The 70,269-nt window shown below is 42.8% G+C and overlaps 1 protein-coding gene across 1 annotated transcript; it reads left to right on the top strand.

Annotated features, from left to right (window-relative positions):
• Positions 1–10,977: 10,977 nt before the first annotated feature.
• On the top strand, positions 10,978–61,251 carry LOC121570486 (pecanex-like protein 2). Its single transcript, XM_045222397.1, is given in 32 exon segments — positions 10,978–11,439; positions 27,972–28,174; positions 30,097–31,199; positions 33,144–33,273; positions 33,406–33,465; positions 33,725–33,736; positions 33,931–34,045; positions 36,363–36,505; positions 36,609–36,762; positions 37,040–37,072; positions 37,205–37,376; positions 37,509–37,619; positions 37,734–37,825; positions 38,283–38,392; positions 38,488–38,596; positions 38,736–38,828; positions 40,865–41,015; positions 41,385–41,526; positions 42,920–43,097; positions 43,391–43,499; positions 43,674–43,803; positions 44,588–44,646; positions 44,821–45,036; positions 47,930–48,183; positions 48,436–48,669; positions 48,859–48,962; positions 53,205–53,349; positions 53,980–54,210; positions 54,791–55,065; positions 57,106–57,281; positions 60,411–60,844; positions 61,081–61,251. Coding segments are annotated over 32 exon segments (6,111 nt in total).
• The last annotated feature ends 9,018 nt before the right edge of the window (positions 61,252–70,269 follow it).

The following is a 70,269-nucleotide window of genomic DNA, read 5'->3' as shown; positions in this document are numbered from 1 at the left end:
GAACTACGCCTGCGCGTGATTTTATGACTTTAGAGTTACGTAGGGAAAATATGCCACTGCCTGCACTGAGCTGCTGGGAGACGCAGACAAAGAGAGAGAAGATTTAGACACTAATAGTGTATTCTGGTTGTTAAATCGGCTGTTGTTTGAAGATGAAACTGTTTTCTTGAGACCTATCGAATTGATAAACTAGAGATATGTTGACGGATTAAAAATAAATAAAATAAAATGTTATTGAGCTATTTATACTATTCTTGAGTTAAGTTGTTTGCTTATTTCTTAGAGCGAGTATGACTGGAGGAATATTGAATGGTTGAAATAACTCGGTGAGTGCATAAACTACTAAATTCTTGTCTGTTTCTTTGTTCTTTTGTCATATGAAAGACGATAAGAATGAGGAGGAGAGAGAGAGAGAGAGGAAGTGCTGACGTGTACATCATGCGACAGAGTCTGCTGCAACAGGATCAAGTCAAACTAAGGCCAGTACTGTTCTATTTACAAAACGTACCTTCCCATAGAGGATATTTTGTGTGCCTAGCATATTTGATGGTATGACAATTTGACAAGGACTTGGCAACAGACTGATCAATTGATGAAAATAAGAATTGCATTTTGGAGTTTTTGTGCATGAGTGGGTTTGATTAGAGTTGAGGGGGAATCGAGTACTGACATTATTCTGTAAAATTAAGGTAATTGAGTGCTTATTAAGCAAGGGGTTTGTGAGTACTGTAGTGTTGCAGGATTAGAGGTATTTATTTTTTTGGATTGCTCTGAAGTTGACTACTTTCATTTACTTTCCTGATTGGATGTGGTAAGATTGCCACTAATCAATAATTTTGTAAAATAAAATGAATAAATAAGTAAATTGATGAATAAATGAATAAATTAATTGATTAATTAATTAATTTGGGGAAGAGAAAAAAAGAGGGAACTATAAGCTATATAGTCTAAACTAATGAAATAATTCACAATAAAGGAATATAAAAGAGTTGTTACAAGGGGGAAAAAGGACATAAAAACGATGAAAGTGATTGCCTGTTGATGTAGTAGAAAATAGTCATCCTTTAGTTAATGGTATTGCAAGGTTATCTGGAAAAGGGAATAAAAGTTGGCCTGACATTGAACAACCATGGCTAGTGGAAGGGACTTTTAACCCTGACGTCATCAACATGATGAAAGTGATTGAATAATAGAGAGAGGAAAAGCAGAAACGACCATAAAAATGAATCAAAACTCCAAAAGTAGGAAGAAAATGAGATGTCTGAAAACTAAGGGTGGAGTGAGGTTCAGGAGGATGGAACTTGAAGAAGATGATGATGATGATGATGATCAGAGTGATTGAGAAGAGATCATGGGTGGATATGACTCTGTGATTAGAAGGAAGTTGGCAAGAGAGGAAAGAAGAAGGATACTAGAGATTTGATCTCTGATGGAAGTTGAAGGAAGAAGGATACTAGAGATTCCAGTTCTGAGGAAAGTGAAGATGGAGACAGCAATTAAGATTTGGAGATTTAAGGTGCTTTATGTTCAGGAGGATTTTATCCTACAATGATTAGCACAGAAGAAATAGAAAGAGATATAGACTGATGTGTATTATGCCTGGATAAGGGGAATAATTTAGAAGAAGTAAGAGAACTGGAACAACAACTCAAGAAGCTGAAGATACAGAAGAGGAGAAAAAACTGCTGAGAAAAGGATCCCAAGAATTGGAGAAGTATACATTGAGGCCAAGGAAAGAGAGCACAAGTAAGAAGATGATGGAAGATGATATTTCGAGGACAGAACTTAGAATATAAGCCTTTGAAGAATACCGATGTGTCAACAACAAGAAAGAACAGGACCAAGAAACTCTCAGAAAACTTGATAAAATACAACTGGGGGGAGAATAAGAAGGATAAGAAAAGCTTTGGTTATGAAGAATCAGTGTGCACCAAATAACAATCACTGCTACAGCTTCAACTGAACAAGGTCAAATGCAATTGTACCAGCCACAACTAGTGGTACAAGTTGTTTCATATCCATAGATAGTTTCTGGACTGAAAGAATTGGAGAGGAAGAGGACGAGAAGGCTTAGAAAGAGGAAGAGGAGGAAGATTTAAGCCATACTTCCAGCAATCTTGAGAAGTGTGTTATGGTTGTGGACAGGTTGGTGAATTTGCTGTGAGTGTAATGGGCCAGAAGGAAACACAAGAGGGAATTTCAGAGGAAGATACAGGAGCAAGTGAAGATCATCTGGAGGACAGGTGAACCCTTATAGGGGCAAGGAGCAAGGATTCTAGGGGTGCCTAGAAGATCCGTAAGGGGGGTGTCAGCTGGTAGCATCAGGACCGGAAAAAGATCCAACAATTGAGGTGAAAATAAACAACCGACCATGGGAAGTGATGGCGGATAGTGAAGCTGCTTTTATCTGTGTTCAGCCTGAAAAGGTTACACATCTCACTATGTAAAATTAACTAATTAGGACAGGGATTTGAGGGAGTAAAACAGTTGATTAATCTTAAGGAACCAATTGAGCTCTGCTATGAAAATAAAAAAATTACAATACCCATACTGGTATCAGAACATACACCTATTGCATTGTTGGGAAGAGATGCATTGTGTAAGTTGAACTGTACAATAAGATGTACACCAGACGGCTGTCTGGTAGAAGTACCAAAGGAGAAGGTTTACCAATTGTTGATGATGACAGAGATGGATTTGTCTACAGTATTCTGGATTGGAAATCTCAGTGAAGATTCTTTAAAGAAGGCTAAGGTTAGGAGAAAGATTACAAAGGAGTAGGGTTTTTGGGAACCATATTTGCTTGAAAATATTGATTATATCATAGGAAGGAGGACAATCTGTCTGAAAAGTAATGTTTACAGGGGGTGACTGTTATTCTTGGTTACATTCCTACACCAAGAGGTGCATAAGATGTCAAACTAAGCTAAAAGATGCTCAATCGTTTGCCAAGTTTTTGTGTAAAGAAGTCATAAGCATGTGGGGATTTCCGATCAAATATCCTAAAATTAGAGGGAAAGGATTTTGTGGATAAATCAGTGAAATGGTTTTTGGAAAAATTAGAGGGAAAGGAATTTGTGGATAAATCAGTGAAATGGTTTTTGAAAAGTTAGGAGAAAAGTCAGACTAAAAAGTTATGAAAACTAGGGTCGAAGGAACTCTAGGACAGTCAGCTAAGCTTCAATGTTAGTAGGAAGAGAGAGAGAACAGTGGTGAAGGGAAATTTAGAGTTTAGTGGGAAGATAGATATGGTAGGAGTTTAGATCTGTTAGGAGCAGTTGCATTGAGAAAGTATGCGTTGCTGAATGATAAGAGAAGAGAGAAGATTGAGGGTGATTGCAGTATCTATATTTACAATTCCCAGCAGGAAGATCAAGGTGATTATAAATGTATTTTTTATAATCAACAGTTTGAAAGTGAGGGATTAGAGTTGGGACTGAGAGTTAATGTAGTGACACTAGTGGTGATGGATGGAAATACAAGTAAAGAGTTCAAAGCTTTAGGGAGAATGGATGAATCAACAACAATGACATCAACACTTCAGCCTATTATAACAACAGTGAGAAGCAATTCAACTCTTTCAACATTGACAGTTATTAAAGCTATAAATATATCACATTTGATTACAAGGGAGCCAATCGCTCCAGCACCAATTTTAGAGGAAAAGACTGTCATTAGGGTTAGGATGGGTGGTACAGCTCATCTTCCTTGTAGATGTGAGAGAAGGAATGTGTAGAGGTGAGATTCCTCTCATGTGGAGAGATAATTATGGAGAAGAAGTGTTGTTATGAAGACTAGAAGTAGAAGCTGTTTCACCTAGTCAAAGGAAGTATATTTTGTAAAACGATATGAAGTGGAAGAGGGTTATGAGTGATTGCGCACTTATTTTGCGTAATGTTACATGGAAAGATCAGGGAGAATATATGTGTACTTATTTAGTGCAAGCATTAAAGTTTGTTCCGGCTAAGAATGATTGGTTAAAAGGCTATGTAACTCGTAAGGTGACGCTTATGATGGAAGATTTGAAGTCTGTTGAAGCTTCCACAGTCACCAAAGGAGTTCAGGAGAAGTATATTACAGTAGCCACTCCAACAGTAAATAATACACAGAGGATATCTGTAACTTTTCCACTGGAAATAGTTAAGGGTGTTAATACATCAACTAAAGCAACTATTTTAATAGTAACTTTGAAAGAGATTAATGGTACGACGGCAATAACAAATTTAGGAAATATGACACAGACACCAACAACAACTTTTCTGAAACTAAAGGATGTAGCAAGAGTGACTCAGGAGTTTATGATACGGATGGAGAGTGCTGTCAATGGTAGTAAGGCTAGTGTTGAGATAGGAGAGCAGATGGTAGTAGAGAATGATGCAGATTCATCTGAAATAGTGCAGGATACTATCATGGAGGTAGAGGATGAGTTATTTGATTTTAATGGAAGACAAGAAGATATATCTGATCAATACTGTTCGTTAGGGAAGAGAGAAACTAAATGGAAGGCATTTGGATTTGATTTTTCTGTTTGGAAATTAAAGATGGATGGGCAGGTAGGAATCTTTAGTTCAAGGAGTTAACTCATACTGTAAGATCAGTGAGGAATCTTGAGGGTAAATGTCTGTTGAGAATTTTAGCATAAGGAAAATGGGGTTGAATCTTAGAAGGTAGCTAAACTTCTATCAAGTATGTGTCAATCTAATGTTTTATAAGGGATGTTGAATCAGCAACAATCATTAAGAGAGAAAATAATGTAGTTGTGGAAACATTTGTTTAGGTATAGGTTTAAGTGTTCTTGGTTAAGTGAATTAACCTATGTGAATTTGTTAGATAGGAAGGAAAATCAGTTGATAGCGCTTTATGAAGCATTGGAGGTGAAACCAGTGAGGGCTAAAAGCTGTTTTTGTTCTAATAAAACATATGATGGAAAGAGGATGTTTAGGGGAATATCAGATGGTGATGATTATATGATGACTTTGGGGTAAGCAGGAACATAAGGTTAGTAATGAGAAATATAATGTAACTTTTGAGGTTTAATTTAGTAAGGAGAGAAGTTTTGCATGGTAATGTGACTATTGGGGATTTTAGAGAAACATCTGGGGTTTGTGGTGAGAGAATATATTCTTACCCTATGGATGGAAAGGATGTTGTTACATGATGATGTTGAAGCTTCCATATGAGGTTTTAAAATTAAAAGAGGGGAAGCAAGGGGAAAGAGAAATCTGATTCTGAAAGAGAGAATTTCATAGTCTGGGAAGCCTATCATTGGAGGATAAGTCTAAGAGAGAAGTGGGGATTTTTCCATGGTATGGTGTAAAATTTTGAGAAGATAACATAGATAATATTACTTATAATTTGAAGGGTTTTGCAAATGAAACGATAAGAGGGTTTAACCTTCTGTCAAGACCCAATGGAGTATTGATAGACAGATATCAATTTTGAATATCTGATTATTTTTCAAATGTTTTAAATATTAGTGTGATTTTAGTATTTTGTTATGAATCAAAGGGGGGAAATGGTATGTGATTCATTTTATATATCATTTTTTTATTTTTAGTTGATATTGATGTTTTAATTTGAATGTGTTTTTTGCAAAAGATACTGTTTGGTCTTTTCTTTTCTTCCAGAAGCATATGGGGGAATATGTAGAGGGGATTCAAATACTCAGACATGGACAATATGAAGGGACAATATGAATGGACAACATGAATGGACTGGAGGAAGTGGAACAAGGAAGGTGTGGAAAGGTTCAGATTCCATCATCAACGATGCATTGGAAGACGACACTGGTGAGGAGATGAAGTGTAGTGGACTACATTCCAGTGTCTGCAATGATATATACACATATTTGCATGTGTAATACATAATTTGTGTCATATTCTTTCTGTATAAATTTTTGTAGAATGATATTTGCTGTTATTGGGTACATGTGGGGATCTCAGATGTTTTTGTTTATTTCGTGGATGCTTAGGGATATTGGGTCTAGGCAGGGATAGAGAGAATCCACAGGAGGGTCCGATGGGTTGACCAGCCTGATGTGGACATTTTTGATTGTATTTTATTTGCTGAGGCTTTCATGTGTATTCAAATTGCATCATAGTTTCAAATGCATTGATAAAGATTTATGAATTGATCTGGAGTACTTAAGTGGTTGCCCGGGGCAGAGGGGCCGTGAGAGAATTTTACTGTTTTGATTGATGGATGGATATTTGGAAAGAAAGCTGCCAGACAGGTTTTTCGCTCTCACACTCCATAAAGATTTGTTCATATGTCATAGAAGTTTATTTACACTCCATAGAAAAATGTGTTTTTGGTTTATTGTTAAAAGATACTCAATAAGAGAAATTGTTATTTGTCATAATCCTATTCTTTTTGTTTTCGAGACTTAATTTGTCTCGAAGGGGGGAATATGTAGTATCTGAGGAATTTATGACTTTGCTAATGGTTTCAAATGGTTTTAGAGGATGTTGATTTGGCCCAGGGAGACATCTGGAGAGCAGTTCTATAGGAGTACCCTAAAGCAGAGGAAGTCTGTTAGGTGACCTCCTGGGATTGGTCTGTAGGGGAAACACCCATATCAGATTACATAGGATAAATACTTGTTGAAGACAAAGGAGGTCAGAATAGCATATTTAGAATTTGGGTCGGCTGTTCTCCGGATGCCTGCAGGTATCTGTAAATTGAAGCTGTAACCCTTTGATATAAATAAACCTTTATGATCGAAGTACAGCGTCAGCGGATTTCCTTGTTCTCACAGCATAATTAACAACGTTTTCTCGACACAACATACGCATTTCACGCTGCGCCTTGGTCTGACCCATCCTTAAACGAACGTGACAGAAGATCCCACCAAACACGGACCAAGCCACGTGCCCAGGAGGACCGAACACCCTGGACACAGGTGGGGAAGATGTGGTCGTGGGAGGAGATATTTGCGGGGAAAGGACCATGGGCGAAGGTAGATGCCCAGGCAGGAGAGGAGCAACGGCAACACGGAGGGCGCCGGTCGAGGAGGAAGCCCGAGAAGCATGGTTGGCGGAGCCTAGTTTCAGAGCAGAGCCAACTCCCCGTACTCACGCGAGGAAGCGTGTGACTGGGCAGGCTCCATGTTATGCGGAGCTACGTACTGTGTGGCCAGTGCGCCGGCACAGTCCTGTACGTCCTGTGCTAGCACCACGCACGTGCCGTGCGAAGATGGGCATCCAGCCAGGACGGGGTGTGCCAGCTCAATGCTCCTGGTCTCCAGTACGCCTCCTCGGTCCCGCATATCCTGCGCCGGTTCTATGTACAGTATCGCCAGTGCGCGTGCACAGCCAATGCGTCCTGTGCTAATGCCTCACACATACTGTGCGGAAGTAGGCATCCAGCCAGGACGGGTTGTACCAGCTCTCCGCTTCAGACCTCCAGTCCGCCTCGCCAGCCCGGTACGCCCCGTGCCTGCTCCTCGCAACAAGCCAGTGGTGCGTGTCGCCAGTCCGACCCGGCCCGTTCCTGCTCCTCGCACCAAGCCAGTGGTGCGTGTTCCCAGTCCGGCCCGGCCTGTTCCTGCTCCTCGCACCAAGCCAGTGGTGCGTGTCGCCAGTCCGGCCCGGCCCGTTCCTGCTCCTCGCACCAAGCCAATGGTGCGTGTTCCCAGTCCGGCCCGGCCTGTTCCTGCTCCTCGCACCAGACCAGTGGTGCGTTTGTCCAGTCCGGCACGGCCCGTGCCCATTCCAGCTGCTCCACTCCGGAGCCAGAGCAGTCCGCTCCACCGGTGCCTGATCCAGCTCCGGTCAGCAGCTCCACTCCGGAGCCAGAGCAGTCCGCTCCACCGGTGCCTGATCCAGCTCCGGTCAGCTGCTCCACTCCGGAGCCAGAGCAGTCCGCTCCACCGGGGTCTAGTCCAGCTCCGGTCAGCGGCTCCAGTCCGGAGCATGAGCAGTCCGCTCCACCGGTGCCCGGTCCAGCTCCGGTCAGCGGCTCCACTCCGGAGCCAGAGCAGTCCGCTCCACCGGTGCCCAGTCCAGCTCCGGTCAGCGGCTCCAGTCCAGACCCAGACGTCAGCCCCTCTCCAGGTTCGGGGTCTCCCACACCAGGGTCCAGACAGGGCTGGGAGTATCGTGGGAGGAAGGAGAGGGGAAGCAGCGCGCTGAGGTCCAGACCAGACCAGGGGCGCAATAGGGAGGCGGAGAGTATGTGGTCGTCACGCCCGGAGCCGGATCCGCCTCCGAGGTGGAATGCCCACCCGGCCCCTACCCTGTTGTGTAAAGGTTGTGTGGTCGGAGTCCGCACCTTTGGGGGGGTACTGTCACGCCCTGACTCAGGGGACTCTTATATGTTGAGTCAGGATAGAGGATCTAGATACATTTTCTAACCTCTCTGGATTACAACCAAATTATGACAAATGTACTATATTACGTATTGGATCACTAAAAAATCAAAATTTTACATTACAATGTAGTTTACCTTTAAAATGGTCTGATGGTGATGTGGATATACTCGGAATACATATCCCAAAGGAAATAAATGATCTCACTTCAATAAATTATAGTAGAAAGTTAGCAAAAATAGATAAGATCTTGCTACCATGGAAAGGTAAATACCTGTCAATTTGTGGAAAAATCACCCTGATTAACTCTTTAGTATTATCCCAGTTTACCTATTTGCTTATGGTCTTGCCTATGCCTAGCGAACAGTTTTTTAAATTATACGAGAAAAAAAACATGGGGGATTGGAAGTGATGCAGACAATTACATTGATGGAAGTTCTATCTGCAATATTAAGCTGATCTACCCCCAAAAAAAAAAAAAAAAAAATCTAATGCAAACAATTCACACAATTAAGTTAAACAATGAATGTGCACAAATTGGCGGGAGAGAGCGCATTCTTGAGAGAGAAGTGCATTGTTGTGCTTCGCGGAGCAGTGCAGAGCTGTTGTCAAGGAAGTGAGTTGGTGTTTATACAGGATGTACCGCCCCCACCTACCATCAACCAATCATGTCAGTACGGAGCTATACAGAGAAATATGGGAGGCGCATAGCGATGCGGTGCATGGCGATGCAGTACAGAGCTCGATTTGGCCTCTGCATGCCTCTGGAGGCTCCACAATTGCGTCACACCCTCCATATGGAGCCTACGACCACATTTTTGGCTCAAGCATAAATTTGCTTTTAGTCTAAGCCTCCGCAATGGATTAGTTCACTGAGATGGGCGCATATATATATATATATATATATATATATATATATATATATATATATATATATATATATATATATACAGTGGGGAGAACAAGTATTTGATACACTGCCGATTTTGCAGGTTTTCCTACTTACAAAGCATGTAGAGGTCTGTAATTTTTATCATAGGTACACTTCAACTGTCAGAGACGGAACCTAAAACAAAAATCCAGAAAATCACATTGTATGATTTTTAAGTCATTAATTTGCATTTTATTGCATGACATAAGTATTTGATACATCAGAAAAGCAGAACTTAATATTTGGTACAGAAACCTTTGTTAGCAATTACAGAGATCATACGTTTCCTGTAGGTCTTGACCAGGTTTGCACACACTGCAGCAGGGATTTTGGCCCACTCCTCCATACAGACCTTCTCCAGATCCTTCAGGTTTCGGGGCTGTCGCTGGACAATACAGACTTTCAGCTCCCTCCAAAGATTTTCTATTGGGTTCAGGTCTGGAGACTGGCTAGGCCACTCCAGGACCTTGAGATTCTCCTTAGTTGCCCTGGCTGTGTGTTTCGTTGTCATGCTGGAAGACCCAGCCACGACCCATCTTCAATGCTCTTACTGAGGGAAGGAGGTTGTTGGCCAAGATCTCGCGATACATGGCCCCATCCATCCTCCCCTCAATACGGTGCAGTCGTCCTGTCCCCTTTGCAGAAAAGCATCCCCAAAGAATGATGTTTCCACATCCATGCTTCACGGTTGGGATGGTGTTCTTGGGGTTGTACTCATCCTTCTTCTTCCTCCAAACACGGCGAGTGGAGTTTAGACCAAAAAGCTCTATTTTTGTCTCATCAGACCACATGACCTTCTCCCATTCCTCCTCTGGATCATCCAGATGGTCATTGGCAAACTTCAGACGGGCCTGGACATGCGCTGGCTTGAGCAGGGGGGACCTTGCGTGCGCTGCAGGATTTTGATCCATGACGGCGTAGTGTGTTACTAATGGTTTTCTTTGAGACTGTGGTCCCAGCTCTCTTCAGGTCATTGACCAGGTCCTGCCGTGTAGTTCTGGGCTGATCCCTCACCTTCCTCATGATCATTGATGCCCCACGAGGTGAGATCTTGCATGGAGCCCCAGACCGAGGGTGATTGACCGTCATCTTGAACTTCTTCCATTTTTGAATAATTGCGCCAACAGTTGTTGCCTTCTCACCAAGCTGCTTGCCTATTGTCCTGTAGCCCATCCCAGCCTTGTGCAGGTCTACAATTGTATCCCTGATGTCCTTACACAGCTCTCTGGTCTTGGCCATTGTGGAGAGGTTGGAGTCTGTTTGATTGAGTGTGTGGACAGGTGTCTTTTATACAGGTAACGAGTTCAAACAGGTGCAGTTAATACAGGTAATGAGTGGAGAACAGGAGGGCTTCTTAAAGAAAAACTAACAGGTCTGTGAGAGCCGGAATTCTTACTGGTTGGTAGCTGATCAAATACTTATGTCATGCAATAAAATGCAAATTAATTACTTACATACAATGTGATTTTCTGGATTTTTGTTTCAGATTCCGTCTCTCACAGTTGAAGTGTACCTATGATAAAAATTACAGACCTCTACATGCTTTGTAAGTAGGAAAACCTGCAAAATTGGCAGTGTATCAAATACTTGTTCTCCCCACTGTATATATATATGTTACTACTCGACAAACAATCTCGGTCGACCAACAGCCTAACGACCAAACAGTCGACCAGTCGACTAATTGGGGTCAGCCCTAGTTTGTGGGGATCAGCCACATGTCAAACAGACCGACAAGCAGATGTTTTCACATGCCCTGAAGAGGATCTGTGTTTGTGGGGATCAGCCACACGCCAACCATACCGACAAGCAGATGTTTTCACATGCCCTGAAGAGGATCTGTGTTTGTGGGGATCAGCCACACGCCAACCATACCGACAAGCAGATGTTTTCACATGCCCTGAAGAGGATCTGTGTTTATGGGGATCAGCCACATGCCAACCATACCGACAAGCAGATGTTTTCACATGCCCTGAAGAGGATCTGTGTTTGTGGGGATCAGCCACATGCCAACCATACCGACAACCAGATGTTTTCACATGCCCTGAAGAGGATCTGTGTTTGTGGGGATCAGCCACATGTCAAACAGACCAACAAGCAGATGTTTTCACATGCCCTGAAGAGGATCTGTGTTTGTGGGGATCAGCCACATGCCAAACAGACCGACAAGCAGATGGAGGATAGAGATCAGTCTCAGCTGCTTGTACAGGCCTCTGGAGTCTATATGGGTGTTGAGAGAGGGAATGTTGTCTGTGCTGAATGACTGTGGAAATTAATGGAAAGCAGAGATGGTGCAATTTCATAGCAGTCGCAATGAATCTGCACTTCCCAAAATGTAAAACATTACTGCTTTGCCAAACTTCAATTAACTTAATGTATTGTCATGCAATCAGGCAAGATGGGGCAGATAAGTCAACAATACCTAGGCCTATACAATGTATAGATATAGGAAGTAATATGATAGCAGTTCTCTTTCAACATGCCACTGGGCCAGGTGACTGATTCTAGGTGAATTAATATTAATGTGAGGCTAGCCCAAGACGGTTTCAGTGAGTTTGAGTGATAGTTTGAACAGGGTAAGTCATGGCAGAGAAGACCTCGCTATGGATTCCATAAATCATTCCTTCAAATGCCAACCACAACTCTCAGTTGCTAGTGGTAGGCCAGTTGCTAGTGGTAGGCCAGATACTAGTGGTAGGCCAGTTGATAGTGGTAGGCCAGATGATAGTGGTAGGCCAGTTGATAGTGGTAGGCCAGTTACTAGTGGTAGGCCAGATGATAGTGGTAGGCCAGATGATAGTGGTAGGCCAGATGATAGTGGTAGGCCAGTTGATAGTGGTAGGCCAGTTGATAGTGGTAGGCCAGTTGATAGTGGTAGGCCAGTTGCTAGTGGTAGGCCAGATGATAGTGGTAGTCCTATCTACAACATGCATGCAATGTTATAATAGATGCCATATACATTACCAGTCAAAAGTTAGGATACACCTACTCATTCAAAGGTTTTTCTTTATTTGTAATATTTTTTTACATTGTAGAATAATACTGAAGACATCAAAACTATGAAATAACACATAGTAACCAAAAAAGTGTTGAACAAATCAAAATATATTTGCCTTGATGACAGCTTTGCACGCTCTTGGCATTCTCTCAAACAGCTTCATGATGTAGTCACCTGGAATGCATTTCAATTAACAGGTGTGCCTTCTTAAAAGTTAACTTGTGGAATTTATTTCCTTCTTAATGCGTTTGAGCCAATCAGTTGTGTTGTGACAAGGTAGGGGAGGTATATTATTACTTTAAGACATTAAGGAAAATTTCAAGAACTTTTAAAGTTACTTCAAGTGCAGTCGCAAAAACCATCAAGCGCTATGATGAAACTGGCTCTCATGAGGACCACCACAGGAATGGAAGACCCAGAGTTACCTCTGCTGCAGAGGATAAGTTCATTAGAGTTACCAGCCTCAGAAATTGCAGCCCAAATAAATGCTTCACAGAGTTCATGTCACAGACACATCTCAACATCAACTGTTCAGAGGGGACTGTGTCAAATTGGTCAAATTGCTGCAAAGAAACCACTAAAGGACACCAATAAGAAGAAGAGACCTGCTTGGGCCAAGAAACACAAGCAATGGACATTAGACCAGTGGAAATGTGTCCTTTGGTCTGAAGTCCAAATTTGAGATTTTGGTTCCAACCGCCATGCCTTTGTGAGACGTGGTGTGGGTGAACGGATGATCTCTGCATGTTTAGTTCCCACCATAAAGCATGGAGGAGGAGGTGTGATGGTGTGGGGGTGCTTTGCTGGTGACACAGTCTGTGATTTATTTAGAATTCAAGGCACACTTAACCAGCATGGATACCACAGCATTCTGCAGCGATACGCCATCCCATCTGGTTTGGGCTTAGTGGGACTATCATTTGTTTTTCAACAGGACAATGACCCAACACACCTCCAGGCTGTGTAAGGGCTATTTTACCAAGAAGGATAGTGATGGAGTGCTGCATCAGATGACCTGGCCTCTACAATCCCCCGACCTCAACCCAATTGAGATGGTTTTGGATGAGTTGGACCGCAGAGTGAAGGAAAAGCATCCAACAAGTGCTAAGCATATGTGGGAACTCCTTCAGGACTGTTGGAAAAGCATTCCAGGTGAAGCTGGTTTAGAGTATGCCAAGAGTGTGTAAAGCTGTCATCAAGGCAAACGGTGGCTATTTGTTTAACACTTTTTTGGTTACTACATAATTCCATATCATTTTACATTTTAGTCATTTAGCAGATGCTCTTATTACTATTATACTATTCCAGGTATTCCTTAAAGAGGTAGGGTTTCAAGTGTCTCCGGAAGGTGGTCAGTGACTCCGCTGTCCTGGCGTCGTGGGGGAGCTTGTTCCACCATTGGGGTGCCAGAGCAGCGAATAGCTTTGACTGGGCTGAGCGGGAATTGTGCTTCCATAGAGGTAGGGGGGCTAGCAGGCCAGAGGTGGATGAACGTAGTGCCCTCGTTTGGGTGTAGGGTCTGATCAGAGCCTGAAGGTAAGGATGTGCCGTTCCCCTCACAGCTCCGTAGGCAAGCACCATGGTTTTGTAGTAGATGCAAGCTTCAACTGGAAGCCAGTGGAGTGTGCGGAGGAGCGGGGTGATGTGACAGAACTTGGGAAGTTTGAACACCAGACGGGTTGCAGTGTTCTGGATAAGTTGCAGGGGTTTAAAGGCACAGGCAGGGAGCCCAGCCAACAGTGAGTTGCAGAAATCCAGACGGGAGATGACAAGTGCCTGGATTAGGACCTGTGCCGCTTTCTGTGTAAGGTAGGGTCGTACTCTGCGAATGTTGTAGAGCATGAACCTGCAGGATCGGGTCACCGCTTTGATGTTAGCAGAGAACGACAGGGTCACGCCAAGGTTCTTTGCACTCTGGGAGGAGGACACAATGGAGGAAGGAAGGAAAGAAATTCCACAAATTAACTTTTAACAAGGCACACCTGTTAATTGAAATGCATTCCTCATGAAGCTGGTTGAGAGAATGCCAAGAGTGTGCAAAGCTGTCATCAAGGCAAAGGGTGGCTACTTTGAGGAATCTAAAATCTAAAAGATATTTTGATTTGTTTAACACTTTTTTGGTTACTACATGATTCCTTATGTGTTATTTCGTAGTTTTGATGTCTTCACTAGTATTCTACAATGTAGAAAATAGTAAAAATTAAGAAAAACCCTTGATTTAAGTGTTTTGAAAGGCTGGTCATGGCTCACATCAATACCATTATCCCAGAAACCCTAGACCCACTCCAATTTGCATACCGCCCCAACAGATACACAGATGATGCAATCTCTATTGCACTCCACACTGCCTTTTCCCACCTGGACAAAAGGAACACCTACGTGAGAATACTATTCATTGACTACAGCTCAGCGTTCAACACCATAGTGCCCTCAAAGATCATCACTAAGCTAAGGACCCTGGGATTAAACACCTCCCTCTGCAACTGGATCCTGGACTTCCTGATGGGCCGCCCCCAGGTGGTAAGGGTAGTTAACAACACATCTGCCACGCTGATCCTCAACACTGGGGCCCCTCAAGGGTACGTGCTCAGTCCCCTGCTGTACTCCCTGTTCACTCATGACTGCATGGCCAAGCACGACTCCAACACCATCATTAAGTTTGCAGACGACACAACAGTGGTAGGCCTGATCACCGACAATGATGAGACAGCCTATAGGGAGGAGGTCAGAGACCTGGCCATGTGGTGCCAGGATAACAACCTCTCCCTCGACGTGATCAAGACAAAGGATGATGATTGTGGACTACAGGAAAAGGATGACTGAGCACGCCCCTATTCTCATTGACGGGACAGTAGTGGAGCAGGTTGAGAGCTTCAAGTTCCTTGGTGTCCACATCACCAACAAACTATCATGGTTCAAACACACCAAGACAGTCGTGAAGAGGGCACGACAATGCTTATTCCCCCTCAGGAGACTGAAAAGATTTGGCATGGGTCCTCAGATCCTCAAAAAGTTATACAGCTGCACCATCGAGAGCATCCTGACTGGTTGCATCACCAACTGGTATGGCAACTGCTCGGCCTCTGACCGCAAGGCACTACAGAGGGTAGTGTGTACGGCCCAATACATCACTGGGGCCAAGCTTCCTGCCATCCAGGACCTCTATACCAGGCGGTGTCAGAGGAAGGCACTAAAAATTGCCAAAGACTCCAGATACCCTAGTCATAGACTGTTCTCTCTGCTAGCGCACGGCAAGCGGTACCGGAGCGCCAAGTCTAGGTCAAAAAGGCTTCTTAACAGCTTCTACCCCCAAGCCATAAGATTCCATAACAGCTAATCAAATGGCTACCCGGACTATTTGCATTGCTGCTTTACACTGCTGCTACTCTCTGTTTATTATCTATGTATAGTCACTTTACCTCTACCTACATGTACATATTACCTCAATTACCTCGACTAACCGGTGCCCCCACACATTGAATCTGTACCGGTACCCCCTGTATATAGCCTCGCCACTGTTATTTTACTGCTGTTCTTTAATTATTTGTTATTCTTCTATTTTTCTTCTTGTTTTATTTTGTACTTATCTTTTTTTTAACTTAACACTTATTTTTCTCAAAACTGCATTATTGGTTAAGGGCTTGTAAGTAAGCATTTCACTGTAAGGTCTACACCTGTTGTATTCAGCGCATGTGACAAATAAAATGTGATTTGATTTGAGTGGTTGTGTCCAAACTTTTGACTGGTGCTGTATATTAAAGACATAATGTTAGCCTATTGTTATTGTTATAAGAACTCATGGGTTTATTTTGATTTGCAACACTGACATGTTGACATGTTCCATGGGGACATTGCATGATTCATGGCCTATTTATGCTTTATATTCAATCATCAGAATAATAATTGTTTTTCAATAATCAATATTGTTTAAATAATGTCCTTCCCAAATAAGATAAAAACCTTTTCTTTTGATTCAGAGTCAATTTTAAATGTGAAATTATGTCAATAACTGCAGGGTCGATTCAATTCGATTCAGGATCCGCTCATAAACCTCATGTGAGGGTTAGTGATGCAGCACTGTATAACTGGAGGAGAGGCTGCTGCTCGTGCTCTCTCAAGAGCCGTGCATCTTGGACCGACAAAGAGAGGATGAGAGACAGCGGTCCACCATGTGAGACCTGACATTCGGATGGAATGATGCGGCGAGTAAATCGCGAATGATAGTTTGATAGAGCCAGAAGGCCTACATTTTCAACATGGCAGCAGCGTAGTAAATGTGCTACATATGCATTTGTACATCGTGGTACGTTTGTAGAATCCATCGCAGTAGAGGAGGATGGGCTCGCAAGTGGTACAGACTTTGCGTCAAGGGGTTTGGGCATCATTGACCGGAGGATGGTACCATGACCCGGACCAGAACAAATTCAATAACTCCTGTCACCTCTATTTGTGGATATTACTTCTTATGTTGCCACTATCACTACATTTGGTGAGTAAATTAAATCGAAGGCCCAGGCTATAAGGTTTTAATGCGCCGCCGCATCACGAAGCGCCCTTTTATTTGACAAACACGGTTCTCTTGGAGAAACATTCCATTCTCATATTTTATTTAGAGCAATATTTTTATTTTTCAGCACTGAAACGTTTCCGCTTATTTATTAATCAATTGAATTGGCAGAAAACTGAATTGTCGCTGTCGTGTATGACGATTATGACTATTCTAGAGGGACAAAGAAAATATGTTTATCTTAGTTCAAAAGTAGCAGTTGTAGGTTTGACGCCCCAGGGGGGATAGGTGATTGGACGAAAGAGGGAGCCACCCATCTTTTTGCATTGTTTATAAGTATATGCTGGACGGAGAAGGAGTCAGAGCAGCCATTACAATTCGAGGACACTGCTCTCCGGGGGTTTCATGACACCTGTAACTCATGCTGAAAGCTTGTGATATGAATAAACATGATCAAAGGTTCAGTATGAGCGGACTCCTTTGTTTGACAGCAATGAGCACCAACAGCCGACACGACACGACATAATGGAGGCTCCGCTGAGATTGGCCTGCAACTTCCCTTTGTTTCATTCATAAGCAGCGAGGTGACTACCGCTCAAGCCGGCTAAAAAAGGTGAGATTCCTCACAAATTATTGGGCATTAGTTGTTTGGCTGGCTTGTGAATGTGCGCTGGTGAAGGTGTACCATGTAAATTACTTGGGATTGTGCTGATGTGGTGCTATTGCGGTCGACTAAGGGTCCGTCATAATTATTCTAAAATTGTACAGCAATTGAAGGCAGATATAATAAAGGCAGATGATTAAAGGCAGAGATACGTATGCAATTAGGGCATTGTGAATCTGATAAGACCCCATGGGGGCCATCATAGGATGGGCCATAAATCCTGATTATGCATTCGGTGTTTCAGGTTAGTTCTGGGAACTATGAGGTGGACGGTTATATTGTAAGTTATTCTCATCTTGTAGCCGACGGGGTATCTGCTTGGGGTAACCGCTCATATAATATCCATATCTCACGGCAGCATAAAGTTAGAAGGGGATAAACGGAAAATAATTTAGGCACAATGCAGGGTTTCTTTTTACATGTTTTATGCCACATTGTACATAAAGGCTAATGCTAAAGGCTAAGGCTAAATGCTAATTGTGTTGCGTGCTACATGCTAACGGGTGTCCTTAGGGGTCCCATTGCGATGGAATAACACTCTTAAATGTGTTTGTGTGTGTAGAATTCAGAGTTCTACGCAAATGTGAGCTCTGTTAAGTGTAATTGTTCGATTATAAGGTATAAAATAGTGAGGTTGTAGCGGAATGCTAGCGTTCTATTGTCTGGGAATCGTATAGTTAAATGTATTTGCGCATGCGTTTAATTTTACGACACTACACTACAAAACGTGGGAGTTGGAGTTTATGGCACGAGATTATGAGACGTTGGGTTACGGTACTAAAACTACAACAAAGGGGATTGTGGGTAAAGTGTCATATTTCTGTTGGGCTGTGCTGCAGGGGGAGACAGAGAAACACAGACGAGGGAACAAAGAGGAAAGATTTGAAAATGAATGAAATCTTCTAGTTGTTACATCGGCTGTTGGTTAAAGATGAAACTTGTTTTGTGACCTATTGAATTGATAAATTAGATATATGTTGACGGATTATAATAAATTAAATTAAATGACGATTAAAATAAATAAAAATTAAATAAAAATGTTATTGATCTATTTAGTCCTGAGTTGATTCTTAGAGCGAATGTGAACGAAGGAATATTAAATATGGTTGAAATAACTCAGTGATTGCATTAACTACTAAAATCTTTTTGTGTCTCTGTTCTTTTGTCATATGAGAGGAACAATGGAGAGAGAAAGAGAGGGGGTGCTGACGTGACATCACGTGACGCGACAGAGGATCAGTCAAAAGGTTTTGGTACTGGTCTGTTTGCAAAATCTTCCCCTACAGGATGTTTGATGTTATGACAATTTCACATAGGCTTGGCAAATACTGATTCATTAAAAATTGCATTTGGGAGGCTCGGTGCATCACTTGGGGGTTGATTGGAGTTGTGTTGGGAATCAAGGACTGACATTATTCTGTAAAATTAAGATAATTAGGTGCTTATAGAGCAAGGGGGTTTATGGGAATTGTAGTGATGGTAGGGTTAGAGGCTTTGTTTTTAGGATTGTAGTCTGAAGTGGACTACTTGCATTTTCTTTCCTGATGGGTTGTGCTAAGATAGCCACTAATTGGTAAGATAGGATATAGAAATAAAAAATTGGTTTTAATTATTCATACGTTTTAATTGATTCTTTAATTGATTTTTTATTTTAATTAAAAATATTTGTTGAATAAAATTTTTAATATAATTTTTTGATATTCATATTTTTGTTGATTGATTAAAAAAATATATATATTAATAATTAAAGGCTATATAGTCTAAAATAAAATAATTCACAATAAAGGAATATAAAAGGGTTGTTACAATGGGAAGAAAGGACAGCAAGGCTATGAAGGTGATTACACCTGTTGATATAGTACAAAATAGTAATCCTTTAGTTAAGGGTATTGCGAGGTTATCCGGCAAATGGAACAAACGTTGGCCTGACATTGAACAACCATGGCCAGTGGAAGGGACTCTTAGCCCTGACGTCATCAACATCATGAAAGTGCTTCTGTCAATTTACAAGGCAGATCAGAAGAAGGGAAGAAAAGGCGACAGAAAAACTAAGGGCAGAAGTTAGTACACCTTTCTCACATACGGATTCAGCAAAAACACCCCCACCTTATGAGAAGGAAGTAGACCTTAGGGATATTTATCCTCAGCTTCCAGGGATCATCCAGGAGGGTGATTATTGCATCAGAGATGAAGATGAACGAATAATAGATAGAGGACAAGCAGAAACGACAATGAAGATGAATCCAAAACTCCAGAAGTAAGAAAAACCGAGATGTCTGGAAACTAAGAGAAGAATGAGGTTCGGAAAGATGAGGATGAAGATACAGAAGAGAAGAAAAACTGCTGAGAAAAGGATCCCAAGAATTGGAGGAGAAGAATACATTGAGGCCAAGAAGCTGAAGAAAAGTAAGAAGATGATGGGAGATGATATTTCGAGGACAGAACTTAGAATATAAGCTGTTGAAGAATCCTGATATGTCAACACCAAGAAAGAACAGGACCAAGAAACTCTCAGAAAACTCAATCATACAACTGGTGGAGAAGAGAAGCTTTGGTTATGAAGAATCAGAGTGAACCAAATCAACAATCACTGTTACAGCTTCAACTGAACAAGATCAAATACAATTGTACCAGCCAAGGGGGGTACCAGGTGTTTCATATCCACAGCCAGTTTCTGGATAGACACAGAATTGGAGAGGAAGAGGACGAGAAGGCTTAGAAGGAGGAGGAAGATTTCAGCTACACTTCCAGCAACTTTCAGAAGACTGTTATAATTATGGACAGGTTGGTCACTTTACCTGTGAGTGCAATAAGTCAGGAGGAAACATCAGAGGGAATTTCAGAGGAAGATACAGAAGCCAGTCAAGATCATCTGGAGGACCGGTGAACCCCTACAGGGGGCCGGAGCAAAGAGTCTAGAGCCTAGAAGATATGAAGGGGGGTGTCAGCTGATAGCACCGATTAGAGAAGAAGAGAAAATATCTAACAATTGAAGTGAAAACAAAGGACTATGAGAATAATGGGGAATAGTGGAAAAACTTATCTGTGTTCAGCCTAAAGAGGTTAAACATCTCACTATGTAAAATTAACTAATTAGGATAGGGATTTGAGGTAGTAAAACAGCTAATTACTCTTAAGGAACCAATTGAGCTCTGCTATAAAAATCAAAGAGAAATTAAAATAGACATACTAATATTAGAACATATACCTATTGCATTGTTGGAAAGAGATGCATTGTGTAAATTGAACTGTACAATAAGATGTACACTAGACGGCTGTCTGGTAGAAGATTTTAAAAAGAATAGGGTTTTTGGGAATTATATTGGCTTAAAAAGATAATATCATAGGAAGGATGATAATCTATTAGACTGCCTATTAGACAATCTGTCTGGAAAATAAAGTTAAAAGGGGTGACTGTTATTCTGGGTTACATTCTTACACCAAGAGATTTCAGGCTAGGCTAAAAGGTGTTTAGTCGTTTGCCAAGTCTGTGTGTAAAGAAGTCATCACATATTCAAAAAATTGGTGGTAAAGGATTTTGTGAATAAATCAGTGGAAACGGTTTTTAAAGGTTAGGAGAAAAGATTAGATTAAAAAAAGTTAGGAGAACTAGGGTTGAAGGAACTCTAAGACAGTAAGCTAAGTTTCAATGTTAGTTAATAGTAAGAGAGAGAGAACAATGGTGAAGCACATTTTTAGAGTTTAGTGGGAAGATAAATATGGTAGGAGTTTAGATCTGTTAGGAGCAGATGCGTTGCTAAATGATAAGAGAAGATTGAGGGTGATTGAGTATCTATATTACAGTTCCCAGCAGGAAGATCAAGGTAATTGTGGGTGTATTTTTTATAATCAAAAGTTTGAAAGTCAGGGATTAGAGGTAGGACTGAGAGTTGAAAAAGTGACACTAGTGGTGATAGATGGAAGTACAAGCAAAGAGTTCAAAGCTTTGGGGAAAATGGATGAAGTAACAACAATGACATCAACACTTCAGTCTATTATAACAACAGTGAGAAGCAATTTAACTCTTTCAACATTGATAGTTATTAAAGCCATAAATATATCGCATTTGATTATAAGGGAACCAATAGCTCCAGCACCAATTTTAGGGGGAAAAAGACTTATTAGGGTTAGGATGGGGACGTTCCTCCCACATGGAGAGATAATTATGGAGAAGAAGTATTGTTATCAGGACCAGATGTAGAAGCTGTTGCACCTAATCAAAGGAGGTATAGTTTGTAGGTTATGAGTGATTGTTCACTTATTATGCATAATGTTACAGAGAAAGATCAGGGAGAATATACTTATCTAGTGCAAGCATTAAAATTTGTTCCGGTTAAGAATTATTGGTTAAAGGGCTATGTAATTCGTAAAGTGACGCTTATAATGGAAGATTTGAAGTCTGTTGAAGTTTCCACAGTCACCAAAGGAGTTCAGGAAGAATATGTTACAGTAGTCACTCCAACAGTAAATAATGCACATAGGATATCGGTAGCTTTCCCACTAGAAATAATTAAGGTTAATACATCAACTAAATCAACTACTTTAATGGTAACTTTGGAAAGGGATTAATGATACGATGGCAATGACAAATGTAGGAAGTATGACACAGACACAGACAACAACTTTTCTGAAATTAAAGGAGGTAGCAAGAGAGACTCAGGGGTTTATGATACGGATAGAGAGTCAATATAGATTCATCTGAAATAGTGAAGGATACTATCATGGAGGTACAGGATGAGGTCTTTGATTTTAATGACAGACAAGGAGAGGTATCTGATCAGTACCGCTCGTTAGGGAAGAGAGAAAATAAATGCATGTAGTTTGATTCTTCTGTTGTGAAAATTAAAGATAGCTGGGCAGGTAGGAATCTTTGGTTCCAGCTAGCTCATTCTGTAAGATCAGTGAGGAATCTTGAGGGTCCATGTCTGTTGAGAATTCCAGCACCAGAGACGTGGGGTTCCATTTTAGAGACGGTCGCTCAACCGCTATCATGTGTGTGTCAGTCTTATGCTTTGTCTTGGCTGTTGTATCAGCAACGAGCATTGACAGATAAAGTAATGTCGTTGTCAAAACATTTGTTTAAGCCTAGGTTTAGGTGTTCTTGGATAAATGAATTACCCTATGGGAATTTGTTAGATGGGAAGTAAAATCAGGTAACAGCGAACCCTGAAGCATTGGAGGTGAAACCAGTGAGGGCTAAAAGTTGTTTTTGTTCTAATAAAACATATGATGTAAGGGGTATGTTTATGGGAATATCAGATTGTGATGAGTATATGATAACTTTGGGTATGCATGACCTTAAGGGTAGTAATGAGAAATATAATGTTACTTTTTATGTTCCAGTTAGTAAGAAAAGCAGGACTTTGATGGTTAAAAGATGAGCTTTTGCCTGACAATGTGACTATTGGGAATGTTAGAGATATTTAGAGGGTTTGTGGTGATAAAGCATATATATTCTTACCCTATGGATGGATAGGATGTTGTTACATGTCAACGTTGAAGCTTCCATATGAGGCTTTTACCATTAAAAGAGGGGTAGCACCGGACACAGATAAATCTGAAGCTAGGTTTGGAAATAGGATGAAAAGAGACATGGCGACATGTCATAGTCTTCAAGCCTATCATTGAAGGATAAGTCTAAGAGAGAAGGGGGGACTTTTTCCATGGTATGGTGTAACATTTGGGAAGATCATATTGATAATATTAGTTATACTTTGAGTCCAGATAGTTCAGATATTATCACTAGGGTTATATATGCATTGAAGAATATAAGGGATGCATTTGGTAGATCTGAAGGAGCTGGATGGTCAGCGAAGACTTGGTTGCAAGATCAGTTAGGCCAGTAGGAGCAGTGATGGATTACATTTTAATAGCAGCTTTGATAACACTGTGTGTGATGTTTGTAATTTGTTACTGACCTTTGAGAAAGATATGATATTGAGATAGGTTGGAGTAGTGATGCCTGGAGACAACACTCAGATGCCGGTGTTGACTGTTCCTGATCTGGATGAAGATGGACAAGTAGAACTGGATGGATAAATATCCTTTTTGATGATTTGATCATTTTTCAATTTTTTTTTCAATATTAGTGTGATTTTAGTATGATTTTATGAATCAAAGGGGGGAAATGGGTTAATGTGATTAATACATCATTTATATATCATTTATATATTCTTAGTTGATCTTGATGTTTAATTTGAAAGTGTTTGTTTTGCAAAAGATACTGTTTGGTCTTTTCTTTTCTTCCAGAAGCATTTGGGGGAACATGTAGAGATTGAAATACTCAAACAAGGACAATATGAAAGGACAATATGAAGGGACAATATGAAAGGACAATGACTGGAGGAGATGGAACCAGGAAGGAGTGGAAAGGTTCTGATTCCATCATCAACAATGCATTGGAAGTCGAGACTACGGGAGGAGATGAAGTGTAGTGGACTACATTCCATTGTCTGCAATGAAATATAGACATATTTGCATGTGTAATACATAATTTGTGTCATAGTCTTAGGTATTAATTTTTGTAGAATGATATTTGATGTTATTGGATACATGTGGGGATCTTAGATGTTTTTGTTTATTTCGTGAATGCTTAGGGACAGGGAGTCTAGGCAGGGAGAGGTCCACTGTAGGGTCCAATGGGTTGACCAGCCTTAGAGTGGACATTTTTTGGATAGTATTTTGTTTGCAGGGCCTTACATGTGTATTTAATTGCATCATAGTTTCAAATGCATTTATAAAGAGTTATGAATTCATTGGGAGTACCTAGGTGGTTGCCTGGGGCAGAGGGACCGTGAGAGAATTTTACTGTCTTGATTGATAACGAAGGTTGCCGGACAGTTTTTCGCTCTCACACTCAATAAAGATTTGTTCATATTTCATAGTAATGTATTCACACTTCATAAACATTTATTCATATTTCATAGAAAGGTATTTACACTCTAGAGGAGAATGTTTTTGGTTTAATGTTAAAGATACTCAATAAGATAAATTGTTACTTGTCATAATCCTATTCTGTTTGGTTTCGAGACTTTTAGTTAGTCTCGAAGGGGGGATATGTCGTGTATGACGATTATGACTATTCTAGAGGGACAAAGAAAATATGTTTATCTTAGTTCAAAAGTAGCAGTTGTAGGGTGACGCCCCAGGGGGGATAGGTGATTGGACGAAAGAGGGAGCCACCCATCTTTTTGCATTGTTTATAAGTATATGCTGGAAGGAGAAGGAGTCAGAGCAGCCATTACAATTCGAGGACACTGCTCTCCGGGGGTTTCATGACACCTGTAACTCATGCTGAAAGCTTGTGATATGAATAAACATGATCAAAGGTTCAGTATGAGCGGACTCCTTTGTTTGACAGCAATGAGCACCAACAGCCGACGCGACACGACATCGCATTTTTCTCTGAATCCTGTAGGCTAGCATGTATGCAGTGGCGGGATCTATGGCTGCCACAGTGATGTAAAAGCGGAGAAAAGCACACCTAACCCGTCTCTCCCATTTGGATGTGATAGTAAGCCTACAGCAGGCACTCCTTTACATCTGAGCAAATTAGTGTCTAGTAGGTCTAGGTCATGAATTCTGTTTGGGTTTGGTATAATTTGGTCAAGATAGCCTATAAAATTATTTCGGCCACCAGATGTGGTCTCTTTAATGTGTCCCTTTATTGTCATCATAATGGAATTGCATCTATTATCTTGCAGGAATGCTATACTCTTCTCAGACCTACTGTGTTTCAGAATAGTACCTCTTGTCTGCTTAAATAAATGAGTGGTTTCAATTAGTATTGATCTAAGAAAACCCCCACAATGATTGTTTCACAGTTTATTTACAATTAACTTGATAAAAAAGGTCAAACAACATATTAACTTTTCTGAAGACCAAAAGCCTTCTGGTTATTTGTGCAGATGTTAAAGTGATGGAGTACTGTCATTCTCATGTAATGGTGTAATATGTCGCACCGCGAACCCATTTCAAGCAGATTGGTTTTGTCCTCTATTTCATGTTCTTATTTTATTCTCTATATCATAGAATGTGAGATTGTATCACTTTATAACAGCCTGCATTTCTATTCTCTGGATTTTTCAAAAAATAGTTATAGAAGTAAGATAGAATAGCTCTTGTCAATGAATTGTTTTTGGTTGATATGTCACTGTTTTGGTTGACTTGGTCCTCAGAGTTTGATTACAAAGGCTAACTGTTCCTCTGAATTATAGATCAGAGCAAGTCACAAACCCAAGGCTTTACTGTTCATGATTTCATGTAGGCCTATAGCATACCTGTGTTTCAACATCATGAACACCATGCACTATTGCACATATTCGTTTCTATTGATAGATTGAATTGTCTGATGACTCTTCTCAGTATGTAGCTGAGGGGCCACATCACCACATTAAATGGGTGGAGCATTGACTTCTCAATCAGATCATCCTCAGGCAATAGTTTTTTAGGATTGCCTTTGGCTGTTTGAGCATAATGTTACATACGTAACATTACAGCCCCAAATAGCTCCTCTGGTGTTAAGTCTACACCCAAGATGAAGGGTTATGTTTCAGACTTGTTATCATATTATTGACGAAAGGGTGGGATGCACTCTGCCGACTGTGATGAAGAAGAAGAAAGTATTTTTGAATTATTATACTTTTTTGGTCAATATACAGTGGGGAGAACAAGTATTTGATACACTGCCGATTTTGTAGGTTTTCCTACTTACAAAGCATGTAGAGGTCTGTCATTTTTATCATAGGTGCACTTCAACTGTGAGAGCTCCTCTGGTGTTAAGTCTACACCCAAGATGAAGGGTTATGTTTCAGACTTGTTATCATATTATTGACGAAAGGGTGGGATGCACTCTGCCGACTGTGATGAAGAAGAAGAAAGTATTTTTGAATTATTATACTTTTTTGGTCAATATACAGTGGGGAGAACAAGTATTTGATACACTGCCGATTTTGTAGGTTTTCCTACTTACAAAGCATGTAGAGGTCTGTCATTTTTATCATAGGTGCACTTCAACTGTCAGAGACGGAATCTAAAACAAAAATCCAGAAAATCACATTGTATGATTTTTAAGTAATTCATTTGCATTTTATTGCATGACATAAGTATTTGATACATCAGAAAAGCAGAACTTAATATTTGGTACAGAAACCTTTGTTTGCAATTACAGAGATCATACGTTTCCTGTAGGTCTTGACCAGGTTTGCACACACTGCAGCAGGGATTTTGGCCCACTCCTCCATACAGACCTTCTCCAGATCCTTCAGGTTTCAGGGCTGTCGCTGGGCAATACGGACTTTCAGCTCCCTCCAAATATTTTCTATTGGGTTCAGGTCTGGAGACTGGCTAGGCCACTCCAGGACCTTGAGATGCTTCTTACGGAGCCACTCCTTAGTTGCCCTGGCTGTGTGTTTTGGGTCGTTGTCATGCTGGAAGACCCAGCCACGACCCATCTTCAATGCTCTTACTGAGGGAAGGAGGTTGTTGGCCAAGATCTCGCGATACATGGCCCCATCCATCCTCCCCTCAATACGGTGCAGTCGTCCTGTCCCCTTTGCAGAAAAGCATCCCCAAAGAATGATGTTTCCACCTCCATGCTTCACGGTTGGGATGGTGTTCTTGGGGTTGTACTCATCCTTCTTCTTCCTCCAAACACGGCGAGTGGAGTTTAGACCAAAAAGCTCTATTTTTGTCTCATCAGACCACATGACCTTCTCCCATTCCTCCTCTGGATCATCCAGATGGTCATTGGCAAACTTCAGATGGGCCTGGACATGCGCTGGCTTGAGCAGGGGGACTTGCATGAGCTGCAGGATTTTAATCCATGATGGCGTAGTGTGTTACTAATGGTTTTCTTTGAGACTGTGGTCCCAGCTCTCTTCAGGTCATTGACCAGGTCCTGCCGTGTAGTTCTGGGCTGATCCCTCACCTTCCTCATGATAATTGATGCCCCACGAAGTGAGATCTTGCATGGAGTCCCAGACCGAGGGTGATTGACCGTCATCTTGAACTTCTTCCATTTTCTAATAATTGCGCCAACAGTTGTTGCCTTCTCACCAAGCTGCTTGCCTATTGTCCTGTAGCCCATCCCAGCCTTGTGTAGGTCTACAATTTTATCCCTGATGTCCTTACATAGCTCTCTGGTCTTGGCCATTGTGGAGAGGTTGGAGTCTGTTTGATTGAGTGTGTGGACAGGTGTCTTTTATACAGGTAACGAGTTCAAACAGGTGCAGTTAATACAGGTAATGAGTAGAGAACAGGAGGGCTTCTTAAAGAAAAACTAATAGGTCTGTGAGACCCGGAATTCTTACTGGTTGGTAGGTGATCAAATACTTATGTCATGCAATAAATTGCAAATTAATTACTTAAAAATCATACAATGTGATTTTCTGGATTTTTGTTTTAGATTCCATCTCTCACAGTTGAAGTGTACCTATGATAAAAATTACAGACCTCTACATGCTTTGTAAGTAGGAAAACCTGCAAAATCGGCAGTGTATCAAATACTTGTTCTCCCCACTGTAGGTGTTTTGAGATATTGAGGGAGTTAGTGTGTTCTATCCTCAGACTCTTCCGCCCACCACCATGGCACTTAGTATATACTGCACCTCAGTCACCATCTTCTTCATCACCATAAAGATGGTCAACTATCGCCTCCATGCGATGTTTGATAAAGGCGACGTTGTGCCCCCAAGCAGTCTCTCTGATGTCATCCAAGGTGCAGAGAATAATAGCAACGTCTCAGATTCATGTCTTCCAGCTACATTAAGGTGAGCATGTTTATAAAAACAAAATGTATAACCAATATATTCCAAAGTATATATAGCTTTGAAGTAGTGCTTTTGTCTTGAAAAACATGAAGTCATCCTATGTTAAAGGAACTACCACAGATGACTACATACTCTCTACATCTTTCCAAATAGGAAAAGCAGCACGGTTCCTGACAGTGTTGCCATGACAATGTTGACCAGAAACAGGCAGAGTCCAGTCATCCAGGTTACAGTGAAACAGATAGAGACGGACCCTGGGTTGATTGGAGTGGTTAGTGTACCATTTAAACTACTCTTGAGCTTCATTCTAATACTATATTATACTGAACAAAAATATAAATGCAACATGTAAAGTCTTGGTCCCATGTTTCAAGAGCTGAAATAAAATATCCCAGAAATGTTCCATACGCACAAAAAGCTAATTTCTGTCAAATTTTGTGCACAAATTTGTTTATATCCCTATGAGTGAGCATAACTCCTTTGCCAAGAGAATTCATCCACCTGACAGGTGTGGCATATCAAGAAGCTGATTAAACGGCATGATCATTACACAGGTGCACCTTGTGCTGGGGATAATAAAATGCTCATTACACAGGTGCACCTTGTGCTGGGGACAATTAAAGGCCACTCTAAAATGTGCAGTTTTGTCACACAACACAATGCCACAGATGTCTCAAGTTTTGAAGGAGCGTGCAATTGGCATGCTCACTGCCGGAATGTCCACCAGAGCTGTTGCCAGAGAATTTAATGTTCAATTCTCTACCATAAGCCACCTCCAACGTTGTTTTAGAGAATTTGGCAGTACGTCCAACCGGCCTCACAACCGCAGACCACATGTAACCACACCAGCCCAGGACCTCCACATCCGGCTTCTTCACCTGCGGGATCGTCTGAGACCAGTCACCTGGGCAGCTGATGAAACTGCGGAGTATTTCTGTCTGTAATAAAGCCCTTTTGTGGGGAAAAACTCATTCTGATTGTCTGGGCCTGGCTCCCCAGTGGGTGGCCCTGGCTCCCAAGTGGGTGGCCCACCCATGGCTGCGTCCCCTGCCCAGTCATGTGAAATCCAGTGATTAGGGCCTAATGAATGTACTTCAATTGACTGATTTCGTTATATGAACTGTAACTCAGTAAAATCATTGAAATTGTTGCATGTTGTGTTTATATTAGTATATTATGGATTATAAACTGGTGGTTCAAGCCCTGAATGCTGATTGGCTGACAGCCGTGGTATATCAGACCGTATACCACGGGCATGACAAAACATATATTTTTACTGCTCTAATTACGTTGGTAACCCGTTTATAATAGCAATAAGGCACCTTGGGGGTTTGTGGTGTATTGCCAATATATCACGGCTAAGGGCTGTGTCCAGGCACTCCGCGATGCGTCGTGCCTATGAACAGCCTTAGCCGTGGTATATTGGCCATATACCACACCCCCTCGTGCCTTATTGCTTAAATATAATTTTTTTAGTTTAATGAGCACCATTTTCCCCATTTTTCTTTCCACCATCATCTCTTGCCCTTACAGGAGTGCCCAAAATCAGAAGACTTAAAGAATACTGAAGGTACTGTACTCTCATATGTTTTATAAACTGATCTAATTTCCCCCTATAGCAGGAAATGGGTTTTCTATTCTCAAATCTCACTTTGAGAATGAAATGTTCTTCCTGGAATGCATTGTATGGATGTAGTGATAGATTGATTAGCACTCATTATGCTAGCCTAGCACATTATTGCTTCAAATAGGCTCAGATAAGCATGCCATCAGCTTCCAGTAAATGGTGGTTTTGCAAAGTGTTGCTGAGAAGATCAATATCCTTTATTGTTAGTTAAGAGCAGAAATTGTAATGACTGAGACGTAATTTTTTTGTATTTATGAGTCATTCTAAATTCCTGTCAATATGCTCTTTGTAACAGTAGTATATATGTTGCAGCCCATATTGACAGCATCCCTGAGGAGAAACAACCCACAGAGAGCCTGCAGCCTGAGGAGGAGCTCTCCCCAGAGGACCTGTCTAGCCCCAACCCTGACCAGGCCGCCCCTCTCCTGCTGGGGGAGCAGAAGCATGTGGCTGGTAGGGAGACTGCTGATGAGGGACTGCCCTCCTCCAAGGGGAGTGATGAAGAGAGAAGAAAGCAAACAGAGCAGGAAAAACAGCCCCAACAGGACCCCAACAACAGCTCTCTAGACCAGCCAGAGGAGACATACTGCTCGGACGAGATCGCTGTTGTCTTGGTGGACAACTCTGACCCATTAGCCCGCCTGGACGAGAACGACACGGTCAAGATCATCATCACCATGAGCTGTGATGCCCAGACGGCTGCGGAGCTGGAGGAGTTGGTCAAACAGAGCATCCTGGAGTCTGCCCAGGCACAGATAGGCATCGACCACCATGGAGGGGCTGCTGGCGACTGCCTCATCAAAATTCCTGTTATCACCTTTGACTCGCCTGAGGATGATGAATGGAGTGGTGCAGAGAATGAAAGGGAACCCTTATCTGAGCCTGACCCTGCTCAGCTGCAGACTCCAAGCCCAGACGGCCAGATCACCAAAGAGTTGATGAGCTCTGACTCTGCCGTTCTGGACTGCCGGGACTACAACGAGGCAGACCTGGAACACCCCAGCCCCCTGTTGACCACAGCCGACAACAGGTCCTCTGGCATCGACGTCCACTCCCACCCTGACGAGAACGACCCTCCTGACCTCAATGTGGATGCAGATGGCTTCCTGCGAATCCCGTCTACGTTCAGGAACTACGGCCTGGGGGGCAGGACACACGTGCGAGGCTTGAGCATGGACAGTGGGAAGGATGCAGTCCTCATTGCGGACAGATCACAGAACAGACAGACTACCATGACCTCGTCCAAGTCAGACCTGGAGGCCAAGGAGGGCCAGATCCCCAACGAGTCCAACTTTGTGGAGTTTGTGTCACTGCTGGAGTCCATTAACAGCACCATGGGAGCCAGTGGAAACCCACCAGAGGAGGTGACTGAAGAGGGAGCCAGAGCCATGAAGGAAGGTTAGTCTAGCCATATGCATGGTTCCCTGTCTTCCCTGAAATGTATCTTCACGGGGGGCTCTTCATATACAGCGCCTTCGGAAAGTATTCAGACCCCTTGACTTTTTCCACATTTTGTTTTTTTCCCCCTCATCAATCTACACACAATACCCCATAATGACAAAGAAAAAACAGGTTTTTCAAAACAAAGAAAAAACAGGTTTTTCAAAAAATTTTCAAAATGGAAATATGACATTTACACAAGTATTCAAACCCTTTACTCAGTACTTTGTTGAAGCACCTTTGGCAGCTATTACAGACGCTACAAGCTTGGCAAACCTGTATTTGGGGAGCTTCTCCTATTCTTCTCTGCAGATCCTCTCAAGCTCTGTCAGGTTGGATGGGGAGCGTCGCTGCACAGCTATTTTCAGGTCTCTCCAGAAATGTTCGATCAGGTTCAAGTCCAGGCTCTGGCTGGGCCACTCAAGGACATTCAGAGACTTGTCCCGAAGCCACTCCTGCGTTGTCTTGGCTGTGTGCTTAGGGTCGTTGTCCTGTTGGAAGGTGAACCTTCGCCCCAGTCTGAGGTCCTAAGCGCTCTGGAGCAGGTTTTCATCAAGGATCTCTCTGTACTTTGCTCCGTTCATCTTTCCCTCGATCCTGACTAGTCTCCCAGTTCCTGCCACTAAAAAACATCCCCACAGCATGATACTGCCACCACCATGCTTCACCGTAGGGATGGTATTGGTCAGGTGATGAGCGGTGCCTGGTTTCCTTCAGACGTGACACTTGGCATTCAGGCCAAAGAGTTCAATCTTGGTTTCATCAGACCAGAGAATCTTGTTTCTCATGGTCTGAAAGTCTTTAGATGCCTTTTGGCAAACTCCAAGCGGGCTGTCATGTGCCTTTTACTGATGAGTGGCTTCCGTCTGGCCACTCTACTATAAAGGCCTCCTTGGTGGAGTGCTGCAGAGATGGTTGTCCTTCTGGGAGGTTCTCCCATCTCCACAAAGGAACTATGGAACTCTGTCAGAGTGACCATCGGGTTCTTGGTCACCTCCCTGACCAAGGCCCTTCTCCCCCGATTGCTCAGTTTGGCCGGGCGGCCAGCTCTAGGAAGAGTCTTGGTGGTTCCAAACTTTTTCCATTTAAGAATGATGGAGGCCACTGTGTTCTTGGGGACCTTCAATGCTGCAGACATTTTTTGGTACCCTTCCCCAGATCTGTGCCTCGACACAATCCTGTCTTGAGCTCTATGGACAATTCCTTCATCCTCATGGCTTGGTTTTTGCTCTGACATGCATTGTCAACTGTGGGACCTTATATAGACTGGTGTGTGCCTTTCTAAATTGTGTCCAATTAATCAAATATTCCACAGGTGGACTCCAATCAAGTTGTAGAAACATCTCAAGGATGATCAATGGAAACAGGATGCACCTGAGCCCAATTTCGAGTATCATAGCAAAGGGTCTGAATACTTATGTAAATAAGGTATTTCTGTTTTTATTTGTAATACATTTACAAACATTTCTAAAAATCTGTTTTCGCTTTGTCATTATGGGGTATTGTGTGTAGATTGATGAGGAAACGTTTTTATTTAATCAATTTTAGAATAAGGCTGTAATGTAACAAAATGTGGAAAAAATGGAGGTGTCTGAATACTTTCCGAATGCACTGTAAATGTAGACATATAAGAGGGTGGCATATAAGAGGGTAGCGGTTAAGAGCGTTGGGCCAGTAACTGAAAGGTCGCTGGCTCAAATCCCTAAGCCGACCAGGTGAAAAATCTGTCGATGTGCCCTTGAGCAAGGCACTTAACCCTAATTGCTCCTGTAAGTCGCTCTGGATAAGAGTGTCTGCTAAAATGTAAATGTAAATATGATTTTAGGAGAGAACCTATTGTCTCTGTTGTGCAAAATAATAATAATTTGCTGGTCAAATTGAAAAGGGATGTTGTTTTTTCAGAGGACGTCACTGACGCTAACACAGAGACAGAGAGCCAGCAGGAGCGTCCAATCCCTCCCAATATTCTGGCCACAACAGACACCCTCCACATGACCCCCGAAACACGGATCCCCATTGTGTCTCCAGACAGGTAAACCTTTTCAAATGTCTCTTAGATGTAAAAGGTCATCATCACAATTGACTTTCTTTTGTTCTTTAATCTGATCTTTATTGGAAATGAATAAATGTTTTGATCGTTGTACAGTTTGTCCTCTACTCTCAGTCCCCAGACAGACCAGGATAAAGAGCCAGACTACGACTCCCTGCCCTCCCAAACATCTCAGTCAGAGAGCTCCATGCTCCAGGTCATATGAAGACCAGAGGCCACTAACAAGGAGGACGCCTATAAGTTCCATACAGTCCACAGTAAGTGCAAAATATTGGGGTAAATTCACTGAAGACTACAAACTTGTTACAAACCTTGGATAATGTGGTAGTGAATTGTTTGTTATTGCCCAGCTATTTTATAACATAGTGTATATGACTTACGTCACATCAGGTAGGTGTTTTAAACATGAGGTTCTGTCTGTTCTCTATTCCAGGAGACAGACCTCGTAAACTATATGCTGAGAGAGCACTAAACCTTCCCCTGGGAGCTGAACTTATCACAGGCAACATGTGGTGCTAAGGCTAAGTTATTTGATATGTAATATTTGTATAACGTTCTTGTTGTGTTCTAACCATATTTGACATTTTAGTATTTTAAAACTTAATGTGCTTCTCCATGTCATCCTTGTCGTGTACCCAGTGATCTCCTGTCCACTTCCTCGGAGTGCCAGGACGGGCTGGCGGGCCCACACACAGACTGCCCCTTCCAGCGCCGCAGGCTCCGGCCTCGGAGAACGCACCCCGAAATCTTCCAGGTGACTACACCCCTTTCTCTCCCTCCCTTCTCCCTCTCCACCCATTCCTCCTCCCCTTCCCCCACACAACATCTTCCAAGTGACGTTACCCCCCCCTTCTACATTGTAGAATACTAGTGAAGACATCAAAACTATGAAATAACACATATGGAATCATGTAGTAACCAAAAAAGTGTTAAACAAATCAAAATATATTTTATATTTGAGATTCTTCAAATAGCCACCCTTTGCCTTGATGACAGCTTTGCACACTCTTGGCATTCTCTCAACCAGCTTCATGAGGTAGTCGCCTGGAATGCATTTCAATTAACAGGTGTGGCTTCTTAAATGTTAATTTGTGGAATTTATTTTCTTCATAATGCGTTTGAGCCAATCAGTTGTGTTGTGACAAGGTAGGGGTGATATACAGAAGATAGCCCTATTTGCTAAAAGACCAAGTCCATATTATGGCAAGAACAGCTCAAATAAGCAAAGAGAAATGACAGTCCATCATTACTTTAAGACATGAAGGTCAGTCAATCGGGAAAATGTCAAGAACTTTGAAAGTTTCTTCAAGTGCAGTCGCAAAAACCATCAAGCGCTATGATGAAACTGGCTCTCATGAGGACCATCACAGGAATGGAAGACCCAGAGTTACCTCTGCTGCAGAGGATAAGTTCATTAGAGTTACCAGCCTCAGAAATTGCAGCCCAAATAAATGCTTCACAGAGTTCAAGTAACAGGCATATCTCAACATCAACTGTTCAGAGGAGACTGTGTGAATCAGGACTTCATGGTTGAATTGCTGCAAAGAATCCACTACTAAAGGACACCAATAAGAAGAAGAGACTTGCTTGAGCAATGGACATTAGACCAGTAGAAATGTGTCCTTTGGTCTGGAGTCCAAATTTGTGAGACGCGGTGCGGGTGAACGGATGATCTCTGCATGTGTATTTCCCACCGTAAAGCATGGAGGAGGAAGTGTTATGGTGTGGGGGTGCTTTGCTGGTGACACTGTCTGTGATTTATTTAGAATTCAAGGCACACTTAATCAGCATGGCTACCACAGCATTCTGCAGCGATACGCCATCCCATCTGGTTTGGGCTTATCATTTGTTTTTCAACAGGACAATGACCCAACACACCTCCAGGCTGTGTAAGGGCTATTTTACCAAGAAGGATAGTGATGGAGTGCTGCATCAGATGACCTGGCATCTACAATCCCCCGACCTCAACCCAATTGAGATGGTTTGGGATGAGTTGGACCGCAGAGTGAAGGAAAAGCAGCCAACAAGTGCTAAGCATATGTGGGAACTCCTTCAAGACTGTTGGAAAAGCATTCCAGGTGAAGCTGGTTGAGAGAATGCCAAGAGTGTGTAAAGCTGTCATCAAGGCAAAGGGTGGCTATTTGAAGAATCTCAAATATAAAATATATTTTGATTTGTTTAACACTTTTTTGGTTACTACATGATTCCATATGTGTTATTTCATAGTTTTGATGTCTTCGCTATTATTCTACAATGTAAAAAATAGTAAAAATAAAGAACAACCCTTGAATGAGTAGGTGTGTCCAAACCTTTGACTGGTAGTGTATATCTCTCTATTATGTGTGGGAATACTTTGTAACAGATTTCCAAAATTCAAATCACGTGGAGCTGATTTGCTGGTGTTTTTACATTGTTTTATGTCCAACAATAAAAAAATATATAATACAAAAAAAGAAATAGTTTTGCTCCGAAAATGATTGGGGACAAAGTCGGCAGCTAAGGTTTATGGTTCACAGCACACACACACACAGACACACACACACACACACACACACAGCACACAGCACACAGCACACAGCACACACACACACACACACACACCAGGTTTGAGTTATCGGATGGCCGTTAAGGGATATAATGACAGCTGCACATGGCTGGGAGTTGACTGATGGACAGGAAATACACTGGGTGAATTACACTGATGATTATTAATGTCCTCTGTAGCTCAGCTGGTAGAGCACGGCGCTTGTAACGCCAAGGTAGTGGGTTCGATCCCCAGGACCACCCATACACAAAAAATGTATGCACGCATGACTGTAAGTCGCTTTGGATAAAAGCGTCTGCTAAATGGCATATTATTATTATTATTATTATTAAATGTTGTAACTGTATGAGAACAGATCTAAACATTATCTGTGTCTTGACAGTGTGTAGTAAGTTGTCATAAGCTGAAACCAACAGTCATGACTGTTTCATCCATTATGTCAATATTATGTAACCCTTATGACTAAAGAAATTAAAGTGTTATTGAGATTGCTTTTACACTGCAACCTGAATTCCACTTCTGACAGGAGGAGGACTCGATTGATGAGTCGTCAGAGACCTCCACACAGGAAAAGCCTTCTCGTAAGCTGAACTACAAGCTTAAGCTTTTTCCTGGGAAGTGGGTAAACATCTTGTATGACCGGCTGACCTTGTTGGCGCTGTTGGACAGGTAAGAGAAAAGGCTCCTATCTTTCCTTTTCCTTTTCCATCTCTCAGCGATTTATCAACTAGTTGATGGATACTTTACTTTGACCTTTGCCCTCTGCCCTTAGGAACCAGGATGTGGTGGAGAACATAGTGGCTGTGTTCCTGGCCTTCCTGATGGCCTTCCTGGGGTTTATCCTGCTCAACCACGGCTGCTTCAAAGACATCAGGGTTTTCCAGTTCTGCGTGGTCATCGCTAGCTGCCAGTTCTCGTTGTTAAAGGTAAGGAAGGTATCTATTTTTGTAACAAGGGATGAGGCCTAATCAATTGTAATCATTGCTTATCTGTGTTGACAGAATTCAGATCAGTGATAGGTTGTGATAATAACGTGTCATTTTCACTGCCCCACCACATACTCCACTGTAACAATGAAAATTAAACTTTAGCTAAGTACTTCTTATCTGACACATTACTGATGGAAACATTTCTCTGTCAGTCATTGACTGTATATCAGTTAATCACGTTAATAAAGCTTTGAACAAATTGTTTGTATTACAGAGTGTGCAACCTGATGCAGCCTCGCCAACACATGTGAGTCTAAATGGAACATATTCTAAAAGTGTGAAGATACATTTTCTCTGGTTGTTTATTATCTACGTTTTTTCCAAGTAGACGGTTCGAGGTTTCTCTGTTTCATTTCTCTCCCCTCTTGATGTTTTCCAGGGACACAATCAGATTGTTGCCTATAGCCGGGCAACTTATTTCTGCATTTTCTGTGGCCTTATTTGGATTCTGGAACAGATGTTAAGAAGGAAGGACCTGCCTGTGTCCACTGTATATGGCATCCCCATAGTATTAGCAGATGCTCTCAAATTCCTGAGAGACATTTTAGTGGGTAAGTCACATACAGTAAATCATTTCTATGACCATTTCTAGCCATCTCAAGGAAATGAATTTAAATGAGGTGTTTTATTTTTTCATTAGAAAAAGCTTAGTTCTAATGTCCTGTCTGTTTCATATTCCACAGGCCTCACCTTCTGCTTTCCTATCACATTTCTCGTTGGCCTGTTCCCACAAATCAACACCTTTATGATTTACCTGCTAGAACAAATAGACATTCATTTATTTGGTGGAACAGGTGAGTATCTTCTCTGTTTACTTTGATCTTCATAATATCATGAACTCAATGCATACTGTACCACCAAAGTCTTACGCCTCAACCTGATGCCTGTGTGTCCACTTCCTGTGTCAGCTGCATCTGGACTCCACTCAGCAGTATACAGCATATTCCGTAGTCTGACGGCATTATCTTTGCTGTACGGGTTCTGTTTTGGAGCTCTGAAGGTAGGATTGAATTAATTGTTGAGTAAAGATGTGTGTATATGATTACGTGAAGGATATGCTTTGCACTGCGACAGAACAGTTTGTTGCTGCAGAGGCAGCTTAGTCAAGCATGAGAAATCAAATAGCTTTTTAGGTAGCAGCTCTCTCTTCCTCCAGGCTAATGAAAGCACTGTTCTGCTTGGGTGATGATTTAGTATTCCAATCTGCTGGTAAGAGGGGTTTAAGTCAAACGTTACAAATAGCCTTAAGAAGGCTCTCTGATGGAAAAAGGTATGCCACTATGCCTGCAGCAATGCAACGTGTCCATATTCATCCTTACAAATATTAGGCCTGAATGAGGCAACCATTTGCAGTTCTCTGTTTTTATAGAGGATGGTTGGCCTTCAACATTTTAAAATAGATGTTCTGTTTAGGTGCCATTATCAATATTTCTATTTGATTATATTCTATTCTGAAGGAGCCCTGGGATGAACAGCACACCCCAGCCTTGTTCTCTGGGTTCTGTGGCTTGCTGGTGGTTCTCTCCTACCATCTGAGTGGGCAGAACAGTGACCCGACTGTACTGATGTAAGCCGCCTGCTCCTCCTATTGTTATGCCTGCTAACATGCTGACTGTATGAGAGGTGTTAGTGCAAAGACATTCTCCTTGTTGTCCATGACAGGTCTCTGATCAAGTCCAAACTGATGCCCACTCTTGTGGACAGTGAGGAAGAGGATGAAGACTCAGAAGACATCAAGGACCCTCTTCCTGAGAAGCTCATGAATTCAGTGGTAAGTCAAGAGACTTGCATTGTCTCCTCTACTTCTAAATGGATTTGTTCCACTCAAACGCTGTCTCCTGTTTTAGTTTGACTTTAACACATTATTACATTCCGTTGTGATATTGGATGATTTGCTTTTGCTTTTGCAGAAGGAGATTCTTCTTTCGGATCTTGTGGTCTGCTCCATTGCCTACATTTTAACCTTTGCTATTACTTCAAGCACTGTCTTCCTGTCCCTAAAGGTGGGTTTCCTACCGCCAAACACCATCCCTAAACTATGTGTCATAAATGTTGTTTGTGTCATAAAACAATGTTGTTTCATCGGGAAAAATTACTGTGGTGTCGTAAATTAAACGTTTTTGCATCGGTTTGGTATTCAGTCAACCACCCAGGCACTCCCTCTCTCCCCCTTTCTTTCTCACTTTCTCTCCTCCTTTCTCTCTCTCTCCCTTTCTCTCCTCCTTTCTCTCCCCTTCTCTCCTCCTTTCTCTCTCTCCTTTCTCTCCTAATTTCTCTCCCCCTTTCTCTCCTCCTTTCTCTCACCCCTTTCTCTCCCCCTTTCTCCCTCTCCCTTTCTCTCCTCCTTTCTCTATCCCCCTTTCTCTCTCTCCCCTTTTCTCCACTCCTTTCTCTCTCCCCCTTTCTCTCCCCCTTTCTCTCCTCCTTTCTCTCCCCCTTTCTCTCCCCCTTTCGCTATCTCCCCCTTTCGCTATCTCCCCCTTTCTCTCTCTCCTCCTTTCTCTCCCCCGTTCTCTCTCATCCCCCTTTCTCTCCCTATTTCTCTCTCCCTTTCTCTCCCCCTTTCTCTCCCCCTTTCTCTCTCCCTTTCTCTCCTCCTTTCTATCTCCCCCTTTCTCTCCCCCTTTCTCTCTCTCCCCCTTTCTCTCCTCCTTTCTCTCCCCCTTCTCTCCCCTTTCTCTCCTCCTTTCTCTCTCTCCCTTTCTCTCCCCCTTGCTCTCCTCCTTTCTCTCTCTCTCCCATTATCTCCTCCTTTCTCTCCCCCTTCTCTCTCCCCCTTTCTCTCATCCTTTCTCTCTCCCCTTTCTCTCCCCCTTTTTCTCTCTCCCCCTTTCTCTCCTAATTTCTCTCCCCCTTTCTCCCCCCTTCTCTCCTCCTTTCTCTCCCCCTTTCTCTCCTCCTTTCTCTCCTCCTTTCTCTCTCCCCCTTTCTCTCCCCGTTCTCTCTCTCCCCCTTCTCTCCTCATATCTCCCCCCCTTTCTATCTCTCTCCCTTTCTCTCCTCCTTTCTCTCTCCCACTTTCTCTCCCCATTTCTCTCTATCCGCCTTTCTCCCCTTCTTTCTCTCCCCCTTTCTCTCCCCGTTCTCTCCCCCTTTCTCTCCTCCTTTCTCTCCCCCTTTCTCTCCTCCTTTCTTTCCCCCTTTCTCTCCTCCTTTCTCTCTCTCCTCCTTTCTCTCCTCCTTTCTCTCTCTCCTCCTTTCTCTCCCCCTTTCTCTCTCCCTTTCTCTCCCCCTTTCTCTCCTCCTTTTTCTCTCTCCTCCTTTCTCTCCCCTTTCTCTCCTCCTTTCTCTCCCCCTTTCTCTCTCTCTCCCTTTCTCTCCCCCTTTCTTTCCTCCTTTCTCTCTCTCTCCCTTTCTCTCCTCCTTTCTCTCCCCATTTCTCTCCTCCTTTCTCTCTCCTCCTTTCTCTCCCTTTTCTCTCCTCCTTTCTCTCCTCCTTTCTCTCCCCCTTTCTCTCTCTCTCCCTTTCTCTCACCCTTTCTCTCCTCCTTTCTCTCTCCCCCTTTCTCTCCTTCTTTCTCTCCCCATTTCTCTCCCCCGTTCTCTCCCCCGTTCTCTCCCCATTTCTCTCCTCCTTTCTCTCCCCTTTCTCTGCCCCTTTCTCTCCCCCTTTCTCTCCTCCTTTCTCTCCCCCTTTCTCTCCTCCTTTCTCTCCTCCTTTCTCTCCCCCTTTCTCTCCTCCATTTCTCTTCCTCCTTCTCTCCTCCTTTCTCTCCCCCTTTCTCTCTCTCTTTCTCCCCCCTTTCTCTCCTCCTTTCTCTCCCCCTTTCTCTCCTCCTTTCTCTCCTCCTTTCTCTCCCCCTTTCTCTCCTCCATTTCTCTTCCTCCTTCTCTCCTCCTTTCTCTCCCCCTTTCTCTCGCTCTTTCTCCCCCCTTTCTCTCCCCCCTTTCTCTCGCTCTCCCTTTCTCTTTCCTTTTCTCTCTCTTCCCCTTTCTCTCTCTCCCCCTTTCTCTCCCCCCTCCCTCTCTCTCTCTCCCTCTGTCCCTCTCTCTCCCTCTCGCTCCCCCTCTCTCTCCCTCTCTCTCTGTCTCTCCACAGCCCTTTGTGACCATAGTACTGTATGCTCTGGCAGGGACGGTGGGCTTTTTCACCCACTATCTCATACCTCAGTTACGGAAGCACCACCCTTGGCTCTGGATCTCTCACCCAGTACTAAAGAGCAATGAGTACTCCCAGTTTGAGCCCAGAGGTCAGTCTTGGCTTATTTATCGGATGTTTGAAATGTTTTCTTCCTACAGCGTTTTGTCTCTTTAGACATATTTTATAGAACATTTGATGAAACACTACATTTAATAGCCTATAGATCTATACACATATGTGGGTTCAGTAATTTAGTGAACACCTCCTCCCTGTGCCTTCATCTTTGTCTGAGGTTGCCTTTAGGTTATTTCCCAATTAAATCAGTTTCATTCCCCCTCTTCAAATCCAAAACCAAGCCATGCAGTGTAGTCATTGATCCATATTCACAAGCCAAGAATGACTATAAAGATGTGTCAAATGCTGCAAATATAATGAACAGCTCTTACGTTTTGTGATTAAAGTTGATTTCATTTTCCAGACGATGCTCAGTTGATGTGGTTTGAGCGTCTGTACATGGGCCTGCTGTGTTTTGAGAAATACGTTGTTTACCCAGCCATCATTCTGAGTGCGCTCACCAATGATGGCTTCTCACTCAGTCACTGAAAGAAGCTAGGCATCCAGTGAGTATCTTTCTTAAAGATTTTAATAAAAAACAACACATACACCCTCCTTTCCTTGACACCAAAACCCAGACCTGGGTCAAATAGAAAGTAAATCAAATCAAAGTTTATTGGTCGCGTACACAGTTTGGCAGATGTTACAGGGGGTGCAGCGAAATTATTGTGTTAATAGCTCCTACAGTGCATCAAAAATGTCAAACAAGGACACAAATACTATAATAATCAAAAACCAAAAACAATAAATCACGAATGTCAGAACAAATCCAGTATTTGATGTGCTCTTGGTTTAGCTTGGTTTAGTTTCTACTTTTGGAACTATTCCAGTGGTTCCATTGTACCGAGACTAAATCAAGTATTTGACGCAGGTCTTCTAAGAACCATTTTTAGTTTAAAACCAGTTTGTTTAGATAATCTGTCTAACATTCAGTTTAGAATGTAGAGTTAATGTTTTTCCAGGTAGACAGTGTGAAATACCTTAAACTTGCCTCTGTCACACTTATTCGATTAACTTAAAATGCCAGTCTTCATGTAGCGCCTGGGGAAACGTTTTCCAGAAACACACAGTTCTTCACAGGTTTATACTATACAGTCTTCACCAAGGTTATTATAGTTTTGTGTTTTTATATTTATTTTTATTTCTATTAGTTTTTCAACCTGATTTACTAGTTTTTACTTAGTTTGAGTTTAATAAAAATGTATTTTGTTTTGATAATATTTATTTTCAGTTTTAGTGTTAGGGACAGAATGTACCGGATTTCTTCCTTGTTAGCTAGTGATAGCTAGTGATAGTGATGTTTGGCCTATTTGAAACATCGCCACCTTCTGGCAGCATTTACCCACCAGATTCAGAAGCTTAAAAACCCCATTAGAAAAAAAGCTTGAAAACCCCTTTAGAAAGAAGCTTGAAAACCCCATTAGATTTTTGCCCAAAGTAAAAAAGAAAACAAAAAGAAAACTGAACATAATTCATGATGGTTTTTATTTTTTTTTGCGTTAGTTTTCGAGTCAAAGATAATAGTTTCAGTATCGTTTTAGTTTTTCAAACGGGTTTGTTAATGATTTTATTTCAGTTTACAAAATAGTTTTTTCATGATTCATTTTCATTTTAGTTTCAGTTTTCGTTTACTATAATAACCTTGGTCTCCACCACTCCCCACTGTGCATGTTGGAGGTGCAACAAAACCCTGAGTACATTCATCAATCAAAGAAATATCACAAATATCACTATGCATGACCTTTGCTAGGGAAGAAAGTGTGATGTATATACAGTATTAGCTAGTATTGGTGCATTTGTCTCCCCTGCCACCCTCCCCCTCCATGTCACCCCTTTGCTTTGCTCCGCTGTGTCCCGCCTGTGCGCCTGAGTCGCTCAGGTCTCTGTGTCTCGCTCCAGCTGTGATGTCTTGTTGATGACAGTTGCTGGGATGAAACTCCTCCGCGCCTCCTTCTGCAGTCCCAGCTTCCAGTTCGTCACTCTCATCTACACTGTCATCTTCTTCGAGTTTGACTGCAGCAGAGCCTCTGAAACCTTTCTGCTGGATTTCTTTATTATGTCCATTGTCTTCCACAAGGTCAGTCTGTGACGTGACCAGAGACTGGTACACACTCTCCCAATGACAGACCTCTGAATACGATAAGATAGGAAATGAATGCAACTCACTATGGCTGCGGTCCCCAAACTTCCTACAGTTGATAAACATTTTTACAGTAGCATTATTTGGGGTCTGTGAAGCAGCGAACACAGCTGCTCTGTAGAGTGGCCTTCTTTCTTTTGATTATCTTTGATTTATTTTTAGGATCTGATCTAAAAAAGAACTATTTGTTGTCTGTCAGTGACTCACAGTAGGTCTTTGTTCCTCTACAGCTCAGTGATCTGCTTCACAAGCTCCACTTCATCATGGTCTACATCGCACCGTGGCAGATCGCATGGGGCAGTGCCTTCCACGCATTCGCTCAGCCCTTCGCTGTGCCTCGTATCCTTCGGTTTTGGCATGTGTATGAACTACACGTTTCCACATATGTTTTGACGTTGCTCTGACTGAAACTGTAACAGCAAATTTGACAGCAGGTATGTGAGTATGGTAAACCTGTTAATACCTGGTGGTTGTTCCTTGGTTGTGGGGGTTCTCCTTCATGATGCAGCTCAGACTCAGCCATGTTGCTGCTGCAGACGTTCATCACAACTCTGTTCTACACCCCTCTCAGCCCCTTCCTGGGCAGCGCCATCTTCATCACCTCCTACCCGCGGCCCGTCAAGTTCTGGGAGAGGAACTACAAGTAATGGCCTTTCACTGCCCGCAACATGAGATAAAGCACCATTAAGCCCTTTAAGCACGTACCTTAAAGGGATACTGCAAGATTATGGCAAACCGTTTATCTACTTCCCCAGAGTTAGGTGAACTTGTGGATACCATTTTTATGTTTCTGCATGCAGTATGAAGGAAGTTAAAGGTAGTTTCGCAAGAAAATGGTAACTAGTGTTAGAGCAATGACTGGAAGTCTACAGGTACGGTAGCATATGAGTTCATCTGACACTGGGTAAGTAGAAAAACGGCTTAATTGTCTGAATCTCGCAGTATGCCCTTAAACCACCACAGTGTGTCGACTGACCCCCAAGGTGTCCAGCCTCAGAGATGGGACAAGAGAAAGTCCATTATGAATAAAGAGGGGGACAAGGGACGTCCAAATCAGTTTGAGTCTATGACCAAACCATTGAGTGAGGTCACTGTCAATAATTAATTGTTAGTCTGTTTCTAATCTGCTCAGAAAATACGCAAGTGGCTTCCTAGAGCCCCTATTGACATCCATATAAGGACATTTCTGTCTCAGAGAAGATGTCATACACTCAGCTGACTGAGCGAAGTGGTCTAGGTGGAGACAAACAGAGTATAGAACCTCTACTCCAGTCACTGAGTTATTAATGAGGATTTATATAACTATTTTAACTATAACTAACACAGGTCCGAAGAAGAAACCAGAATACTCTCTTATCGTATGTTAGACATTGTTTGCTGTATGTAAATGAATGTCTCCCTAATCTTGGTTTTGTACCATTTTGCAGCACCAAACGCATTGACAACTCTAATAGCAGACTTGTATCTCAGGTTGATAAAGAGACAGGTAAAATATTACGTTTATTGTATAAATATCAACATGTTTTCCCCCCTAATAAACATTAACCAGAGAAGCTGATTTTGAATTTCTCAACTCGACAATGATCTTCCCATGGTTAATACATGTTGTTTTGTTGGTCATGTCAATCAGTGTATTTTACATAAACTTTTATTCCCCCAGGATGTGACGACAACAACCTGAACTCCATCTTCTATGAGTATCTGACACGCTCTCTGCAGCACTCTCTGTGTGGTGACCTGATGCTGGGCCGCTGGGGGAACTACAGCTCTGGAGACTGCTTTATCCTGGCCTCCGACTACCTCAACGCCTTCGTTCACCTCATCGAGATCGGCAATGGCCTGGTCACCTTCCAGCTCAGAGGCTTGGAGTTCAGAGGTCAGATACTGACTAATATACAGCAACACAATGAGGAGCACTATATCACACCCAGAGCCATATACACTACCAGTCAAAAGTTTGGACACACCTACTCATTCAAGGCTTTTTCTTAATTTTTACTATTTTCTACGTTGTAGAATAATAGTGAAGACATCAAAACTATGAAATGACACATATGGAATAATGTAGTACTTCCATAAGTGTTAAACAAATCAAAAGATATGTTATATTTTAGATTCTTCAAAGTAGCCACCCTTTGCCTTGATGAGAGCTTTGCACACTCTTGGCATTCTCTCAACCAGCTTCACCTGGAATGCTTTTCCAACAGTCTTGAAGGAGTTCCCACATATGCTGAGCACTTGTTGGCTGCTTTTCCTTCACTCTGCGGTCCAACTCATCCCAAACCATCTCAATTGGGTTGAGGTCGGGTGATTGTGGAGGCCAGGTCATCTGATGCAGCACTCCATCACTCTCCTTCTTGGTCAAATAGCCATTACACAGCCTGGAGGTGTGTTGGGTCATTGTCCTGTTGAAAAACAAATGACTGACTAAGCGCAAACCAGATGGGATGGAGTATCGCTGCAGAATGCTGTGGTAGCCACGCTGGTTAAGTGTGCCTTGAATTCTAAATAAATCACAGACAGTATCACCAGCAAAGCACCCCCACACCATCACACCTCCTCCTCCATGCTTCATGGTGGGAACCACACATGCGGAGATCATCCATTCACCTACTCTGCGTCTCACAAAGACACGGCGGTTTGAACCAAAAATCTCCAGTTTGGACTCCAGACCAAAGGACAAATTTCCACCGGTCTAATGTCCATTGCATGTGTTTCTTGGCCCAAGCAGGTCTCTTCTTATTATTGGTGTCCTTTAGTAGTGGTTTCTTTGCAGCAATTCCACCATGAAGGCCTGACTCACGCAGTCTCCTCTGAACAGTTGATGTTGAGATGTGTCTGTTACTTGAAGTCTGTGAAGCATTTATTTGGGCTGCAATTTCTGAGGCTGGTAACTCTAATGAACTTATCCTCTGCAGCAGAGGTAACTCTGGGTCTTCCATTCCTGTGGCGGTCATGAGAGCCAGTTTCATCATAGCGCTTGATGGTTTTTGCGACTGCACTTTAAGAAACTTTCAAAGTTCTTGACATTTTCCCAATTGACTGACCTTAATTTCTTAAAGTAATGATAGACTGTCATTGCTCTTTGCTTATTTGAGCTGTCCTTTCCATAATATGGACTTGGTCTTTTACCAAATAGGGCTATCTTCTGTATACTACCCCTAACTGATTGGCTCAAACACATTAAATACCACAAATTAACTTTAAACAAGGCACACCTGTTAATTGAAATGCATTCCCGGTGACTACCTCATGAAGCTGGTTGAGAGAATGCCAAGAGTGTGCAAAGCTGTCATCAAGGCAAAGGGTGGCTACTTTGAAGAATCTCAAATATAAAATATATCTTGATTTGTTTAACACTTTTTTGGTTACTACATGATTCCATATGTGTTATTTCATAGTTTTGATGTCTTCACTATTATTCTACAATGTAGAAAATATGTGTGTCCAAACTTTTGCCTGGTACTGTATATAAACTCAGCAAAAAAAGAAACGTCCGCTCACTGTCAACTGCGTTTATTGTCAGCAAACTTAACGTGTAAATATTTGTATGAACATAACAAGATTCAGCAACTGAGACATAAACTGAACAAGTTCCACAGACACGTGACTAACAGAAATTTAATAATGTGTCCCTGAACAAAGGTAACAGTCAGTATCTGGTGTGACCACCAGCTGCATTAAGTACTGCAGTGCATCCCCTCCTCATGGACTGCACCAGCTTTGCCAGTTCTTACTGTGAGATGTTACCCCACTCTTCCACCAAGGCACCTGCATGTTCCCAGACATTTCTGGGGGGAATGGCCCTAGCCCTCACCCTCCGATCCAACAGGTTCCAGACGTGCTCAATGGGATTGAGATCCGGGCTCTTCGCTGGCCATGGCAGAACACTGACATTCCTGTCTTGCAGGAAATCACGTACAGAATGAGCAGTATGGCTGGTGGCATTGTCATGCTGGAGGGTCATGTCAGGATGAGCCTGCAGGAAGGGTACCACATGAGGGAGGAGGATGTCTTCCCTGTAACGCACAGCGTTGAGATTGCCTGCAATGACAACAAGCTCAGTCCGATGATGCTGTGACACACCGCCCCAGACCATGACGGACACTCCACCTCCAAATCGATCCTGCACCAGAGTACAGGCCTGTCCGTCCTGTCTCCCTGTAGTGCTGTCTTAGGCGTCTCACAGTACGGACATAGCAATTTATTGCCCTGGCCACATCTGCAGTCCTCATGCCTCCTTGCAGCATGCCTAAGGCACGTTCACGCAGATGAGCAGGGACCGTGGGCATCTTTCTTTTGGTGTCAGTAGAAAGGCCACCTTAGCGTCCTAAATTTTCATAACTGTGACCTTAATTGCCTACCGTCTGTAAGCTGTTAGTGTCTTAACGACCGTTCCACAGGTGCATGTTCATTAATTATTTATGGTTCATTGAATAAGCATGGGAAACAGTGTTTAAACCCTTTACAATGAGGATCTGTGAAGTTATTTGGATTTTTACAAATTATCTTTGAAAGACAGGGTCCTGAAAAAGGGACGTTTCTTTTTTTGCTGTGTTTATATTCAAGTTTTTTTTAAAGTTGTTTCTAATACTCATAAGCTCCACATCTGGACCACAGACATACAATCACCATGAACATGATGGTCTGTGCTCCTTCTCTCTCTGATTCCAGAGGAGCTGGGTTAAATGCGGAAGACACATTTCGGTTGAATGTATTCAGTTGTGCAACTGACTATGTATCCCCTTTTCCCTTCTCCTCCTCCCTAGGTACATACTGCCAGCAGAGGGAGGTAGAGGCCAACACTGAGGGGGTGGAGGAGGACGATTCCTGTTGCTGCTGTGAGCCGGGCCACCTGCCACATTTCCTGTCCTGCAACGCAGCCTTCAACCTGCGATGGCTGGCCTGGGAGGTCACCACCACCAAGTACCTGCTGGAGGGCTACAGCATCAGCGAGAACAACGCTGCCACAATGCTGCAGGTGTACGACCTGCGCAAACTGCTCATCACCTACTATCTGAAGGTTGTAGACCTTTTGACTTCTTATGGAAATGTAACAGACAATAAAGACTTGAATTTGAATTTAACCTATGATCTAAGGAGTATAATATTCACTTATTTTTTTACTTTCAACATCTTTGTAATTCATTACTGGTTTTATTTCATAAGCAGTTAAGTCTGAGCTTCGTCTTATGCAAGCAAAAAGGAGTAGGCCATAAAAAGATATATTTCATCATCAATTCTCTGTCATTGTTCCCTCATGTTTCACCTCTAGAGCATAATCTACTACCTGATCCAGTCCCTGAAGCTACAGACGTGGATCAAGGATCCCTCTATCATGGAGGCTCTGGTGTCCTACACCAAGTGGCACCACATAGAGAGAGACCCGGCCGTGTTCAGCGTTAAGATAGACGAGGACTACGTCCACTGCCTCCAGGGCGTCACCAGGGCCAGCTTCTGTAACATCTATCTGGAATGGATCCTGTACTGTGCCAACAAAATGGAGGAGGTGAGTGGAGATGTGAGACTGCAATGCACAGTACAGTCATGCATGTAGTCAGGAAAATTCCAGGGCCTTGTCTTGTTCATTTTTCCTTGTCAGGAAAACTCCATGCCCAAGTCATTTTTTGGTTTCCTTGCTTCTGGTCATTTCAGAGGATGTGAACACTGATGTACTTTGACCCTTGTGTTTTGCCAGCCTGTGGACTGTGACGAGGACTCCCCTCTGGTCACTCTGTGCTATGCCTTGTCTGTGCTGGGCAGGAGATCCTTGGGGACAGCATCTCACAACATGTCCAACAGGTGAACCTTCCATAGCTGTCAAATATGAATTCCTTTCACGTTATATATGGGGTGTTATTACCCTCCAGTGATGTTGTGTTGTGTTATATATGGGGTTTTATTACCCTCCAGGGATGTTGTGTTGTGTTATATATGGGGTTTTATTTCCCTCCAGTGATGTTGTGTTGTGTTATATATGGGGTTTTATTACCCTCCAGGCATGTTGTGTTGTGTTATATATGAGGTGTTATTACCCTCCAGTGATGTTGTGTTGTGTTATATATGGGGTTTTATTACCCTCCAGGGATGTTGTGTTGTGTTATATATGGGGTTTTATTTCCCTCCAGGGATGTTGTGTTATATATGGGGTGTTATTACCCTCCAGGGATGTTGTGTTATATTTGGGGTCTTATTACCCTGCAGGGATGTTGTGTTGTGATATATATGGGGTGTTATTACCCTCCAGGGATGTTGTGTTGTGTTATATATGGGGTTTTATTACCCTCCAGTGATGTTGTGTTGTGTTATATATGGGGTGTTATTACCCTCCAGGGATGTTGTGTTGTGTTATATATGGGGTGTTATTACCCTCCAGTTGTGTTGTGTTATATATGGGGTGTTATTACCCTCCAGGCATGTTGTGTTGTGATATATATGGGGTTTTATTACCCTCCAGGGATGTTGTGTTATATATAGGGTGTTATTACCCTCCAGGGATGTTGTGTTATATTTGGGGTGTTATTACCCTCCAGGGATGTTGTGTTGTGTTATATATGAGGTTTTATTACCCTCCAGGGATGTTGTGTTGTGTTATATATGGGGTGTTATTACCCTCCAGGGATGTTGTGTTGTGTTATATATGGGGTTTTATTACCCTCCAGGGATGTTGTGTTATATATGGGGTTTTATTACCCTGCAGGGATGTTGTGTTGTGATATATATGGGGTTTTATTACCCTGCAGGGATGTTGTGTTGTGTTATATATGGGGTTTTATTACCCTGCAGGGATGTTGTGTTGTGTTATATATGGGGTGTTATTACCCTCCAGTGATGTTGTGTTGTGATATATATGGGGTTTTATTACCCTCCAGGCATGTTGTGTTGTGTTATATATGGGTTTTCATTACCCTCCAGGGATGTTGTGTTGTGTTATATATGGGGTGTTATTACCCTCCAGGGATGTTGTGTTGTGTTATATATGGGGTTTTATTACCCTCCAGGGATGTTGTGTTGTGTTATATATGGGGTTTTATTACCCTCCAGGCATGTTGTGTTATATATGGGTTTTCATTACACTCCAGGGATGTTGTGTTATATATGGGGTGTTATTACCCTCCAGGGATGTTGTGTTGTGTTATATATGGGGTGTTATTACCCTCCAGGGATGTTGTGTTGTGTTATATATGGGGTTTTATTACCCTCCAGGGATGTTGTGTTGTGTTATATATGGGGTGTTATTACCCTCCAGTGATGTTGTGTTGTGTTATATATGGGGTTTTATTACCCTCCAGGCATGTTGTGTTATATATGGGTTTTCATTACACTCCAGGGATGTTGTGTTATATATGGGGTGTTATTACCCTCCAGGGATTTTGTGTTGTGTTATATATGGGGTGTTATTACCCTCCAGTGATGTTGTGTTGTGTTATATATGGGGTGTTATTACCCTCCAGGCATGTTGTGTTGTGTTATATATGGGGTGTTATTACCCTGTAGGGATGTTGTGTTGTGTTATATATGGGGTGTTATTACCCTCCAGGGATGTTGTGTTGTGTTATATATGGGGTGTTATTACCCTCCAGGCATATTGTGTTGTGTTATATATGGGGTTTTATTACCCTCCAGGCATGTTGTGTTGTGTTATATATGGGGTGTTATTACCCTCCTGGCATGTTGTGTTGTGTTATATATGGGGTGTTATTACCCTCCAGGCATGTTGTGTTGTGTTATATATGGGGTTTTATTACCCTCCAGGGATGTTGTGTTGTGTTATATATGGGGTTTTATTACCCTCCAGGGATGTTGTGTTATATATGTGGTGTTATTACCCTCCAGGGATGTTGTGTTGTGTTATATATGGGGTTTTATTACCCTCCAGGGATGTTGTGTTGTGATATATATGGGGTGTTATTACCCTCCAGGGATGTTGTGTTGTGATATATATGGGGTGTTATTACCCTCCAGGGATGTTGTGTTGTGTTATATATGGGGTGTTATTACCCTCCAGGGATGTTGTGTTGTGATATATATGGGGTGCTATTACCCTCCAGGCATGTTGTGTTGTGTTATATATGGGGTTTTATTACCCTCCAGGCATGTTGTGTTGTGTTATATATGGGGTTTTATTACCCTCCAGGGATGTTGTGTTGTGTTATATATGGGGTGTTATTACCCTGTAGGGATGTTGTGTTGTGTTATATATGGGGTGTTATTACCCTCCAGGCATGTTGTGTTGTGATATATATGGGGTTTTATTACCCTCCAGGCATGTTGTGTTGTGTTATATATGGGGTGTTATTACCCTCCAGGCATGTTGTGTTGTGTTATATATGGGGTTTTATTACCCTGTAGGGATGTTGTGTTGTGTTATATATGGGGTTTTATTACCCTCCAGGGATGTTGTGTTATATATGTGGTGTTATTACCCTCCAGGGATGTTGTGTTGTGTTATATATGGGGTTTTATTACCCTCCAGGGATGTTGTGTTGTGATATATATGGGGTGTTATTACCCTCCAGGGATGTTGTGTTGTGATATATATGGGGTGTTATTACCCTCCAGGGATGTTGTGTTGTGTTATATATGGGGTGTTATTACCCTCCAGGGATGTTGTGTTGTGATATATATGGGGTGCTATTACCCTCCAGGCATGTTGTGTTGTGTTATATATGGGGTTTTATTACCCTCCAGGCATGTTGTGTTGTGTTATATATGGGGTTTTATTACCCTCCAGGGATGTTGTGTTGTGTTATATATGGGGTGTTTTTACCCTGTAGGGATGTTGTGTTATATATGGGGTGTTATTACCCTCCAGGGATGTTGTGTTATATATGGGGTTTTATTACCCTCCAGGGATGTTGTGTTATATATGGGGTGTTATTACCCTCCAGGCATGTTGTGTTGTGATATATATGGGGTTTTATTTCCCTCCAGGGATGTTGTGTTGTGTTATATATGGGGTTTTATTACCCTGTAGGGATGTTGTGTTGTGTTATATATGGGGTTTTATTACCCTCCAGGGATGTTGTGTTGTGTTATATATGGGGTGTTATTACCCTCCAGGGATGTTGTGTTGTGTTATATATGGGGTTTTATTACCCTGTAGGGAGGTTGTGTTGTGTTATATATGGGGTTTTATTACCCTGTAGGGATGTTGTGTAGTGTTATATATGGGGTTTTATTACCCTCCAGGGATGTTGTGTTATATATGGGGTTTTATTACCCTCCAGGGATGTTGTGTTATATATGGGGTTTTATTACCCTCCAGAGATGTTGTGTTGTGTTATATATGGGGGTTTATTACCCTCCAGGGATGTTGTGTTGTGTTATATATGGGGTGTTATTACCCTCCAGGCATGTTGTGTTGTGATATATATGGGGTGTTATTACCCTCCAGGCATGTTGTGTTGTGATATATATGGGGTGTTATTACCCTCCAGGCATGTTGTGTTGTGATATATATGGGGTGTTATTACCCTCCAGGCATGTTGTGTTGTGATATATATGGGGTGTTATTACCCTCCAGGGATGTTGTGTTGTGTTATATATGGGGTGTTATTACCCTCCAGGGATGTTGTGTTGTGTTATATATGGGGTGTTATTACCCTCCAGGGATGTTGTGTTGTGATATATATGGGGTGTTATTACCCTCCAGGGATGTTGTGTTGTGATATATATGGGGTGTTATTACCCTCCAGGGATGTTGTGTTGTGTTATATATGGGGTTTTATTACCCTGTAGGGATGTTGTGTTGTGTTATATATGGGGTTTTATTACCCTGTAGGGATGTTGTGTAGTGTTATATATGGGGTTTTATTACCCTCCAGGGATGTTGTGTTATATATGGGGTGTTATTACCCTCCAGGGATGATTTAACACATCAAGCCACAATGAGCTGTAGTTTATTGATATTCCATAAGGGGGCAGCTATAGCTCTCTGTAGTATCACAGGGATACGTGACGTGAGTCTAAATTCTACCCCTCTGTTGCTGTAATGTGATAAACACCTTGACAATTCCCCCTTTCTCTTTTTCTCTAACTCAGTTTGGAGTCGTTCTTGTATGGGTTCAACACTCTGTTCAAAGGAGACTTCCGTATCGCCACTAAAGATGAGTGGGTGTTCACGGACATGGATTTGCTGCAGAAAGTGGTGGTCCCAGGCGTGAGGATGAGTCTCAAGCTCCATCAGGTATTCACAATAGCCTACTTTGAAGACAATACCATTCTCTTTCTCCCTTATTGAAGTAGAATATGGTGGTAACTGTACATTTAACCTTGAGCTCTTCCTGTGCTTTCTCAGTGGACTGCACGTGTATCTTGTTGTACAGTGGAGCTGCAAATATAAGCCAGGAGGCAATCAAAGGCACATTGTTGATAAGTACACTGCACTTGACTTTTAAAGGTAATTTACCTTTGAGCTGCTTTTATTATGAATACGATTCCCGCAAATGTCTGAAAAATTGCCTTTAAAAGGTGCAATTCACTGTAAACCACAGTGGTGAGGGGAGGACTGATCATAATAATGGCTGTAATGGAATAATGGAATGGTATCAAGCACATGGAAACTGTGTTACCGTTCCATTTATTCCATTCCAGCCATTATTCCATTCCCGTCCTCCCCAATTAAGGTGCCACCAGCTGCCTGTGCTGTAAACGCTGCGGATATAGGCTCAAGTGTAAATGACATATTAAAGGTCAAAAAGTTGTCGACAATGCTCCGTTAATTGAATCCCGTCCTTAAAGTGGTTCAGTTAATCCCTGTAATAAAACTTTTACTCACACCGATATACTTACTGCTTTGTTCCTTGGTTGCTCTCAGGACCACTTTACATGTCTGGAGGAGACAGAGGAGCCAGCCATGTTGTATGAGGCCATTAGTAACTACAAGGCCAGTCTGGTGATCTGCCATGAGAGTGACCCAGCCTGGAGGAAGGCGGTTCTGTCCAGCCGGGACACTTTGCTCACACTGAGACACATGGTGGACGACGGCACGGACGAGTACAAGATCATCATGCTCTACAAACGCCACCTCAGCTTCAAGGTCATCAAGGTGGGTGTTGGATGAATGGTGTAGGGTGATGTTGCCCCTAGACGCTGATCTTGGGTCAGTGTTGCATTTCCCCCACAAATGGTTAAGGTTAGGATTGGGGAAGGGGAACCTGATCCTAGACCTGTACAGTTGAGCTGAACACATGCTGAATTCCAAGCCCCTACTCCGTGGCCACCTTTGTAGATCTGAGAGGATTGGATAAATATGGCGTTTTTTCTAAGATGAAGTTATTACCATATTTCTTACATCTATCCAGTCATCTCAGATCTACAGAAGGGGCTATGGTACTATAGGTCAAACTGGAATGATTCAGCATTGTTGTCTGTTCAAGCTGTCTGGAACATGAGATTACGTGATTCTGATCAACTCTACATATTGATAGAGTTTAGCTTTAGAAGTGTGGGGTGTATGAGTTGTTGGTTTGATTAATACATAAAGAAACTTGATCCAAATGGTTCTGCCATATCCAGTTGATTAAAATGGTGATTTAATCAGAGTAAAGAAATGTGGATTTGGACTGCGTGTCATGTGTATTCAGATGTCAGTAATACTACCCTCTTCATCCTCTCCTCTCTTCTAGATCAATAAGGAGTGTGTAAGGGGCCTGTGGGCCGGCCAGCAGCAGGAGCTGGTGTTCTTACGCAACCGCAACCCGGAGCGCGGCAGCATCCAGAACTCCAAGCAGACCCTCCGAAACATGATCAACTCGTCGTGCGACCAGCCGCTGGGCTACCCCATGTACGTGTCCCCCCTCACCACCTCCTACATGGGCACCCACAAGCAGCTGAGGAGCATCTGGGGCGGCCCTCTCAGCCTGGACAGCATCAAGACCTGGCTCTTGTCCAAGTGGCTGCGGTAAGTTCTGGCTGCTGGAGGCAGGCCAAGGGGAAACAGAGGGGGCTCCTTTATCAGCCAGTCTGCTAGTGCTCTGCTCCCCTATGGATGGAATCCAATCAGGGCTTTTTCTTCTGTGACAGCACCACTCTTCCCAAACCCTACAGGGCCAAAGTGCTGCGACGTGTTCAGCTGCATCCAGCGCAATTTGAATAACTACAGTTGAAGTCGGAAGTTTACATACACCTTAGCCAAACACATTTAAACTCAGTTTTTCGCAATTCATGACATTTAATCCTAATAAAAATTCCCTGTCTTAGGTCAGTTAGTTATTTTAAGAATGTGAAATATCAGAATAATAGTAGAGAGAATGATTTATTTAAGCTTTTATTTATTTCATCACATTCCTAGTAGGTCAGAAGTTTACACACACTCAATTAGTATTTGGTAGCATTGCCTTTAAATTGTTTAACTTGGGTCAAACGTTTCGGGTAGCCTTCTACAAGCTACCCACAATAAGTTGGGTGAATTTTGGCCCATTCCTCCTGACAGAGCTGGTGTAACTGAGTCAGGTTTGGAGGCCTCCTTGCTCGCACACGCTTTTTCAGTTCTGCCCACACATTTTCTATAGGATTGAGGTCAGAGCTTTGTGATGGCCACTCCAATACCTTGACTTTGTTGTCCTTAAGTCATTTTGCCATAACTTTGGAAGTATGCTTGGGGTCATTGTCCATTTGGAAGACCCATTTGCAACCAAGCTTTAACTTCCTGACTGATGTCTTGAGATGTTGCTTCAATATATCCACATAATTTTCCTTCCTCATGATGCCATCTATTTTGTGAAGTGCACCAGTCCCTCCTGCAGCAAAGCACCCCCACAGCATGATGCTGCCACCCCCGTGCTTCACGGTTAGGATGGTGTTCTTCGGCTTGCAAGCGACCCCCTTTTTCCTCCAAACATAACGATGGTCATTATGCCCAAACAGTTCTATTTTTGTTTCATCAGATAAGAGGACATTTCTCCAAAAAGTACGATCTTTGTCCCCATGTGCAGTTGCAAACCGTAGTCTGGCTTTTTTATGGCGGTTTTGGAGCAGTGGCTTCTTCCTTTCTGAGCGGCCTTTCAGGTTATGTCGATATAGGACTCGTTTTACTGTGGATATAGATACTTTTGTACCTGTCCATCTTCACAAGGTCCTTTGCTGTTGTTCTGGGATTGATTTGCACTTTTCGCACCAAAGTATGTTCATCTCTAGGAGACAGAACGCGTCTCCTTCCTGAGCGGTATGATGGCTGCGTGGTCCCATGGTGTTTATACTTGCGTACTATTGTTTGTACAGATGAACGTGGTACCTTCAGGCGTTTGGAAATTGCTCCCAGGGATGAACCAGACTTTTGGAGGTCTACAATTGTTTTTCTGAGGTCTTGGCTGATTTCTTTGGATTTTCCCATGATGTCAAGCAAAGAGGCACTGAGTTTGAAGGTAGGCCTTGAAATACATCCACAGGTACACCTCCAATTGACTCAAATGATGTCAATTAGCCTATCAGAAGCTTCTAAAGCCATGACATAATTTTCTGGAATTTTCCAAGCTGTTTAAAGGCACAGTTTACTTAGTGTATGTAAACTTCTGACCCTCTGGAATTGTGATACAGTGAATTATAAGTGAAAAAATCTGTCTGTAAACAATTGTTGGAAAAATTACTTGTGTCATGCACAAAGTAGATGTCCTAACCGACTTGCCAAAACTATAGTTTGTTAACAAGACATTTGTGGAGTGGTTGAAAAACAAGTTTTAATGACTCCAACCTAAGTGTATGTAAACTTCCGACTTCAACTGTACCATCTACTGTTAGGCTTATGGGCTTTTTATGTTTAGTGTGAGGCGTGGCCTGCACTGTAAACTACTTATAGGGACATGTTTTCATTTGAGATCAGATTGAGAGTTTTTAATCCAGATTCATTGCCCTTCAGTTATAGTTAAATGTTTTCACTCCATTTTAATAAAGCTGTTAAGGTGTATAGAAAGGTAACATAGGCTGTGTGTGTGTTGTGTTGCAGGGTGCGGAAGGATAACCTGACCAGCTGTAACAGTGGTGTGAACATGGAGGATGTGGACTGTGCAGGGGGCTCCTCTTCTCTGAGCCACAACCCAAACTCCATCACCTCCCAGAGCCTGAGTCTGTACCAGGCCAGGCCCAACAGGACCTCTCACGCCAATAGGCAGCACGCTACAGGTTTGGTTCTCTATAGGAGGCACACATGCATGCTCCTGACAGATGCAATACATGATACGTTTAAAGGGATAGTTCACCCAAGTTTCAACATTTAGTTGGTTTCCTTACCATGAAAGCATTACACGTCTAAGTAGAACCTTGCGCAGCTATGTTCATGGTTCTGCCATGTTAGGTTCTGCCAGCTATGTTCAGGGTTCTGCCATGTTAGGTTCTGCCAGCTATGTTCATGGTTCTGCCATGTTAGGTTCTGCCACCTATGTTCAGGGTTCTGCCATGTTAGGTTCTGCCAGCTATGTTCAGGGTTCTGCCATGTTAGGTTCTGCCAGCTATGTTCAGGGTTCTGCCATGTTAGGTTCTGTCAGCTATGTTCATGGTTCTGCCATGTTAGGTTCTGCCAGCTATGTTCAGGGTTCTGCCATGTTAGGTTCTGTCAGCTATGTTCATGGTTCTGCCATGTTAGGTTCTGCCAGCTATGTTCAGGGTTCTGCCATGTTAGTTTCTGCCAGCTATGTTCAGGGTTCTGCCATGTTAGGTTCTGCCAGCTATGTTCATGGTTCTGCCAGCTATGTTCAGGGTTCTGCCATGTTAGGTTCTGCCAGCTATGTTCATGGTTTTGCCATGTTAGGTTCTGCCAGCTATGTTCATGGTTCTGCCATGTTAGGTTCTGCCAGCTATGTTCATTGTTCTGCCATGTTAGGTTCTGCCAGCTATGTTCATTGTTCTGCCAGCTATGTTCAGTTCTGCCATGTTAGGTTCTGCCAGGTATGTTCATGGTTCTGCCAGCTATGTTCATGGTTCTGCCAGCTATGTTCATTGTTCTGCCATGTTAGGTTCTGCCAGCTATGTTCATGGTTCTGCCAGCTATGTTCAGGGTTCTGCCATGTTAGGTTCTGCCAGCTATTTTCATGGTTCTGCCAGCTTTGTTCAGGGTTCTGCCATGTTAGGTTCTGCCAGCTATTTTCATTGCTCAGCCATGTTAGGTTCTGCCAGCTATGTTCATGGTTCTGCCAGCTATGTTCATTGTTCTGCCATGTTAGGTTCTGCCAGCTATGTTCATGGTTCTGCCAGCTATGTTCATGGTTCTGCCATGTTAGGTTCTGCCAGCTATTTTCATGGTTCTGCATTGTTAGGTTCTGCCAGCTATGTTCATGGTTCTGCCAGCGATGTTCATGGTTCTCCCATGTTAGGTTCTGACAGCTATGTTCAGGGTTCTGCCATGTTAGGTTCTGCCAGCTATGTTCATGGTTCTGCCATGTTAGGTTCTGCCTGCTATGTTCATGGTTCTGTCAGCTATGTTCATGGTTCTGCCATGTTAGGTTCTGCCAGCGATGTTCATGGTTCTGCCATGTTAGGTTCTGCCAGCTATGTTCATGGTTCTGCCATGTTAGGTTCTGACAGCTATGTTCATGGTTCTGCCAGCGATGTCCAGGGTTCTGCCATATTAGGTTCTGACAGCTAAGTTTAACGTTTCTGACATGTTAGGTTCTGCCAGCTATATTCAGGGTTCTGCCATGTTAGGTTCTGCCAGCTATGTTCAGGGTTCTGCCATGTTAGGTTCTGCCAGCTATGTCCATGGTTCTGCCAGCTATGTTCATGGTTCTGCCATGTTAGGTTCTGCCAGCTATGTTCATTGTTCTGCCATGTTAGGTTCTGCCAGCTATGTTCATGGTTCTGCCAGCTATGTTCAGGGTTCTGCCATGTTAGGTTCTGCCAGCTATTTTCATGGTTCTGCCAGCTATGTTCATGGTTCTGCCATGTTAGGTTCTGACAGCTATGTTCAGGGTTCTGCCATGTTAGGTTCTGCCAGCTATGTTCATGGTTCTGCCATGTTAGGTTCTGCCTGCTATGTTCATGGTTCTGTCAGCTATGTTCATGGTTCTGCTATGTTAGGTTCTGCCAGCGATGTTCATGGTTCTGCCATGTTAGGTTCTGACAGCTATGTTCATGGTTCTGCCATGTTAGGTTCTGCCTGCTATGTTCATGGTTCTGTCAGCTATGTTCATGGTTCTGCTATGTTAGGTTCTGCCAGCGATGTTCATGGTTCTGCCATGTTAGGTTCTGACAGCTATGTTCATGGTTCTGCCATGTTAGGTTCTGCCAGCTATGTTCATGGTTCTGCCAGCGATGTTCAGGGTTCTGCCATATTAGGTTCTGAAAGCTAAGTTTCAAGTTTCTGACATGTTAGGTTCTGACAGCTATGTTCAGGTTTCTGCCATGTTAGGTTCTGCCAGCTATGTTCATGGTTTTGCCATGTTAGGTTCTGCCAGCTATGTTCAGGGTTCTGCCATGTTAGGTTCTGCCAGCTATGTTCATGGTTCTGCCATGTTAGGTTCTGCCAGCTATGTTCATTGTTCTGCCATGTTAGGTTCTGCCAGCTATGTTCATGGTTCTGCCAGCTATGTTCAGGGTTCTGCCATGTTAGGTTCTGCCAGCTATTTTCATGGTTCTGCCAGCTATGTTCAGGGTTCTGCCATGTTAGGTTCTGCCAGCTATTTTCATTGTTCTGCCATGTTAGGTTCTGCCAGCTATGTTCATGGTTCTGCCAGCTATGTTCATTGTTCTGCCATGTTAGGTTCTGCCAGCTATGTTCATGGTACTGCCATGTTAGGTTCTGCCAGCTATTTTCATGGTTCTGCAATGTTAGGTTCTGACAGCTATGTTCAGGGTTCTGCCATGTTAGGTTCTGCCAGCTATGTTCATGGTTCTGCCAGCGATGTTCATGGTTCTGCCATGTTAGGTTCTGACAGCTATGTTCATGGTTCTGCCATGTTAGGTTCTGCCAGCTATGTTCATGGTTCTGCCATGTTAGGTTCTGCCAGCTATGTTCATGGTTCTGTCAGCTATGTTCATGGTTCTGCCATGTTAGGTTCTGCCAGCGATGTTCATGGTTCTGCCATGTTAGGTTCTGACAGCTATGTTCACGGTTCTGCCATGTTAGGTTCTGCCAGCTATGTTCACGGTTCTGCCATGTTAGGTTCTGCCAGCTATGTTCACAGTTCTGCCATGTTAGGTTCTGCCAGCTATGTTCATAGTTCTGCCATGTTAGGTTCAGACAGCTATGTTCACGGTTCTGCCATGTTAGGTTCTGACACTGACTGGGTCGTGTTATCTGTATGTGCATCCATCCAGGGAGGAGAGAGTACCGGAGCCGCTCAGTGCAGCCCCAGAGCCAGCGGCCTCCAGTCACCAGCCAGTCAGGGCCCATCCTGGATAATCAGCAGGTGTCAGCTTCGGCCAATGGCCAGGTGCAGCACCTCTCCAACAGCCAGCTGTCCTTCAACACCTCCATCGCCTCAGTCTTCTCCCAGGTGCCACGGCTCTCTACGGCCGGGGGCCAGCTGAGTTCCCAGCTCCAGGCTGCAGCCCACCACCGCTCAAGCCAGGTGTCCTCCTCCAGCTCCACCCTCAGCCTGCTGTTCGGCAAGAGGAGCTTCTCCAGTGGCCTTGTCATCTCTGGCCTGTCGGCGGCCGAGGGTGGCAACACCACGGACACACAGTCGTCCAGTAGTGTCAACATCGCCATGGGTGGACCCTCCTGCCGGTCCACCAGCAGACCCACACAGGTAGAAGTCAGAGCTCCAGCCACATAATATATTTATGAAACTATATTACCGCTTATCATGAAACTATATTACCGCTTAACAATGTTGTGGTTATCTATGTAGGCATTTAATGTCAACAGTTGATTGAGGACACTTATCAGACATGAGTTAGAACCTCTACAAAAATTAGCTTTTTAGCTGGTATAATGCATCAGATTTCAGATTGTATTAATACATTATTTTCTATGTTTTTCCAGTGGACATCAGAGCCCTACGAGACTGTAGATGCAACCTACTCCAACACTCCCAATGGCGCGAAAGACAACACAGCGTCAAATGATAAAGGCTGCACACAGGGTACGGATAAGAGCCAGGAGGACACAGCAGCCTCTGCAACCCACGAACTTCCAGAGCAAATGACTATCTGAGAGCACCAACACATGCCTCACTCCGCAGCATGTTCAGTCCCAGGACTATCTGAGAGCACCAACACATGCCTCACTCCGCAGCATGTTCAGTCCCAGGACTATCTGAGAGCACCAACACATGCCTCACTCCGCAGCATGTTCAGTCCCAGGACTATCTGAGAGCACCAACACATGCCTCACTCCGCAGCATGTTCAGTCCCAGGACTATCTGAGAGTACCAACACATGCCTCACTCCGCAGCATGTTCAGTCCCAGGACTATCTGAGAGTACCAACACATGCCTCACAAAAATAGAGCTGATTTATTGGGACATCATAATGCCCATAAATGAAAGGAGAAAGAACAAAACACAAACCTTTTTGGCATCAAGCCATCGGCTTAGATTCAATCCAGACTGCAGGAGATCCGTGTTATAGCGCGATTGACATTTAAAAGTAATTTCCAATTGAGTTGACATATGCAGCTCCATGAATGTGGAAACATTGCCTTTAAATGGTGCATACCCGGGCCTCACGTGTGGCGCAGTGGTCTAAGGCACTGCATCGCAGTGCTAGAGGTGTCACTACAGACCCGGGTTCGATCCCAGGCTGTGTCGCAGCCGGACGCGATCGGAAGACCCATGAGCATGAGGCGGCGCACAATTGGCCCAGCGTCATCCGGGTTAGGGGAGGGTTTGGCCGGCCGGGATGTCCTTGTCCCATTGCGCTCTAGAGACTCCTTGTGGCGGGCCGGGCACCTGCAAGCTGACCTCAGTCGCCAGTTGGACGGTGTTTCCTCCGACTGGGTTAAGCGAGCAGTGTGTCAAGAAGCAGTGCGGCTTGGAAGGGTCGTGTTTCGGAGGACGCATGGCTCTCGACCTTCGCCTCTACTGAGTCCGTACGGGAGTTGCAGGGATTGGACAAGACTGTAACTACCAACTGGGGAGGAAAAGGGGTTAAAAGTGCCAAAACAATTAAAATAAAATTGCTGAAAAGGGGTGATCCGATTGAATCTATCCCATCAGTGTAAATGGTAGACACACACCAGGCTTCTAGCTCAGGTTAACTGTCTATTTCACATGATCTAGTTAGAAAATACAGAGAATCTATTCATTCAGATACTCTTTATTTACTGTAGTTCTGGCAGTGTTGATGCTTTCGGAGTTGTGAGTGGGAAGAGCAGGGAGGCATTAACCTAAAAAACCAACCCCACATTCTTCCCAAATTGCCCACAGTCTGTCGATGGAGTAATTGGTTTCCTGGTGTTGTGTCTTCACGGCTACCATTGTGAGCGGCCTTCGCTGGGTTCAGTTGTCAGTCTCACGACGCCTCACTTGTGTGTGTGTGTGTGTGTGTGTGTGTGTGTGTGCACGGTCAGGTACCTCCCGGAACCCCCAGTCATTAGCAGGCCTGTACATATTACCTCAATTACCTCGACTAACCGGTATCCCCGCACATTGACTCGGTACACGTACCCCCTGTATATAGCCTCGCTATTGTTATTTTTACTGCTGCTCTTTAATTATTTGTTACTTTTTCGTATTATTTTATATTGTATTTTTGTGTGGTTTTGTTTGGTATTCTTTCTTAAAACGGCATTGTTTGTTAAGGGCTTGTAAGTAAGCATGTCACTGTAAGGTCTACACCTGTTGTATTCGGCGACAAATACAATTTGATTTGATTTGATTTGAACATACAGGCTCCATCTCTATCACATTGCCTCAGGAGGAGAAGTCCCAGCTTTCCCTACTCCTCTTTCTGCCCTCTCAGGACCAGTGGAAAGAGCATGCTCCCTGGCCATCTAGAACACTTGTTAGTGCTGACACAGAGGGGGCGATTTGCTAACATGTTGTTATCGGTTTACAAGGGGCTGTTTTAGCTAGCGATCGAGTTACTGGGCAAACGGGGCCAGGCAGTAAGCATTTTCAGGGGGAAATGCTAATCGCAGGGGGTGTTGTTTTCCAGGTCGCATTCGCGGTAATAGGTGAGCAGATGGCCAAGAGTAACAACACCAGTCTCTTGATGATGTTTCCTAGTAATACTAAACCTCCCTTCCTCCTTGTCCAACCTGACCTCAGGGCAACTTGTATATTTGGGATGTTTCTTTGTATCCCTCCATTTAGTATATGTTACATAACGTTACGAATGGAATAGCAGTCACACAATATCATACGAATTGGAGGAGGTTTAGTGTTATACATCTTGCTCTGAGGCCTCTCTAGGAGCATTCACGTGCCCAGGCCCCAGACGTATCCAAAGGATCACACCCTGGTCACCAATGTAGCGGAACGCAATCTTATGATCCTGCGGTCCAGAGACGAGAACTCTACCATCTACCACAAAAGCCCAGGCTCCTGACTGAGAGAACAGAATTCTCATCACTGCATGTTACAGTAGTAAAGTCATAATCTGTTTGTCAACTTAGTAAACTGATGGTATATTGAAATACGTTTTTAAGATGCTCAGACGGTCTGTGTAAGTTTTAACCGTTTGTTTTCCGAGTTAAACCTTGACGCCAAGTCTAGGTCCTAGAGGCTTCTAAACAGCTTCTACCCCCAAGCCATAAGACTCCTGAACATCTAATCAAATGGCTACCCAGACTATTTGCATTGCAAGTTGGTCAGCGCATGCTCGGAGTACACGTCCTGGTAATCCGTCTGGCCCTGCGGCCTTGTGAATGTTGACCTGATGAAAGGTTTTACTCACATCGGCTACGGAGAGCGTGATCACACAGTCGTCCGGCACAGCTGATGCTCTCATGCATGCCTCAGTGTTAGTTGACTCGAAGCGAGCATAGAAGTGATTTAGCTCATCTGGTAGGCTTATGTCACTGGGCAGCTCGCGGCTGTGCTTCCCTTTGTCATGGGTGAGTCACATGGATCACATGGGGTGAAAACCCGGAAGCATCCGGTTGGTACTTCCACTCACTACCAAATATGATGCTGAGAGTATGTCCAGTTGCAGGCAGAGATGGAGCAAGATGAAATGGACATTTTGCTAGTTTTCTCATAGACGAAACATCCAATCTCAATACAGTTTTCGGTTCCCAAAACTAAAATCTGTTACTACTTCTACAAAGTTTTGTCGACTTGACCCTTTGCCAAATTTTTGTTTTAGTGCAAGACATTAGGCCAGGGGATCCCAAACTTTTTTGACCCGTGACCCCATTTTGAATTTTTATTTTGATGAAATCAACAGCCAATGTTAACTTTTTATTTGCGGCTATGACAGTCTATTACAAATCAGTCTGACAGTACTTTTGACAGTATTTCAATCTGAAAACAGTATGGTTTGAAGTGACTTTAATGCATCAGAAAGGTATTGGGGATTTCAGAAGATTAGCAGCCAATAATTGTGCATTATCTTCTGTGTAGAAAAGAACACCATTATTGCTTTCAATACTCTGTTCTAACGAGTCCTGAGAGTCTTAGCTTTCAGGAACAGGGTCACAATAGCTTAGAACTCCAACTGTTCAAAAGTTAGACACATTTGTTGGAAGAAAACAGCTCTGTTTGTCACAACCGCATTTAGCAGATATCGGAGGTTATTTACATAATCACGGTTCTATTAACCATTAAAAAAATTTCTTGAGTTTCTCTCGTGACCCCATTTTTGGGCACCTAGTTTGGGAAACGCTGCAGTAGGGGTTCCCTAACGGAAATATGCAAACACCTGTGAATAGGAACTCGCTAACTTGTGCTTGGCTCTGCCCACCTCCTTGTTTGTTCTGCACACCACAGGAAGTTGGTGGCATCTTAATTGGGGAGGACGGGCTCGTGGTAATGGCTGGAGCGGAATAGGTGGAATGGTATTAAAACACACGGTTTCTATGTGTTTGAGGCCATTCCATTTGCTCCGTTCCAGCCATTATTATGAGCCGTCCTCCCCTCAGCAGCCTCCACTGCTGCACACTGTGCATCTTTGGCTCTCATTATAAACAACACCGATGTGCTCATGCTCTTTAGACAACAGTTTGCTGATGAAGTGGAGAGGGTAGGTTACATAATGAGAAAAACTGCTGATGCACGACCAAGTTAAGAAATGTCACCTTATGTATTCTACTATTCTAACTCTCAACAGTAAGTTGAGACCATGACGGAGTTCCTAAAAAAAAAATATATGAGACAGACAGACAGTGAGACAGACAGACAGTGAGACAGACAGACAGACAGACAGACAGACAGTGAGACACAGAAAGTGAGACACATACAGTGAGACAGACAGACCGATTTAGTAAGTGTAGAATATGCCTACTGTACAGTACTTCTGGTACTGATTAGTCCACTAGCATGTCACACATACAGTATACAATGTACAGTAGTGTACTACTTAGTCCTAGTCAGTGATACCATATGGAGGGAAAACTTAGTTCAAAATAACTCATCACGTATGGGAAAAAGTCTAAAAAGTGTTTATTGTAAGATGTTCCATTTAGAATGTCTTTCTCTAGCAGCACTATTTAAATGACACATAGATATTCAAGGGCAGCTACAATAGATTGGACTTGTTTCTTACGCAAAATGTTGTTTTGTAAACAAAGAAAAATACTGAACTTTACATCCATATGCTTTTCTAACATAAAGGTGACCATATGTTAAAAAATATAAGTTAAACATGAATAAACACTGTCTTTTGAGTTATAAAATTAATTAAATATAGACCAGTTAAAATAAATAAATAAAACAATAGAAAACAATAAAAACAGTTAATGTGAATTGCATTATTCAACACAAACTTTACAATTTCAGCATTACCTGATATACCACATACTCTTTTAAAAATCTATTTTTCAATTCTATTTAGGGTTCTCTGAAATATTACAAAATGTTGACAACAATTCTAACAAAGACCCCATAATGTTTCAGTACTTGTTAATTAAATGCATTTTCTTATAATATGTTTAATGCATAACTTGAATGTTTTATCTCAAATGACAAATGGAGTTGACTAATGTCAAGGTTTAGCGTGAAAAATAATGTTGAGGAGGAAAAGTGACAGATACATTTTCTGCATTTTTCACATGGCCCAACAACAGAGAAGTGAACAGGGTGGGTTTATAACGAGCTATTCTGTGTTTGTTAAAAACAAAGTTACTCTTTCCCTACATGTCTAGAGGGCCATTTCAGTCTCCTGTAAATGTTTTGGCACATTCTAGCAGAGAAAGCAACTCTAGGAAACAGGAAAACGTTTGGCAACTTCACATGCACTCCATAGAATAAAATGAGATTTACATGACCAAATTATATCAGGTAGAAATGTTAGCTTATAACAACCACCTAGAATATCAGGCAACCCAGTGCTTATTTAAACCAATAGCCTGCTGTGATTTTGTCATAAATTGTAATTAATACTGTCATGCTGAAAGAGGAAAACAGTAACTGACAAAATGCTTGACGCCATTCATGACTTCCTAAACACAACCCCTCCAATTATAGTAGGCTATGCACCTTTTGAAGATGAAATCTGTCACTGTGAAAGTTAGCAGCTACAATAGCACAGATAATGTCAAACTTCGGGGTCACTAAAGGGTGTCTACTACTTACTGGAGCCACTTTGTAGCTTGAATGTTGGTCACGCTCTTTCTTGAATATATGAAGCATCTAAATATGTACATGACTCATGTCATATATTTGCTTTCATTACTAATCCATAGCGAGATCTTTCAACAGCTCTGCAAGACAAAAGAAACAGTCACATAACAGCCTGCGTGATAAGTTGTTACATGGAAATATACAGCAAATGTGACTTGTAGAAGTCATTATTGACTTGCCCTGGCAACACTCTTAAAAGAGATAGCTATAGCATTCACAATCATCAACGCTATCGCACAACAATCCCTCTTGATGCACTTGAGAGTTCAATTGAACGTTCCCAAACACGTGGTAAATGGCCTTTAGATAAGAGTCATACAACTAAATACTGTCAAATCATCTGAAGTGACCTACTATTATGATATGGGGGCTAGTTCATTGTTAGACAGCAGACTACCACTTCCACTCCCCATCCACAGGTGGCAGCAGCAACTGGGCCAGGTGCTGTGCCAAGCCTTGATAAGCACACAAGTGCGGGCAATCGGGATCGACAATCAGTGGTACAGAGGTGGACAGGTGCTTCTTGGCCGGCCAGTCTTTAGTGTCCTTAGTTTTGGACAGGCCTTTTTGTAAATATGTATTTTTATCACCATAAACTGAACAACAATAATCTGCTTGGGCTGGACAACCAAGAAGTCAAGACGGAGCAGGCCCTGGACCCAGGTAAAGTTGCTGTCTCCTTGGGCACACGCATATACAACAAGGTCCACATACTCTGACTAGTGTTACGAAACCAGATAGCTAGCCTAATGATATTGCTACACTCGCCAAGTCTTAAATTAACACATTAAAATCAGGTTACAGACCATTTAGCTAGGCCTAAGAACCCTAGACTTAGCGAGTGTAGCAATCAGTAGGCTAGCTAGCTGGCTTCGTAACACTACCATAACCTAATCTCATGAATACTGTATGGAGAGGATTTAAAGTAACTGTCCAGTGTTTCCAGATTTCTATGAAATATGACCTATAATGAATTACAATATGAGTGAAATAGTTTTCCTTCCAATTTTTTTTATTAAGTATGTTAAAAAGCAGTTTTGTGTTGGAATGGTGTGGGCGTACCCCAACAACAGCATGGTGAGGGTGTATACCGGTCATAAAAAATATTAATGCGAGTAGACCGCTGATTTGCCAGCTCATCCTCTATGAAGAAATAGCAAGCATTTTTTAAACTGGCTGTTTGAGTGTTGGAGGTGTTATTTTTTTACAATATTTTTTTCCTCCAATTTATGCTTTGGCCACAAATACGAGTCAACAACATGGATGGATAAGTCAACAACATTATTCGGGTACGAGTTAATAGAATATGAACTTTTAAAAGTTCGATTTTCACTGGACAGTTACTTTAAGTCATTCAGGCAATTGATGAGAGTACACAAAAAAAAGACTGATTTATTTATATTGTCAATATTAGTGAAATATACTAGAAGTAAAATAATCTCTCTAGCGTTACTAATTGTCTGCATATTGCAGTACTTTAATACATACTCATTCATTGTTGTTTATGGCAAATAACAATTATGCTGAATATAAAATGTAACTTTTAATTACTTGAGTGACCTTTAAAATAGTTGTTTTAATTCCAGCTCATTGATGGTATCTACAAAGGCATTGTGAAAAGAAGGTTCTGGCATTCTAAATCAATCAATATGCTCCGATTGCCTCACCAGTTGTGTACGTTGAAAATAAATTCTACAAATATCTGTACAAAGTCATCCCCATCACGCCAAAGCAAGACACAATTGTCATGAATGCCTCTGATTGAGGTAAAACGTGTGTATGAGGATCCTCCTTCCTACTCTTTTGCTAACTCTATCTGGAGTGAGAGACCGGTTTATATCTATGCCGTTCTATAGCAATGACGGTTTCTCTGTCTGGTCACAGCCAGTTCCATAAAGTGAGGTAAGGGATGTATGGAAGATGTAGAAGAGCAAGGACATAAGGGCAGAAACCTTAGAAAACATTACGGAGAAGAACATTAAATTATGGAGAAAACCTGCCACTTACAGTGAACAGACATGCAACTACCATACAACTAATCTCATGATTATGGCTTGCTCCCAGTCACAAAGTGCTTTAATACAGCCCTTGGGAACCCGTCCAAATTATTATTTTGCTTGCGGAGAATAGGTAACCAGTCCCAACATAAAAAAATAAGGTAGAATTACTATACACATTTTTAACATGGATCCCACACTGCGATGTTACAGTAATTTTCTGGCTTGTTTATGTGAGAGGCGACGACCTGTTTTAATTAACTATCCAGCATTGTGAACACCTGTTTATAACAGGAGGAGGAAGCAAGAAAAGTATTTAACTGAAAAATACTGTTGGCTGCAACTCTGTTAAAATGCTGTACAGTAAGTGTAATCTTTGGTATTTGTAAAAAAAAAAATCTAAATGATATGAAAGTAAAGTTCCAAACATTTCCAAAACCGCATCACAAGCAGGGATAATTAATGTTTAGACAGAGCGCCAGGACAGGTTACACATTCCCTGTTTAGACAGAGCGCCAGGACAGGTTACACATTCCCTGTTTAGACAGAGCGCCAGGACAGGTTACACATTCCCTGTTTAGACAGAGCGCCAGGACAGGTTACACATTCCCTGTTTAGACAGAGCGTCAGGACTGGTTACACATTCCCTGTTTAGACAGAGCGCCAGGACTGGTTACACATTCCCTGTTTAGACAGAGCGTCAGGACTGGTTACACATTCCCTGTTTAGACAGAGCGCCAGGACTGGTTACACATTCCCTGTTTAGACAGAGCGTCAGGACTGGATACACATTCTCCATTTAGACAGAGCGTCAGGACTGGTTACACATTCCCTGTTTAGACAGAGCGTCAGGACTGGTTACACATTCCCTGTTTAGACAGAGCGCCAGGACTGGTTACACATTCCCTGTTTAGACAGAGCGCCAGGACTGGTTACACATTCCCCGTTTAGACAGAGTGTCAGGACTGGTTACACATTCCCTGTTTAGACAGAGCGTCAGGACTGGATACACATTCTCCATTTAGACAGAGCGCCAGGACTGGTTACACATTCCCCGTTTAGACAGAGCGTCAGGACTGGTTACACATTCCCTGTTTAGACAGAGCGTCAGGACTGGATACACGTTCTCCATTTAGACAGAGCGTCAGGACTGGTTACACATTCCCTGTTTAGACAGAGCGCCAGGACTGGTTACACATTCCCTGTTTAGACAGAGCGCCAGGACTGGTTACACATTCCCTGTTTAGACAGAGCGCCAGGACTGGTTACACATTCCCAGTTTAGACAGAGCGCCAGGACTGGTTACACATTCCCAGTTTAGACAGAGCGCCAGGACTGGTTACACATTCCCTGTTTAGACAGAGCGTCAGGACTGGTTACACATTCCCCGTTTAGACAGAGCGCCAGGACTGGTTACACATTCCCAGTTTAGACAGAGCGTCAGGACTGGTT

Source organism: Coregonus clupeaformis, chromosome 1, assembly GCF_020615455.1.
Source record: "Coregonus clupeaformis isolate EN_2021a chromosome 1, ASM2061545v1, whole genome shotgun sequence".
NCBI classification, from domain to species: Eukaryota; Metazoa; Chordata; class Actinopteri; order Salmoniformes; family Salmonidae; genus Coregonus; species Coregonus clupeaformis.
This window is presented reverse-complemented; position numbering and strand designations above follow the sequence as displayed.